Genomic DNA, 72,089 nt, shown 5'->3' with positions numbered 1-72,089 from the left:
AAGAAGGAAATTGCTAGGACGACATCTTAAAGGCAGGCAAAATGAGATGTTATGCGCGATCCATATATCCAATTAACTACTAATAAAATAAGTAGCGAGTTGAGTCAATAAAATGGTTGTAGTAACTATTCGATTTAAATTTATTTGAAAAGCTATTAATTCTGTTTCCATTGCTTCATAAAAATTAAGGCAAATTCATATTACATTTACGTTTTCCTTAAACTATGTCCTCTAGTATATTTTCTAATCACGATGACATACTACGAATTGCTTCACCTTTTAATCACCTCTTTCTACCTCTAATGTGAGGCAACTCTAAGTTTGTATAATATACGTAGACTACTCTACATTATTACTTATAGAGTTTTGATGTAAGTTATTGGTTAGAAGTTTGTTCGTTCGTTTTAAACAGCGTTATACATTCAAGTTTTAATTTTGAAAATATATATTTTTTAATCTGTGCGCTAATTGACTTGTTCGTCCGCGTCTATATCGATAGAAATATTTTACAAAAAACTTAATTAATTTTCTGGCAAAAAAATAAATAAATTATGTTCCGTTATTTTCTACAGAATTTGTAAACTATATTATATACAAAGCTTGCTGGTGTTGAAATTATTTGGAATCGGTCTAGAAGTTGGAGTACGTATTTAAATTTTAGAGATTAAGAGTAAAAAGACAACTGGATATTTCATAACGTTGTGTATATGGTTATCTAATAATATCTACTTTTATTTATCTAATGTTAAACGTCTTCAATTTGCCAAAACGTAACAGACCTGCTTAATAGCCTATACTTAAACAATAAAAACCACAAGAAAAAAAATTCGTTGTCAACTTCGATATTATTGCTATCGTTGTTATATTGCTTTTATTCGATTTTTATAAATATAACTTTTAAAACACTACCATTTTTACTAACTTGTGTGTCATACTTCTATCTTAAGCAAAACATCTTACAAATCTATACGCAATCACTACATCACCGATACACCTACAAAAGTTAAGTTATATAAAAATATTAAATATATAATTTAATACATTTTTAATCAATAGAAATTCTGGTGCATTGATACAAACTTTTACCTTAAAAAAATCTATACTGTGACTCTAAAAGCATTTTGACAACAATTTTTTAATAAAACAACTCTTTTTTAATATATTGAAATGAGCGAATAAATAATTACTTTTTTATGTTGAACACATATAATACCTTGTTGGTAATTGGAATCGATTAAGCTTCAATCAATAAATGTTATAAAAAAAACTTAATAGAGTCACAGCTGACAACATTTTGAAACATAATCAACTACCGCCTCAAATAACAGTCACTCAGTAGTTGGAACGCAATATAAAAAAATCAACTTATTTTTATAACCAATAAAAATAAAAATTTATTTTTAAAGTAATTTACATCGCCGTAACAATATAATAATAGTATAAATATCTAAAAAATAAAGGCATTGCTGGTTTATTAAAACATTTATATATTAAAGTAAAAAAAAAAATTATATTCAACATTATAACTTATTGCATTGTAATATTCAGTGGTTTCTGATTATATATCATGTGACTTGATCAATATATTCGCTAGTTTGGGATAGTTTGTACAATGTCATGAAATATATCCGTAAGAAAATCACGCCCGAACGTTGTTTCACTAAAATTTCAATTGATAGCATTCTACTCGCATATTGCAAACCTTTACGATTAATTCAACGCCACTTAGACTAAACTAAAACTAAGTCTTAATGAATATTAAAGTAAATAATATTGCTTTTATGATGTCAATTAGACTATGACTAGATCTAAATTATTGCTATAATGTATTATTGCTTAGATATTGCTAATTTGGACAATCTTACTTGTATTATATCACTGTAATTGTGTTTTATATTTTATCTATAAACTTTTAAAAAATTCTTCTATTTCGTATCATTTATATACAAACGGCAAAAGGAATCTAAGAATTATCGCGATGGAGCCTCAATACGCGTGTGTGTTGGAAACTAATGAATTATTAGGTTTTTAGCTTTTACGAAATTATATATATATTAATGCATACTCGGTAAAATCGTAATAGTTTTGTTTTCTAAAAATTAAATATTAAATAATAAGAGTTGGAATTTAATATCGATTCAAGATATATTTTAACTTTTTTAAAAACAAAACATGTATAAATTTATTTCAAAATCATAAACAATGGTAATGTTTGATTTTTTTATCGCAATCACATTGTATTTAGCTTATTATAAATATATTTTTTCATAATTAGTTACAACTGTAAGGTGATCTCATTTTGATACAGACTATATTTTAATATTTCGTCATTATCAATATTACGTTTTTATAAATCTCCCTTCATTGTATACATATATTTTATAATTATTTCTTGGATATAATAAAGCTAACTTGCAGGTTCACAACGCATGTTTTGTTTTTAAAATAAATTTCTTAGCAAACATAAAAAAATATGTTTTTAGCTCCAATATATATAAAAAAAATTAAATGACGTTTTGTATCAATTATATTTATTATAAATTATTAATAACGTTTTTACTGTGGTGTAGTTCATTTTAGAGTTTGATTAATTTTGTAAAATGTACTGACGATATAAAATGTAGAATTATTTAAAGACACATCACTTTTTTTTTTCTTTTTAAATTCCGTAGTATTTACGTTTTTTAAAATTTCGTTTTTTTTTCTTTTTCAGACTCTTTGGTCTGTTTAACGTTATTAGCTATAAATAAGTAATTATAGCGATTATAAGACTACATCTATAATTGTAAAGAAGAAAATTTGGTACACAATTAAATATTTACATTAAAATATCGTTATATATTTTTGTATATAAATTGGTTTCATCGTTATCATTATTGCTTACTATCACTAGCTTAACGTATAACCTCTACAACTACAATAACGTTAGTATAAATATTTGAATAAAATATCTCGATTAAGTTTTTTTAAAAGCCAATACTTAAGCATCTACGAAGACAAAAAGGGGCTAGATAGATAATATTACTAGGGTTAATTGAAGGATTATGTTTAGGAGTACAAACGCTAAATTCTACATGATTGGCTTAGATTTTCAATAGATAAGAGGAGGAATTAGAAAAAGTGGAGGGTAAGTGATTGAAAGTATAGCTAATGAAGTCACTATAACGTATAATAATTCAATTTTGAAAAACAATATCACAATATAATAATAAATTACACAATTTTCGATGTTAATTTCGTTTCATTAATTTATCAATTTATTAAGTACTTATTAAGCACCAAAAATATCTACCAAATATCAATAAACGATGAATATAAACTACGTAAATTCTACCGTAATATTGCTTATAGATTTACATTATATTGCTTTTTACGCGCAACCATTGCCTGGTAAAGCTTATTTGTATTAACGAAATGGTATATCCTTAAAGTAAAAAAGATAAAACACTGAAAACGCAAGTGTGGCACTGTATATAAGAAGGAAAAATATATCTAACATGAAATAATTTTAAACAAAGTGCAAATGTAAAAAAAAGGGATTTCGATTTAAACAATACGTCACCGGTGTCAGTCTATTGTTAATAATTTTAAAAAGAAATTCTTAAATCTACATCTAATTGGTGAATTATTTAACCGTACAGGAACTTTTAATAGAGGATTTTATAATTGACAGGGTTAACTGAAATTCACTGACAAAGAATTGACTCGCGAGGCTTCAACTAATACGCTAGGGTGACGTCGACGACGCAGAGGGTGGATCCTTTAAAGATGTATGTCATCCATACTTATACGCGTGAGCATAAATATTACACGAATAATCGTAGATACATACACGTCGTTAGAGGAGAATCATGCGATTTCTTAAACCCACGGCGTAGTAGACGTAACACTCTTCTACGAGAGCTACGGAACGCTACGGGGATAGGATAAAGTCTGCTGCGTCCATTGACAGCGGTGCGCGACTTGATAATACCTACATTATTATTGCTTTTCGAATACCCATTTCTTCCGAGCACCTCGTGCTCACCTCAGTAACCTAGTGTTAATGCTACCTTATTCTAAACTAGTTTATTGCCAGTTACGTTCGACTTGACACTAATAACACACTCAATCTAAAGGCATGCTCGCTGAGTGACGCGGCGAAGCCCGTCCCATATAGCCGTCGCGTGGCTCGCCGCCGCCCGTCCATAACCGTTTACTTCAATCACTTTAATTATACATATTTGTAATGTATCTATCATAGCAATATATTGCATTAATAAAACAAATGAATGATTTTGTGAATTTGTCCGTAATTATTATATATTTTTTAACATAAGTGTATGAAAAATAAATACGATAAAGTAAGGCTATAGGCATATATATATATATATATATATTGCACGTAAGGGGGATTGCGTGCTAAAGGATAAGGAGGTAAAGTGGGTGCGGGTGTGGGACGGTGCGGCGCGTTGGGCGCGTGGTCGCCGCTAAGGCACTGTCGCGGGCGGCGGCGGGCGGCCCTAGCTGCGCGACGGATTGTGCGGAGCTTCGGACGGAAAGTTTTGGCAAGTTCCTCACCGAGACGGACGACGCGGCGCGCACGGGCGCTCCGCCTTCGTCCACTGACGAACTCGGCGCTTGGCTCTCGCGACTCCATTTTAACTTACACCCTAATACTCTAACCTACTTCGCGGTTTGTAAAAATCACCTACAAAAGATATTAGTTTCATTCGTATTTCATTACTTCTATGTATATAAGGGTATATTTTATCGACATGTATATACATAATTCAATGTTTAACGTTATTAGGACGTTTATCGCTACGGCCTATTGCCGCGTCTGCGGCGCTACGGGGTCGTACGTGATTCGTTGTTTGCGAAACGTTGCTCGATTGCGGCACGACATGGTCAGCAGATGTTTCTTTCCGCTACAAGTCGTGCGCGTCTACCTATTTTAGAATTTGTATATTTATATTAATTATGCTAGTAAACTAAATTCATAATAATACTTTACGTTTATATGTAAATCTTACAACAGTGATTACGGTCCCTGGTTGCTTTCGGTTCTGTTGCGCGTTTAACCGGATGCGGAGGCAGGGGTTTCTGGTGGTGGTGGTGAATCGTCGTCGCGCACACACGCCGATTCTTGGTGTTTATTGAGGTAGCTCTTTAGGGCGAAAGTCTTATGACAACGTAGGCATTCGAAGTTTTTATCAGCGGAGTGCGTCTGCATGTGCGCGCGCAAGTTAGACCGATCAGCGAATGCTTTTCCACAGTGTGCGCATCCATATGGTTTTTCGCCAGTGTGAGAGCGGAGGTGACCTTGTAGCAACCAAGGCCGAGAGAACAACTTACCGCAAACGCCACACACGTGTGAGAGCTGGTGCGTGAGCACGTGCATGGCAAGCGCCGGCATCGATACGTAAGCCTTACCGCATTCTCCACAACGCTTTGCGGCGACGGAATCGAGGCTACGATGAGTTTGTTTGTGCCGTGAAAGGTTTGAAGAGGTTGCATATCGTTTACCGCACTCGCTACACGTATACTTCGATTTTGGTTCAGGCTGTTGGGCGCTCTCAACGGGGGCGTTTGCATAATTTTTGCGCTTCGAACGACCATCGCTAACAAAAAAGGCGTCATAAGTGTAGGCGACTGTTTCTCTTGGACGCTCTGTTGTCTGCTCCTGGGGAGGTTCGGGTGGAGGTGGTGGTGGTTCCGGGGGTGCAGGGTCGGTGCGCGGCGGTGTTGTCAGGAAAACTGCATGTTGACTTAAGTCGAGAATTGCGTGAGCCGCATTGAGATCCTCTTCGGCCCGATGGAGGTACGCGCGGTCGCCGAGACAGTAGGGGCGATAGATGTCTTTCTTCTTTGGCGGTAGAGACAGAAGGGTGCCCGAGCTGGAGTAGCACATGGAGTTAGATTTGCCGCTCGCCGGTGGCGGAGGAGGGGAGACAGGCGAAGATTGGAGCTGTACTTGGAGAAAAGGCTGTTCTGTCGAGTCGGAGGCGGAGAGGTGCAGAAGTGCGTAGGACAGAGGCTGAGGCGCCGGCTGAGAGGGGCCGGATGGAGCCGGGCTCACCTCGTTCGGCAGTTGTGCGGTGAATTGCGTGGAAGGCTGCTCCTCGGTATAGCCTGTGTATAAAAAAAAATAGTTTATTACTCCAGAAAATATAAATATTCGAATCGAAATATGCTGAAGTTTACGACTTGTTTATAAAATTCAAACCTTACTAATGTTCTTAAAGAGAACACTTAAATTATACATATGATATCAAAGTATTAAAAAAATATATAAATTCCACAAAATACATTCGTTTTCTTTAAAACTTCCAACAATATTTTAACACCCATTTACAAGTAATTTTAATGTATTAATATATTCAGAAAAACTTGGGACATATTTCGTTTGTTTTAACAAAGAGTATTTTTTGTTATCATCACGTTGTCATTTGAGAAATGTACAGATTTGGTACCGTACTGTTATTAATAATAAAGTAAGTGGAAGAACTTTCAGAAACAATAGCGGCAAGGAAACGTCGGACCAGAGCCGAGGCCCTTGTTTGCAAGAGTTATACTGGAATCGTTAATAACTTACAGAGGCAACCTGTGGCGTTCACAGACCAACCTGTAGCTTCTTAGATTTCAGAACTTTTATTACCATACTTTATAGACTTATTAAAAATTATTATTATGTACCTATATAAACGTTTGCCTTACTTATATTATTGATTGTAATAGATTATAAAATCGGAAAATTAATAACATACATTTATATCGCCAAGGTTAATGCAGCCCAACTTACATTTAAATACAAAATTTTAAGAAAAAAATTACATAATAACAATAAAAATGTTTTTGTACACATCTTTGTACATACCTATGTAGAATTTAATATTTTATAAATTTATTAACCTGTTTTTTACAACTTAATTTTTTGCGTTCTTCTGTGCAAATTTTGCAATCGCATTAAAACTTACTTTTTCTTGCAATATCAAATTGACACAAAATATACATATATTTTATTTAGAGATGCTGCATAAATAAACATTTGAAGTAAGATTTAATCGCAAAGCACAGACGTGTCCGCGTCTATCCTTATGTCTTGTCAGCTTGACTCGATACTGATCGTATTATTGTTGTTTACCTCTATATAAAAAAAAAAATGTATTTGTCCGACTGAAGTTAGCCAGCCATTAATAAAGCAATGATGCCTAGAGTAACATGTATTCAGTTTGAAAATGTTTATAAATTAACAAAATCAAATGATTTTGTAATATAAATATCTCTAACTTATAACTTTAAGTTATTGTTCATTTATAAATGAAAATGTATTAAATAAACACCAAGTGACGCAACATAAGCTCCTCGGATCAAGAGGCTTAACATTGAATGTGTAAGTAAATGAAACTTTGCTACGAGACGGGATTATTTGAAGCGGGGCCGGAGGAGAGGAGGGCGTGCTGCAAGCGGCCACTAGGAATCCTTCTCCTCTATCTGGTTTTTGTTAATGTTTTTAAACGTAATATTATGATTTTATAATATGTAATTTGAACTGTTATAATACTTGTTTATATAATTATATATTACATTTACGATGAGCGAGTATAAATATTACTTTAGTAGTTATTTCGTTTTTGCTGGCAGTCTACAAAATATGAACCAAAAAAAGCATTTCCCTTGTATCTTCTAATTTTTTTTGATTTTAATCCTGGCTGACCGGAACGTTTGGAGCTTATGTTACCACTCTGCATTGGACTACACGTGTAGCAGAACGTCATGCGACAGATACGTCAGATTTCGAGATGACTACGACGCGCAGTATATATATTTTACTACTTATTTAATTAGAGCATGATACCGTCAAATACTTTATACTTAGTATATATGCAAACGATTATAATCGACTTTGACGTAGTAAATAATAGTTTAATGAAGCCTTAATTTAGACCGCAAATAATAGTCTTATTTGTTTAACATATTTGATTTTAAATATACATTTATTACAACAGCTAACACTAAAATAGTATATAAACAGACAATAACGACGAAATTAAAGTGCCCTCATTCAATACGAGTGAAATTGGTAGCATTGGAGAATATCGCACCCAATACCGACGATCAACGTTCGGTTTTAATTAATCGAATTGTTGCAGAAAATCGAGTTCCGCCACTAAATTTATTCAAAAGTGGCGTGAAGCTAACAAGTTGGTAAATCGATTTTCTAGCTCACAATCGACTAGCTTGGCAGGTCGATTACAGTAGACCGGCTGTTTGTATAGAATCCCTTCCTGTGTACCTTTGTCAATATTGTCTTTCAAAACTATCACGGTTATAAGCCAAGAGATAATTCTAGTTTAGATCAATTCAATTATTCGGCCACTTACTTATAATTTTGAATTGACTATTCAAATGATAAAAGGTGTAGTTACGGTCTTAATTGAATACATTCTTTACATCATTTTGAAAGAACAAAAGTATTTCATTATTATATATATTGTGTAGGTGGAGATTGTGTAGACTGTTCTGGGTACCATCCACTATTTTTTTATTTACCAAACATAGTTTTTTTTTTACTATTAGTACAGACATCACACATTGACAATGCGAAAAGTATTTCTTTTACACTGAGGGTCGCATCTATTCAATCAAACGAATATTATGACTAATGTAATGTAAATAAAATTTTTAATGCAGTTTTTGAAAATGATAATTACAGTAGCTACATGTTATCTGCCATATGCTACTTCGGCAAAACGTAGACAATAAATGCGATACTGACAGAGACTCTACAAATTCTAAGTAGAGTGCTATTGGGCGAGCTATGTTTCACATACATATCTTTTCAAATAAAATCTGAATGACATTATCCGGCGACGATTTAGTTTATCCGTCGAAGAACCGGAGTTACCAATACAGTTTTCAAAATTTACAGACTGAAGTTGTAGTGGTTACTTAGAACCGGAATTGGCAAACGCAGTGCAGAATAAAGAAGGTGTCGAGAACCGTTTAATTGCGGAAGATGGAATGCAGAAGCCTTGGTGCATCTGGTGCATTCACTGATAATGATGATGTATGTACCTACATTAGATCTGTAAACTTGTTTTGGTTTTATATGAAAACAACAGTTAATGTTTTTATTACATGGATCACATGATATCTTAAGAACTCTTGAATAAAATATTTCCAATATTACGAATTGAATGTCAATTCAATTTCGTTATTGGGACGCGGTTTGAAGATCGATCTATAGATTAGTCTGAGATTGATTTAAATTTCGAATTGTAGATAAACTATAGCAATATTCAATTTAATCATAAGGAACCAACCCAATCTGGACAGAAATATACGATATTCAGTATTACAGGTAAGGAAAATCCATCAAGCGGATTAAATTTTACATTGTTTAATTTATGGTTGAACATGAAAAGTGAAGTGAAGACACAAAACTTTATTATAAATAGAACATATTAAACTTCACGTTACATATTGAATTAATTTATATTTTATTTAATAATGCTACAACAAAAGAAACACTTTAATTCGAAATTTGTCGTTGTTAAAAGTTAAGCCGCTTAATTTTACGAAAGCGTAAAATTTCGCTGACAAAGCGATTGGTAGGTTATACAAAGGTCCCTCGGAAAGCTCCTGTTTTTAAAGTGATTAAATATTTCGTCGTCGTTGCCATGGAAAATGTTGTAGATTTTTATTTTTCGAACGAGCGAACTGTTTCGAAGGGCTTATAATTGTTTTATGATTCCTAATATATTGTTACAATAGGTCAAATACCTTTAATTAAGTTGGGCTTGCCGACCCTTCGTAATATGATCTCTTACGTATAAAAATGAACACGGTGCGGCTAGTCCGTACGTATTATATTTATATATATAAATGAGTGTATTGGTATTGTATGTATTTTGTGGTTTTGTGTTTATTTATTTTCTATTTATCGACTCAGCAACAATTACTCAACTAATTTTACGAAATGATTTTTAATTATTATAAATTTTAAATATTATATGATATTAATTATAATTGTACTACATACATTATATAACATTGTAGTGATAATATACTATCGTAAAAGTTACTTTATGAAATGGGTGTTCCCCATGTCATCAAGTAATGAATAATAATAATTACGAAATATTATTATCAATCGCTATTAAAGTCGTAAATTTATAATATTTACCAGCCCGAAATTTTTCTTGTTCTTAATTTGTCTTTTTAATTTAACTTGTGTCCGGTGAAAGGATAAAACGAGAAAAGCCCTACATCTGTTGGATGAAAATCTTCCCCATGTGTACACACCAACCCACATTGGAGCGTGGTGAATTAGGCTCCAAACCATCTTGTCAAAAAGGAGAGGAGCATTATCCCAGCAGAGTCAGTGACATTTATAGGATGTTACTTTAATATAAAATTTAAAGCATTTCTTAACCGAAATTGTACTAAGTATGAATTGTCAATGTACGATTCTGCCTTACCGCACATACAACAAAGATAATTTAATATAAAAAAGCAACTAAAATAGGTCTCTATTTTAATTGCATTTTTATTACAAAAAGTGATTCTGTACAGGCCTCGCAACAAAAGTTACTGAAAAATTAAATTTATTTGACCCTTGTTTCATTTCACGTTTTTTGAGTGCCGCCTATGTATTTCTTTATTCGTTAAACACAAAAGATTATCAGAAAGATTTCGTATCTAAAAATATTTATATGCATTTAATATATGTTTCGAATACGTACATATATTTATTTATACGAATATATTTATATATATGTAGTACACGTATTTATTTGCGTATTTTTAGATTTATTATGATAAAAATAAAGATTTTTATGCAACAATTATTTCAATTTAAATCAATTATTTTAAGCGTTATGTAAAGAAACGTACCTTAAAGACGGATATAATTTTATGTAATATTGTCGACTTGATAAAACGTATGTATAAATATTTTGCAGTAATAATCATTACATAGTCTAAAACAAAGTCTCTTACCGCTGTCTGTCCCTGTGTATGTATCTTTAAAATTACTTGTAATTATTTGTACACCTTATAAAGGTCTTCAAGTAAAAGTCTGCAGTATATTTAGTATCAGCATTACACCCGTGCGAAGCCGGGTAGGATCGGTAGTTAAGTAATAAATCAATTGCTTCCTGTGTAATAGATATGTGCGTAGTTTGTGTTTGGTTTTAAGGTCTGATTTTTATAGTGTTCTTAATGCTGTTACACAGAAAATATATAATAATGTGTCAAAAATTGGCACCTGTGCATTGTTACAACCTCAGAACAACTTTTTATTACAAAATATATAAAAAAATATTTCTTTTTTCATTTCCTGGCTAGTAACCGCTATTTGAGTGACAACACATATTAAATAAGGCTATTTCAAAAACGGACATAACCTGTATGTCAATATTGTTACTAGATTTACAAATACTATTTATTAACGGGCAACCAAAGAGTTTATATTTTTTAGGTATCATTAATAAGTTTACGATAAAAAATATACAAGTATGGTATCCTTGTAAAATGTAATTTTCGGGTGGGGTTTAGTTCTGTAATGTGTCAGGCCTTTCCCAGCTATTTTTCCTGGTTACTGGAAATTTTACCAAATATTATTTCATATCAGGTGGTTGTATCAATTTTCACGGTCTCTCATTTTAATGGATAAGTTAAGTGGACGTATTAAATTATTTACTCATATGTGTGACAAAATTGTTTTATAAAACCGTTGTGGTCAACATAATAATATTCGTCCAAATGGACGAATATAATGTTTCTTGTTTTAATAATCAAAAATAAATGAAAGGTAAAAAATTAAACGAATTTATTAATGTGACAAACATATGACAATTAAACGTTTTTATTTATTGTATTTTGCGAATATGGGTATAAGTTTTGAAGTAATTATAATGAAAATGTTCTTATTTATCCATTCGGTAAAGGTGTGCCCTTACCGAAATGTACAAAAAATACTATATTAAAATCAATTTTTAAATGACGGAGTTCTGAAGTAAAAAATATAAAAAATGCCACTGAATTGATAAATTTCTTCTTTTTTCGAAGTGAAAAATAGTAGACGTTGCAGGTACTGGTAATACAATTTTCTAGAATGTCGTCTTTCTATCTCCGTTGTATCGTGTTTCCGTTGTTGTCCGGACTCGCTGGCGACTCGGTGGATATTTGATTTAAAATAATTTTGCATTTTTATTGAAGTAGTTTCATTTAAATTTCACAACAAAATAATATTTTATAAAGATTTATAACTTTACTTCATAAACATTAATAATATTCATAAAGTATATGTACTAGCCATTTGTCAAAATCACCACGATAACTGACTGAATGACTTGGGAGTAATGACTCCCAAGTCATTCAGTCTATAGTCAGTCTATAGTCACACTGGGGTGTGACTATAGATTTATTGTTAGAAATCTCTTCCATCCGTGTCGAAGAAGGTCATCTTAATGGTTTTAGTGGGTAAGAATCTCACATAACCCGGTTCAGACCCAGAGTTCCGGTTACCTTCTTAAAGATTTCTACTGGTCTTGATGTTTATGGTGTTTTCCTTTTTACAAACTTTTAAGTGAATATGAGTATTTAGGCTACTTAAACTAAGAACTATACTACTGGCCATGATATTGACCTTCATCAACCTTCAGAGAATGGTTTGTGAAGCTATGCAGTCGTATTATTACGAAATGCCTTTGGTCGGTCGCAGAAATAATTTTATTTCTTGTAATTGGCACAGCTCGGTTTTGTGGATCTTACACGAATGCCAAGTCCCGAGATTCTCGCACAATAATGTATTATATTCGTTTTTATTTTGAAAATATCTTATCATTTATATTGAAAAAACTTTAATGCAATTAATTTTTTAATTGATTACACTTAAAACTGTTTCTTCGACTAAATAAATTAACGATAGATAAGCTATTTGTATTATCTATTTTATCGTTTATACTTTATTCATTAATTTATGTATTTTACGTTCAATTATTTATTTCATAATATTTGTTTTAGGTGCATAAAAATAAGTTATCTGTTTGAATAATTCTTATTTTAATATGAAATGTACCAGATATACACACACACTTAATAGTAAATTTGTTCTGATCGATTCCATCTCATGAGCCATATATTACAACATGACATGTGCTTCCAATAACCGGTGTATTTCCAAGTTCTCATATGTCATAGCTCGATGAGAAGACAATTCAACGCGAGTTATTAGACTAAGGCCTATAGCCCAATGCTGTACCCTTTTTTTTTGAGGTATTCGTTCGTTGCTCTGTCTACTTTCCAGAAAGCTACAGAGCATTGACTGTCGGAAAATTTTATATTAAATTTATCATTTGGTTCAGAATATAAATTGAGGAGCGTGGAAACTACAGCCTTGTATGCTATTTATTAGACCAACGAGAGCAATCAATCATTAGGAATATTATTTCGATGTTTTTGATAAATAGATAAGTAAAGTTGAAAGCTGCTGCTTTCAACTTTACTTACGTGCCGAGCCAAATTGATTTTGCATTTAAATTTAAAAACCATGGTTTTAAATTTATTTAAGAAGAAATTTATTTTATATTCACCTCTTTGATTATATCTAGACTTTACAGACTATCTAGATAGATAGTCTGTAAAAGCTGAAAACGTGTCGAAATAGTAAAAGTACACTCAAACTAGTAAACTAAAGTATGACGTTTTGCGAGTGACAAGCCCAGGTCACGCACACTAAGATAATAAAGTTGGCCCGTTTAATTTTCCTTTTTGTAGTGCGCTTTACTTAGTTATGTATGTGTAGTGTATTCTATAGAGTCTTCATGTTAATTATTTTTATCAAGGATAAATAAACTGACATATATTTATAACGAATCATTGTAATCCAAAACATGTTGTTCGATAAGAATTTATAGCGCTAATCTCTTTAATTAACGGTATTAAACTGTTATTAGCGGCTGTATTAGCGCTAAATTCGTTAAATTTTGTGTCAAAATTAATTATTATCTGTATAAATTTGTGTTAAATTAGCGGCTATTGTTCGAGGTGTTGACCGACGAGCGCTTTAAAATAAACACATCGTGATAAATTCGTAGCTGCGATCAATTTCAATATAAATAAAGATACAGCATTTTTTTATAGCTATAAGTTAATCTTAACAAAATGAAAAAGTAAAAATATTAAAAGCTCGACCATCATTTAAGGCATTGGATACAAAACAAACATATCAAAATCTACGCTTAGCGTGCCAACTGTGCGGCGCAAATACAATAGCAAAAACAAACCCGGACCGAGGGATGAGCGAAGGGGTACGCCGCATTGCACCAGTTGAATCTCGACCCCTGAACACCCCGAGGGTGCACCTCCCTCCGTCGCGTCCCCCCAGGACTCCCGCCTGGATACTTGTTGTACGTTCATACAGGATCGGGATGCTTACAGAATTGATTTCGAGGAAAATTGTAAAATATTTTCAAAAGAATTCAATTATTTTTGTCATTCAAAAGTTTGAGTATATAAAATACTCGTTTTCTATATACCTTAGTTTACTTTGTTTAATTTCGGCGAATAAGGTCAAAATGAATTATCTTAAATCCGAATATATACTGAACAGATTTAATATTATTTATTCCAATCCACCATACAAAAATATTGTACAATAAAAAATACTTGTTTCTCGTGGATAATGTATTCAATAAGTATACATTATTTTTTAACTTTCGGTACGTCAATAATGTTGAAATTATAACATGAATACCATTCCTAGATAAATGTGTTCATTTCCGTCTATTACTGGAATTGAACGGAACCATTGTAATTTCAAAAACATTTGGGAAGTACATTTATACCAACGTAAATTAAACAATTTGAAATTTAGGTCAGGCAGACCCGGAGTTCGTTCTCGTATTCCGGACAAAGCTGTCATGCAGCTGTTTCGAAGGCTCGACATTCTCACATGCTCACATTTACAACCATTTACATTTATCTGATTGTATTTTCTTAGGTATATTGTGTCAATTTAATGAAACAATTCTTTTCTACGATAAGAATGAATTTATTCGTATAATATGTATATACGTATAAACTGAACCTACTCGGCTCTAATTTATGGAAAGGAAAAAACGCTTTAGCACCAAAATGTTGCTTCTGGGAAATGGGATTTAAAGTAAAAACTTTAACCTCATTTTCCAAAAGCACCATATTGGCGCTTTCGCTCTTCCCACTGACTATAAATTAGAGCCGAGTAGGTTCGGTGGTTAGAACACGTTAATCTTAACCGAGAGTTACTTTACTTTTAATATGAAATAAAAACATTTGCTACCAAATTTATATGGAACTGTCAAATTATAGCCAACTATAAAATCTATTTTATTAAAATTATATTTTACATTTACTCTGCACTCTTCTCAAATATCTCCCTCGTACATGAACCTTGGCAGTCCGCTGCCCGGAGTTGTGTGGCATCAGCAAATTTTAAAGCTGAAGAATGCACGGAAGATGTTTTATAGTTTTCTCTTTAACTGCTCTCGTGTCGTTGATGCGATCGAATCCCTTTTGCAATTACTTTTAAGAGTGACCTCTATATAATTTTTCTTACTACAATTATATTTTATTGTAAATATTATATTATTGATATATATTATATATATATTAAATGGCTGCAAATCTAGATGTTGTTCAGTTGAGTTATCAACTAATGTTCAGTAGCAGCTTCACATAAAATCCTGTTACATCTCCGAAGCGACGTCTCATCGAAGTATAACAGTGACAGAACAGAACGCTATGTGTTTGCGCTCGACTCATCCTATGATATGTTGAGAATACCAACATTAGCTATGTGTCGAAAGACATTCTAACAAGTATATTTCCACCATCATCATCATTAAACCAGCGTAGTGGAATAAACTCCAAACCTTCTCTTAACGAGTGCAAGCTGGGGTTTTTACCGAGCTATAATTTTGCTACTTTACTTTGCCATGGAGTTTGCTGGTTGTGCAACGCAATTGGTACACATTCATGAATGACGAACGGAGCGTGCGCTTTTAACCTATATAATTTTTAATGCCCAGTTTGTCGACCTTGAAAATGTATTCGGTCGTAGGTAGCTTCTATGTAAAAACTGTGAAAACTTTAAATGATATGTTAAAATAGTTCTTAGCCAATAAAGATCATAATGATAAAAAGTGATGATGGTTACTAATTTAAACAGTTTCACAGAAAACTTCAATTTATAGGTACATCAAAAGTTAATGAGAGTTCAGAGTATTCATTCATACTAAGACGCACATTTTCTTGGATTATTAAAACCGAGATTTGAAGCGTTGCTTGTTTCTCGTGATCGATCTTATTGTTTGCATTTTAGTATCGATAAGTCTTCATTTAGTTTTAGAAATATTTAGAGAAATTTCTAGCAATCGTAATCGTACCAAAATTATAGTTTATTTAATTAGTCTTGACTCCTTGAGGATTTCGAATGATAGCGGTCCCGTCTGCTTCATTTCGAAATCTGCTGCATGGAAGTCTCGAGTGAGATCTCGGACATGTAGTAGTTACTGCGTAGTTATGTGAAATATGAATAGAGGCCTAAAGCACAGATCTTGTGAAACATATGAATGGGCAAAAAGTTCGACGTCTATAAAATTGAGATGGTAATTTATTTAAGAGCTCAATCAAATAAAAACTAGTAATATCACCTCAAGGGAGACAATTGGCGCATAATATTCCCGATAGAGTAAATCGTAAAAATAGAAAATAAAACCAAACAACAAATTGGTAGAAGATTAGAATCCCAATTAAATTTGCAAAAGTATTTATATTTTATATTATATCATTTTAATTTTTTTTAATAAAATAGAAGAATATTCAGACAATACAAAAGATGCTCCGAAGTCACTGACAACAATCTATCACTAAGCTATTAACTATAGAATACTTCACTTATATTCAGCAACAGTCAGTAACATTTTCAATAGTTGTCCACATTAGAAGTTCATCATCAGCGAAATTAGCCGTTTTCTTTTGGATTTTCATAAATAGTGTTGAAAAACAACTTTTTGATTTTTGCAAGCCAAATGGATTAAAAAGTGTGCTTGTTTCTGTGTAATTTTCAAATTTCAATTCCGGTTGTAGTTGAATTTCGGCAGTGTAATTGTACTGGAAATTCAATTAAGCGACGTACGCGTACGCACTACGTCTGTAGACACAACGTTGGTTCTGTTGACATAAAACGATCACGTCAATATGTTTATGTTAACAATGTTTAATCTACATATTTCATTTCGATATTTATTATTAACAATAAGCGCTATTTTCTATAATCAAATCAAATCAAATTATACTTTATTCAAGTAGGCTTTTTAAAGTAAAGCTACCCCCGGTTGTGAATGTAGATTCTACCGAGATGAACCGGCAAGAAACTCAGTAGTTACTCTTTTTTAATATCTAAAAATACAGTCATATATAATAGAATATAATTTTATTATTTCCTGAACTTGTGTTCAGTTTCTCAAAGCTTTTAAATAAATTCATCTGAAAATGACTTTAAGTTAAAACAGTAGAAGTTGTCGTCGTGGTCAGCGTCTTAAAAAATAAGAACAGTTTGTGATATGATCGATAAATTATATTGTTCTATTTACAGTTTAATAAATCTTTTATTTCTATGTTAAATGAGACATAAGATATCGACTTAGTTACCTTTTCAACTGTGCTAACAGCTTGCTGTCGTTCAACAACGGCCACCTCATTCGGTATAGCATTAATATATCAGCAGGCCACGTTATTTGTCAGAAACAAATTAAAGCTTTTAATGTCAAGGAGAGTGGAACGACCACGCGAAGGTAACAACGTGGTTTACATAACTTGGAATTTCAGAATCCACCATCGACATCGTCGAGACAGCATTTAGTGTCGAGTTTGATATTTGTAGAACATCACCCTAATCCAAATACAAAGGTATGTCGGTAATTATGTTTACCTTTACCTGTAGGAATACTATTAGGAACTATATATTGGTTTCGATAAAATATATATTCTGATGTATAATATGTTGAATCTTCAACATTCATTCAGCAAACATTAATACTAAGGCAGTTTTAATTAACGATTGATACCCATTGTAGATAAAACGCGACAAACAAGAAAACGAAATAAATCATCGGAATCAAGAAAATAAAATAAACAATGACTTTAATTTTTTCTCGTGCACTTTCTGAGGAGGGCTTACAATGCTTCAGTTTTTTAGGTCAATAGGCAGCGACAAACAAATATACCGTAAGCTATAAGCTGCTCTGCCACGTAAAGGCCGAGCTGGTTACAGAGATAGAAGAAAATTAAACAGCTACTACAATGATTATTAATTTAAATTAGTACTGTAAATTGAAATTAGAATAAGAATTAAAAAAAAATACGAGAAACGTTATTCTACTCAAACCGGCTTCGCACGGTCAGAATTGTCTACATAAGAATTTGTGAAGGAATCTTCTCGGCCATACGCTGAACAATATAGAGGACAAGCATAGAAACATTAATATTTGTTTATAAAGAAGATTCTATAGTTTAAAAAATGAGAATCTTGATGTTCTAATTGAACAGATCAAGTTAGGTGTAAATAATAAATTAATATTATTATTATTGGCTGATATCTTTAGAAGCTTATATTCTGAACGAGACGACTAAGAGTAAAGGCACAAAATATACAAATTAGATTTTATCTGTTAGTTAACGTTAAAGGGAGCGCCTTCCTGGGTGAAAATATGTAAAGAGCAATGTTAAATAATATATTATTATGAATCACATATGTATACGTGTGATAAAAAACATATTAGCTTGAATCGATTTTCAATTCGTACAAATGTATTGAGTCTTACAAAAAGCCGTAGCACTTGGCCTTGTTTGGAACTCATAAATCGTAGACTCGCTTACAAAAGGAAAAAGTGCCGCGAGCCGTGTACCGATGAAAGTAATTTATTACTTCGGAGCATTCCATTACGGTCTGTTCTGATAAAGTATCACACCGCAGGTTTTGTCTAATCCATTTTTGTTTTAAATACTGTCCAATTTATCACAGAAGTGACATCTAAAAGTATATTAAAATTATATTACTTAATTCTATATGATACATATCTTTTACATACTTTTCTGTATTAGCTCAGATTTGTAGATATTCGCTTTGTGATAAAACTATTCCGTGACAAGGATAAGTCGATGTTAGTTTAGGAACATGTGTTTGCAATAGCTATTAGAAAATAAAAAGAAATATTCTCACCTGTATATCATACATATATTATTATCATCCTCTTGTTAACCATTGAGCCGAGATGGCCCAGTGGTTAGAACGCGTGCATCTTAACCGATGATTTCGGGTTCAAACCCAGGCAGGTACCACTGAATTTTCATGTGCTTAATTTGTGTTTATAATTCATCTCGTGCTCAGCGGTGAAGGAAAACATCGTGAGGAAACCTGCATATGTCTAATTTCAACGAAATTCTGCCACATGTGTATTCCGCCAACCCGCATTGGAGCAGCGTGGTGGAATATGCTCCTATGCTTCTCCTCAAAGGGAGAGGAGGCCTTTATCCCAACAGTGGGAAAATTTACAGGCTGCTAATGCTAATGCTAATGCTTGTTAACCACAAAAGTTATTTTCTGTAATAGAAAATAATTTTCATTTATGTTCCAGAGTAAGTTTCTATTCTTGTTTTTCATTGTATGTAGATAATGATGAAATATGCAGTATGGTTCCAGTCAATAGTGATAATAGATAAATAATATTTCATTTATTATTTTTTAGATTATTGTTAGTGTAGTGCAATGTCTTGTAATGTAGCGTAGTTTAGTGTAGTGTATGGTAATTCGGATATGCACATTAAAAACTTTTTATGTTGTCATTTAACAAATATTTATAAAAACATATATTCATTATTAAACACACTTTAAGATATTTTATTTATATTTCAAATATTCTAAACTAAATGCAACGAATAAGAACATCCAGGTCATACTTTATTAGATATATTGTTTTCTTAATGGTCTTAATTTAAAATTTTATTCTGAATATCTCAACTGAAGTCAAGATCTGGAGATGACCTGAATCTCGTACATCTTGGAAGATATCCAGCAAGGGCTACGCAATAAGTGAAACTCCCTTGATTGAACCTTGAATTTGTTTTAAAAGGAACTCTATTTGCCAAATACTTTTTGTCTGACATATTTATAGATCGATGATGAGATGGCATTCATTTGAGCAATATACGAAATCGAAAAAATAACTGAAACACTATATAAGTTTTTTACGTACATAATAATTGATTATTACATGAAATCAAGTCTTAAGTTATACAAAAGATAACTCGGAAGTTTGTGTTGAATAACAAACGCGCTGGAAACAAAGTTTTGTGATTACATCATGTTGCTTGTATGGGTGATAAAAATTAAAGAGAAAGGCAGAAATATGCGTTTTGTTCTTACTTGAAAACACATGGAAACACAAGTTATTGTCCTTATTCAAAATTGAACATATTTGCAAGCATATAATTTCCCAACTATATTAGTTGAAATGTAACGATTTAAAACAAAATTCTGACAATTAAATTCATCAGACAGGTGGCATATCAACTTCTTAACCATTATATAAGAAACGTTTCAAAAGTCATGTATATTATATAAATTATATGAGTTTTTCAAATTGTTTGTTGTAATTAAATTAACTTATATGTTATGTTAGGTATTACTAGAAATATATAAATGCTAGTAGTAAATATTTATAGGCGCTATAATATCTGAGATGTTATGGCCGTTATAAATGCACTGACGTACTCATCCTTCCGACCATAACATAGCAATACAAAATATAGATGGTATAAATGGTGCAAATATTTATATAACTATTTAAATCACCGATTTAAATAGTTATATAAATATGGAGGCGATCATCTAGGCAGTCATTTCTTTTATAATATCCTTTTACACGTGTTCCTTAGAATTATCGTAAATACGTTTTCTAGGATCCTCTTGTAAAACCGTATACTTTCGCCAACAAATGGTTTATTAACCCTGTGTAGTCGGGTGACACAGCCAACAATCGAGTTCAGTCTCACCAACCAAATAATGTGAAGGCCCCATTGCAGATTACATTCTATAGTGCTACCAAAAAATGTTGTAGTGACAATATCATCATCATCCTTCTGCCCTTATCCCAATTTATTTGGGGTCCGCGCAGCATGTTTTCTTCTTCCATACTTCTCTGTCTGACGTCATCTCACAAGTAACATTCTTTCCAGCTATATCGTCTTTGACACAGTTCATCCATCGTTTCTTTGGTCATCCCCTTTCTCTATATCCATCCACATACATGCGCTAGACCTTCCTCACAATATGTTGCAGTGACAATGTCCATCATTAAGTAGTACCTCAGTTTTAATGTCCCCCATCAAGTAGTACCTCAGTTTTAACACATTTAACATTTGGAGTATTTAACCGTAAATTATTGACACTAAATTAACGTACTATTTCAGAAACAGCATTGTTTACTTCGTCAGATATTGCTTGACGTATTTTTTCTTATATATTAAATAAATAATACGACGCAAATTATGATCTTCCAACAAATCTTGTTAGTGAGGAAGGCGAAGCCTGTACATCTAAACCAAAGATGAGGGAAGTAGTTTTATGGGCTTATGTATAATTCAAGATTGGAAAAAGTAGTGTTACTCCAATTCCCATTGGGAATCTGTGTTAATGACCCCTCTCAATTATTATTATTATTAGGACTACACGGCAAAGCTTCTAGACTGACCAAGGGTTTCTCTAATATCGTTTAAACAGTCAAGTTCTAAGCGGTTCTAAAGGTGAATTCAACTGATCCAACAAGACGAGACTAGGCATATACTTCCAGGCCTAATGGAATTCACCTGTTCCGTGTTCATGGCTCGGTGGGAATAACTTCGGAAGGAAGTCTATGGAGTAAAACACTTTTAAAATTACCAATGTTTAACTTACTAGTTGTAAAGCCCTTTTAAAACGAAAATTTTCTAGCAATGCTCTGAAATAACATGACCTACGGAAAAGAAATGTCGACATTGTTTGCGGCAGAAATTCAAGTTCGCTCCCTGTTCTTTGGACAAAACTTAGTTATCTGAAATAAGTTTCGAAGAAGAACAGTACAGACTAAGATTGTAAAATTTGTATACAAAAGTGCAACCAATCCTAAAGCGCGATTAGAAAAACGCAGTGTAAACATTTACCAAGAGAACCTACGTTCTAAAGAAGGTAGTGGAATCCAACTAGATGCGGAAGGCAGATAACTGGGAGCTTTGGCACACCTTGGTAAGACTTTCGTCAATGTTAATAAATGTAAGACGGATGATATATAGACATACTGAATGGTATATTTAATAGTTTGTATGCGGTTGATAAAGCTTGATAAAACTTATTCTCCGGTACCAGAGGACACTTATTTTGGCCTTCTTAGTTTCATTGTATTAGTTAGGCAGACAAGTGGATATTAGTGACCACTATATCTGATGGCAAGAAGTCACCACTGCTCAGATATTGAATTAGTATTCGAAAAAGTTTATTTAGGACACGAATATTTTACAATTGAAAAAGTTCCTGATAAAGATATTAAGAAGAAAGTTTTAAACTTCTTATATCCACCAATGCACCATCAACTTTGGGAAATAGTCAAATTCCTTGTAGCTGGAGTTATACTGACACTCACTCTTCGAAGCGGAATACAACAGTACAGACTTGGTGCATGACAATTGAATATATTTATTATGATGTATCAGATGAGCCGAGATGGCCCAGTGGTTAGAACGCGTGCATCTTAACCGACGATTTCAGGTTCACACCCAGGCAGGCACTACTGAATTTTCATGTACTTAATTTGTGTTTATAATTCATCTCGTGCTCGGTGGTGAAGGAAAATATCGTGAGGAAATCTGCATGTGTCTAATTTCAATGAAATTCTGCCACATGTGTATTCCACCAACCCGCATTGGAGCAGCGTGGTGGAATATGCTCCAAACCTTCTCCTCAAGGGAAAGGAGGCCTTTAGCTCAGCAGTGGGAAATGTACAGGCTGCTAAATGCTAAATGCTAATTATGATGTGTGAGTGGTATCTACTCAGACGGGTATAAAGGCCTACCACCAAATTTGGATCAAGGGGATAAATTCGTGATTGATTGATTAACGTAAATAAATTCTTGCTTAGCTGTAAAGGAAAATCTCGTGAATAAACCTGCACGTGTTGGATTAAAATTTACGACACGATTGTGGAATATATCCAAGGTAAACTACGCTACGCGTAGATATGTATCCCGAAACCTTTTCCTTAAACATTTTTTTTCGTGAATGACTGAAATATATTAGAATTATTTAATAGTATTATTTTATATTGTATAATAAAATCAATCATCAATCAAAAAATCATGGCTGTTCCTCGATACTTTTTAGAATTTGAAAAGCAAACATTATGTAATTAATAAAAGTAATTTTCATTTAGATCTCTACAACTCCAAATCGCTCAAAGTATTTAAAGAATAAATGAAATTATATTAAACGAATTTCCTATAAAGAATTCTTGGTATTTGACAACAAAGGCATTTGTCGGAAGCACACAGAAATTGTTAAGTGTTATACCGCATTCCCTACCATTAAAAAACGTTTATTCCAACTTTCAAACGGTTTATGCATGTGATTTTAATGGTTTATTGTGGATTAAATAACTTTGTTTGAGTTACAATACTTCAACTTGTGTACATAGCCTGTGGTATTTTGCTTTAATAACATTATTGTGATCAAGAACTTCGTATAGCATTGTTGCATTTCAGAGTGATTTTGAAATAAAAATGTATTTTCACTTTTTGTAAACAGAGATTAATAGCAGACAAATATAATCAAACGCTAAGCGCGTTTATATATTATATTTTTTATATATTATATTAGGTTATATATGAGGGATTTATTTGTAGGAACACTCAAGCATATTTTATTTATATGGGATATTTGACGAATGAGAGTTTCAGTCTTATAAAGTTCTGAGCTCAGGATATATTGTCATTATTTATCCTGTCACAACTTTTCGTCGTAAGTTTGATAAATGTTAGGAAACAGACCGCAAAAACTAAGCCATACTTAAAGCTTTTAACCGATAGAATATGATTAAAGTTTTTTTTTTACATTGTTACATCATTTCATTCAGTGCAGGTATTTTAATACTGTACGCGTTCATTGCTGTTTAATTAAAAATAATATTCGAATTTTGAAATTGTAAAACATAAATGTACATTTGAGTTTATGAAACGTTTGCTTGAATAATTTTAATTCACTCTAGAGCAATTGTTGGATATGGACATTTAATATCTTTACTAAAGGTTTTGAATGTAGAAGTAATTATTTTCGATCATGGTCCAAGTATTCCAGATATATTTTATAGACGCGCACGCTTACTCAAATATGTGTACTTATTTAAAAGCATTCAAAGTTCTCATTTCTATATGATAAAACTATTTAATATTTTACATTAATTTTATTGAGAATACCCGTGTACCCCGTGGGGCGTCCCATCGTACACTTTGAAGTAACTTGACTTAAGCGATTTTGAAATAAATTACTCAATTTTAACATTGATATAAAAAATGTGACGTAATTCTTGCAATAAAAATACTTCTAATTAATATCTTAAATGTTAAATTCAACGTTACTGCCCTGTCATGTCGAACATCCATAAACGTCTTATTTAACACATATTATATCTATTTAACCTTAAGCAATATTTTACTTTAAATGAAATAAAAAATAAAGGACACACAAAATTTCAACTTCAACCTTAACCCCTAGAGTGATGAATTATCAAAAACTTTTTTCATAAAAATATTGAAAGGAACGATCATTATTAACTCATGTCATTAAATAAAATTAAGTCATTAAAGTAATTCGAATAATAAACTCACGATCACTGAATATAAAATCTCTTATTATTCTTATCCATTTATTTTATGAAATGAAAAACGCACAAAATTAAAAGTATTTAAATATATAATAAAATAAAATTAAATATATTTACGTCGCTCGATTTGTATGATAACAATTTATACGTCAATGAATACGCATCAAATGAAGGCCTACGGAACTATGTCGGCCCTACATAATTGGCTACATGCGGCAGTGTGGACCAGAAAATCAATAAGTGACCCTTGTTTCATGGTTCGCCACCCAAGCGTTTACGACGGACTGCACCTTCGTGATACAAATTCGATTAATATTCGAAGGCGTCGAAATAAATTTTACAATTGTTATATTTAAATATGTATATATATATATAATATATAAATATACTGGAACTGTATTTAAACGTACACTTAGTCTAGAAATAGTAAAATCGTTTAGAGCTTTAAGGGCAGATCCAGTTTGACTTTTATAAAGTTTTTGTCTTTTATTGCCACACGTCACATCCTGTACAATAATAATTGTAAGCTGACTATTGCAGAAAATATTTTCTTTTTTAATATGATAATGATAAAAGCGTTCATTTTTAAATATTTAGAAGAACATTAACCATTGAACAAACACCAGTGTCGAATCAAGAATCTTTGATCAAAATTGTGAAATATTTTGCGTGCACAGTCGTAATTGGTTGAACTCCCGGCTAAACTCAGCAAGCCCATTGCCCGTGAGACAGCCGATAGTGCTTTATCATGGGTGCCCCATGACTCGCCACTTCGACGATGGTTTTTATTTTCGTCATGTAAATATATATTTTTTATTTATGTTTATTATTATACTTAGTTTATACAGTTAATTCAGTTTTATTTAATTTTTTTAGCATTTTTTGGAAAATATTATAATGGTAATGACAACACGTGATTTATATTTGAAAAAATCTTTATAAGTTTTTTTTATGATTGTCACAAATTTATTAATACTTATGATGTTTTGTTTTGATTTGTTTTATTAATATATGATTATTTTATAAGTACGTTTCAGTGATTAAAGTGTGGAAGCACGTTAAACATTTAATCATTATTGACTTTGCACGAATATTGTCTCAATTAAAATTGAGAAAACTGCAAAAATAATATAAAAAGCATTATTAGTCGAAATAACGGTTAGTGAGTAAAGTAAGCATCGGAAATTAAGATTGTTGTTCTAGGGTTAGACTCGGTTATCACGTACCCTAAAGTGGTACTTATGTGTATAATATGTGTTTAATAAAATTAAGGAATTGCAACTTACTAGCGCGAGCAGATGAATCGTTACCAGCAGTGAGATGAACATTTCTACTTAGAGTATAAATATAGTTTTTCATGTAATGTTACACGAAGTACTACTTCTGGATCTTACTGTATAGGCCTGTAAAGTTAGTAGTTAGTGGTAGTAGTAGTAATATATGTTAAATTAAATTTATTTAAGAAAATTAAAAATTATAGTTGAATAGAACTTATAAATCACATTCGACAGTGTAACGTATGAACAACCGTTAGGTATTCTATCGCATCAAAACAAATCAAATGTGTCCAAATCTGAGGAATTTACTAGTGGCCATTGAAAGCGTTCATCTCCTGGCTCTATTGTCATATCAGTTCGATGCTTCCAAATTATTGCATTGCCGTACGAAATACAAATACTTGCAAAGTTTCGAAACAATACGACAATAGGAATTGGTTAAAATTGATTTCCTATATTTGTTTACATATTGACTTTGCTAATTACGTACCGATCGAGATGTAATCCATTAAGCGTGTAATAAAATCAAATAACTTAGGCCAACAGATAATGTATTTTATACACTTATAAAACTAAACTACAACAACATTTCGGTTGTTATACTGTTTACAATTTTAAACAGAGTAAATATATTTATCGTCATTATATCTGTGAGAAGAATTGATTGATTTGTTTTAATAAATTCGTGACATATAATTCACGAACGAAGCTATCGACACACAAAATATGTCGCTTTAAATATGTGGCATTATATTAAAACATCATAAAAAACTTTAAAAATGCAAGACGAGAATATATTTCACAGAAAATACATCGAATGTAAGTATACCGTCGACTTAGCCTTTCGAAACGTTAAAGTTCAACATTTTCAACGGCTCATCGCAACTCTCGGCGAAAACGCGACACGACTTTCCTTTCCTCGCAGACAGGTTCATCGCTTTTGCTTCTTCGCTGTCAATTGGAAATATTGTAGACTGAAAGTGAAGCGGACAGGCGTGAAAGCTCTCCGCTTCACCAAGCAAATGTAAAATCAGAGTGTACTCAAAAGTATTGAAAACAGGATTGACAGAATCTTAGTAAATATGAAATTAAAAATTATGTTAACTTTAAATTGGAGAACGAAAACTATTATTACTGATTTCTTAGATAAAATGTATTTCGAAAAATGTATTTCATGACATGATCGAAGTAAATTATGCTAATAGTTCTTAGGTTTACTTGGTGCTACACCATCCACTTTTCATGTTATATTCTATCGAAAAAGAGCAATAATTTGTATTGTTGTGTTCCAATTTCAAGGCTAAGTGAGCCAATGTAATTTCCGAGAGATTTGTGGCGCATTGGTTATGTAACATAACTCACAGCGCCAATGTTTATGGGCGGTAGTGATCAGTTACCGTCAAGCGGCATATTTGTTAGACCGCCTACCTATTTCATAAGAATAGGTTCCTGGGGTTGAATCATCTTAAAGGCCTTCACCTTTTAAATTTTATTTCTTAATGAATGTTCTAAAGTTTCGTTGTATGTGGTAAGTATGACCAATAAACCTGGCAATTTTATGAATTAATTTACCAGTTAAGACAATATAATTATTATTATATTATTTGTTATAATTGACGATTACTAAAGAACTTAAATAATATATTTTTTTTATGATAACTTAATATGATCTACCATACAAATATTATTTTTGCATATAGTAAAATCGTAACTGACCGACGAAGTCTGTACATGGAAGATATTTGTGAAAAAATATTACTGGGGTATTTATCAACGCAATATATCACTATGAGTTTTAGAATTTTTGTCTATCTGTTCGTTTGTTACCGCTAATCTCGGAAACGGCTTAACAGATTTGCATGCGGTTTTCACTGATTATAGTACTGTCTGTACTCATCACTGACTGTATTAACCTTGAAGTAACATATAACGTTTGTGTTATTTAAATCAGTTCTCAAATAAAAAAGATATGTTAATTTAAAAAAATACATCTTAATATTTATTGAAAAAATATCGTCAATCAACTTGAGGATATTTTTTTAATAAATATTTTAGTTAAAACTTCGGTTAACTATAGTCTATAAAACCGTATGATTAAAAGCTAATGCGGACACAAAGCTAAAAAAAATGTATATTTCTGAGATTTAGAAATTACCAACAATTTACAATGTAAGTTGAGCTCTCTTGGGTGTAATCGGACATATTAAACAGGGTTTTTAGTTAAAAAGACTATGTTTTGCCTTCGCTTATTCGGTATATAGGTAAATTGACATTCCTAATTAATATCGTGTTTGTGGGTGGTAAGGGTTGTAAGTGGGCGCAACTACATCTTAGTGCCCCAAGTCATCCTCACCTGCAACAAGAACTCACTTCAACGTTTTGATAGGAGACTTCAACGCTTAAGTGGGAGTATAGACCTGCAGAGTATTGGTAGTAGGACCACACGGTTTTGGCGTTAGGAATCACAGTAGAGTGGAATCGTAATAGGGCTTCCCCTCTTTTTCCAGAACCTGGACAAACATCTGCCCCCTTCTTATGGACTCATTCTTTAAGAAACAGCCCCAACGGAAGTGGACATGACAGAGCCCTGACGCTGTGACTAACAATACTGACAAAGCGGACAAGCGCCAGATAATTAGAGAGGTCTCTGTGGTCACCAGGTTCAATACCAGAAGTGACCACCGACTTGTACGAGGCACTTTGGATATTCGTTTCAAGCTTGAACGTGCCCGTTTGATGAAGTCTACGCTCAGACCTAACATACTCTAAACTGTAGCTGGCTCCGAAGCATTCCATTTAAAACTGGAGAACCAATTGGCTGCCTTGGAATCCACAACTGACGTTGACCAGGAACTTGACCAAGTGGTAGGAATCCTGAAGGATGAAGGCACAAAATTCTGCGAAATGCGGCGTAGAGGCAGGAAGTCTGATCTTTCAGCAGAGACTCTGCAGCTTATAGAGGAGCGACGAGATAACCCACCAGCTACTTCGTCAGGTAGGGCTCAGAGGAACAAAATCATCCGAAATTCGAATACCCATTCCATCAAGCACGCAATCGGGCAAAATCGGAGGTCAAAAGTGTTCCTTAGGCCTCTTGGCAGGAGCCATCTGACGAAGTTAACAAAATCTTCTGGTCAAGTCGTCGCTTCTAAGCTGGAAGTTCTCTCTGAAATTTAAGACTTCTACGGCCAGTTATATGCTTTGCATGCAGATCGACTTGATTCCGATATTCGGGATCCTAGGGCCACTCTCACCCGCCACTACTCCGAAGAACTACCGGAAATCAGCCTAGACGAAATCGCGGCGGCTCTAAAACAGTTGAAAAGTGGAAATACCCCAGATGAGGACGGAATTACAACAGAGCTTCTGAAAGCTGGAAGAGCTCTAGCACTACTAAAGCTGAAAAAGCTTTTTAATTCCGTTCTCTTTGAAAGGAGAACTCCAAAGGCATGGAAAAAGAGTTTGGTCGTCTTTTTCTTTAAAAAGGGCGATAAAACTCTATTGAAGAACTATCTCACTTCTGAGCCATGTCTATAAACTGTTTTCAACAGTCTTTAGGAATCGTCTCGCGCGGAGACTCGACGAATTTTAAGCAATGGAGCAGGCCGGGTTTCAAAGAGGATTTAGCACCGTAGACCACATCTACACAGTGAGCAGATTATACAGAAGACCGAGGAGCATAATCGGCCCCTGTGTTTGGCATTTGTGGACTATGAGAAGGCTTTTGACTCTATAGAAACCTGGACTGTTTTAGAATCATTGCAACGGTGTCAGGTAGTCTGGCTATATCAGCCAACTGTTGAGCGCTGTTACTAAGAGTGTCCGAGTACGGAACCAGCAGACTCAACCTATCTCATTATGCAGGGGCGTACGCCATGGAGACGTTATTTCTCCGCTCTTGAAGATATGCTTAAGACGCTGGACTGTAAAGGTAAGGACATTAATATTAACGGCGAGTACAACTCACACTTGAGATTTGCAGATGATTTCGTCATTACGACAGAATCGTTGCAGGACTTGCAACAGATGCTGCACAGCTTGGCTGCCGCTTCTCTAAAAATCGGCCTCCGCATGAACTTGGATGAAACCAAGGTCACGATTAACGACCACGTTAGTCCGGAGCCGATCTCTGTGAACGCTATACCTATCGAAGTTGTTCAAGAGTATGTATATCTCGGGCAAACTATACAATTGGGTAAAAATAACTTCGATTACTCTCAGGTAATCCTTCTATTGGCTTACCAGCTAATAGAAGGATTCAGCTGGGCTGGACAGCCTTTTTAAATTACCTCGAGTCTTCACGTCGCCAATACCCCAGTGCCTGAAGACGAAGGTCAACCAGTGTTGTGTTTGTTAAAAAATGCGCTTACAAAAAATAGTCTTATATGATATTATTTTGTTTGGATAGTAGAATATATTAGAGGATGAGCTATATTTTATTATAAAAAAATACCTTGGTTAATAAATATATTACAGGTTAGGTTGAATTTTGGTTGAATGTATTTTTGGATAGGTAAATACGCTTTCTTGAAAACATCCAAACTAATGAGATTAACTCGAACAGAAGAAACAGAACAAGATTATGAGGCTAGACTTGCTGCATCTCAAGGCGACAGACCGAATTACATACTACAGAAAGCTAGACTTAGTTTGATTCATGACTGCGTTTTTAAATCACTATTTGAGTCCTCTTTGAATTAAGATAGCAGTCAGCAACGTGAGACACTCTTATCTGCGGTCGTAATCAAATACCATGATACGTGAGTCCAAGAGTTTGGTAACTGGTACAGAATCTCGGTAAAGTTTTCAGACGGTCAGATCTGATTGCCTATCCCGAAGCTCATATTTTATCACGTGAGTCTGAGACCTTTATTAACTGAGACTCTCGAGTTTGGTCAACGCAGTAGCTTAAATTGAATAAGATCGAGAAGCACTATTGATAACTGATCAAGAACGACACAACAACTTCAGAAATCTCAAGAAAAGACGAAAATCGATTGTGAACAGGTGGAGCAACTATAAACAAATCCCGAGTGAGGAAAATTATTAATAAGCTGAGAGAGAAAGAGTAAGTGAAATTCACTATCAAGAAACTACTTATCACGATTGAATTCCAAACGATTTCGACATACTCTAAATAGTATCAAAAGACTCTGAAACTAAAGTAGATTCTACCATTCTTCCATGGGCTATCATAGAGATATGAAGCTTTTTGTATTCGTTTAAGATTCTGATCAACATAGATCGCACAGAGATATTTCAAGAAACACTGAGTTTAATATGGGATGAATGTACTAACCGTTAAACGGCGGAAGCAGCAGATAGAGCCAATGCAAAACGACTAACCTATGGCTATTAAGGTTTTTTTGGGTTGATTTTCGTCATTTATTTTTTATATATTTTTTAATTATTATACTACCAGGATGTTATGGAACCAGGGCTGATGTCTGAAGGGCAGGTTAAAACCTATTTGAAGAGTTCGAGTGGTATTATAGAATCCCTCTGTATTTGAAAATAAATATACGAGCGCTAATCGGTGGTAATGAAAATGTATAAAAGTTTTCGGATTTGTTACTAAATAATGGTAACGATACATATCTACAGGAATGAAGGAAAAGTCCTACGTGAAAACCTCTGTTGTACAGTTGATGCAAGATGATCATTGATGCAAGAGCTCAAGTCATCTGGTTATCTGAAAACTTCTGACTTTGCAAAAGAATTATTTTTATCTTACGTAACGACTAAGCTGCTACAATAAACATTGATATTATGGGATTTGTTCCAGGGGATAATGTAGAGTACCTCTCGATCAAAAGAGTTGTGGAACAGGTTGATTTTGTTACCTATCCATTTCGGTATTTGAATCCCTGAGCGCTTGCCAGCTCATAAGATTTGAAAGATATGTAACTGATAAAAATTGTCAAAAAGGGTATTATCGATGGCGAAGCACTCAAATAAGTCATCTACCAAAAGAAAAAGATCATAATCTGTCCATGCATTTGGAACTACAATGCCATGAAAAACGCAAAGGTACACGGATATGTCAACCACATAATGCCCCTATTTTTAGTGTCGCGGGCACCAGATATATATATAATATAATAAAACTACCTTTTACGATTCGCGCGTCATATATTGTCCGTTGATATTAGCATACCATCTCAAAGCAAGTGCCGAAACTGAGTGCGAAGTTGAGTGTAATCGGATGAACAATATGTGTAAACCTAGATCACAATGATTAAAATTTTATATATGAAAGAAAAATCGATATATATATATATTTTAAATACAGATAGAGTTCACATAAATCAAGTAAAAGAAGCTATCTGTAGACTATACACTTTGTTTGATTGTAAATGTAAAATGTTAACTGCTTGATATGAGCTTATATGCTTCAGTTTTAATGTAAAAATGTAGTACAGAGGCGTCATGAAAACTTGTTCAAAATACTTGTACATGCAAAAGTAGGTGATGTAAGGATCATGAATAACAAATCTCTTTACGGTGAATCCGTTCTATATTATATTATTTATTAGTAATATTAACGTAAATCTTTACTTTTATTTAAAGTAATTATACTTGGGCGACAAAATCTAATAAAATCAAAATATTCTTATTTGATGTAGACTCATATATATATTTTGAATCGTCATGTTCCAGTGTTAATTTAAATGTAAAGCTTCCAAATGTTCTGGTTCAGAAAGTAGATACTGCCAAGATGAACCGGCAAGTATCTCAGTAGTTACTCTTTTCCGCCATTTTAATTATATAAAATGATTGGTTATACTATATAATTAGAAGTTTATATAGAAAAATCTTATTTAAATACAAAATTCGAGTCAAACCGTTAGAGCTAAATGTATTACTAAACGCGTCTCGCGAAATTAGATTCCCTCGAGTGCACTGCGATCACTTTTCATAATGAAGTGTATTTTCGTAGTCAAACATCTAAATTAATACATCGAACGGTACGAGTTTCAAAATTAACTCAGTATCATTATTAGACATGTAGTCTATTTACTCAATAATAATGAGCTCCACCAGAAGTATATGAACAAAATTAAGAAATCAGTGGATAGTGTTTAAATGTAACCACTATTTCTGGAAGGGAAACAACATAGAACATATTATAATCGATAATATCAATAATAATAATTAACTTCTCGGACAACAAAAACAAACATTTACGATGCAATAGTAAGACTTTTTCTCGTCAAACTTATTTGTACAAGAACTAAGATTTTTCAGTTCACATTTTGAAGAATTCCATGAAAATATTCAGCCGTACTTACCCAATTATCCCCTAAAGATATTCTACCTGTAACTAGCAACACTTAGTATCATTGTGTTCCAGTGATGATGTGTGAGTGAGAGTTACTACAGGCACAAATAACATGTTACTTCCACTTGACAGATCGATGGCGCATTGGCGATGTAAGGAATATAGGTAGAAATGCAGCGTTAATGTTTCTTAAAATGCCAATTGATATGAGCACTTGTGACTATTTACCCCACCAGGTACGCCACCTATACCAAAAAAACTTGTCTCTCGTTCTGGCATCAAAACATTGCATGGTTTAACCACACCACCCTCGTAAAAATCATTTACAACTAAAACCCTTACTTGTTTATTCCATTTTAACAATTTATTAACATAAGATAAATAAAAATCAGGTCAATTTCGAGTTTTCTTGTAATGAACTCCAGTACATATGTTTGCTTATTGCATAGATTCAAGTAAAGAAATATATCAACTCGATTTATTCATATAAATATATCATAGTCAAGTCGAGACTAATTCAGATTAACAAACGGACCTATATAAAAATAAATGCTCAAAATAGTCGGACTACGCTTAACAAAAATAATAAATGCAAATTGAGATCTCCCAAACGGAAAGAGCCAGCATGAATGTCGAATGGCAGAAATAAATCATTTTATTTTTTTTTAACTTTGCTTTACTATATATTTTTACGGGGTGCTATTTTTTTATCAAACATTTTTGTTTTATTATTTGTATTAGTAGATTTTTGGGCGCTTTCCAAAAACTTCATAGAGGTATTTTTCTAGACAGATATAATTGAGATGATTCTTGGAATTACCTCGATAAGTTTTAAAATGTTGATCATCATTTTAATCATTGTCATTGAAGCCGTTGCTCCAATGATAATAAAGTCGTTACTTTAAAAGTGTGTTTTTATATGAACTTCGAATGACTTCGTCACATAGTTCATAATTTGAACAACTCTAGCGATTTCTCCATCAGCGCTTTTTTTATAGAAACACAAATCGATATTTGTCTGTTGACGCGACCTTCAAAGAGGCTCCTGAGACTAAAATTGTAAGCTTCAAATTTTCAAGAGTTAAAATCAAAGTTATACATGAAGATAATTTTGGGCCATCTTCGAATCACTATATAAAGGAAAGCTAATAAAATTTTACTCAACCAAGATCACCTGGGCTACCCCGATGAACCAAGTTACCGATCGGAGGCTGACAATGCATTTGTAAAAATACGTTCATCTTAAACTTTGATTTTGATCCTTACTGTTTGTTTGGCTTAACACTAGTGTTAGAGTGTAATTATAAGTTATGAGTGAACAATAACCATCAAGGACGAAGAACATGATCACTAACCGAAATAGTTACATTTTCCTTCGATTGACGCCCTGTATTGGATTAAGTTACTGGCCAAGTTTATTGGAATGGGTTTAAGGATTTTAGGCATTGGATAAATCCACTTAGAGTCCAATAAGCGGTGAAGTTATTCGAAAGAGGATAAAAAAGGAAACTAGTTTGATCTCGAAACATCAATTTGAATGAATGTGGATTTAGTGAAGCCATATCCAAATCTAAGTATAAATTACGGAGATGATATGATTTTTAATAATTGTAGCTCAGAATAATTCTTTCGTAATACATACCTAGATGGATAGATACCATAGAGAGTGATATAAAAACATAGAATACACTTCTGACCAAATAATATAAAAAAATAACTGACATTGTAACGTCGATAATTTATAAAATATATGTTTAATTCATAAAATATATCTTTATTTCCTAAATTAAATGAATAAACAAAATTTTAATATTTATCATCACACTGTGTAGACTATTATAAAAAGCGCTCAGGCTTCGAGATAAATCATCCTTACGAATTGATCCGTTAGCGCAGCGGTGTGCGTAACGAGGCGAGGTGTTTTGCTCACCCTTTGTCCGCACTACTGTATATCAGTAATAGAAGTAACAGTAATAGTTATCTTTATATGTACTTTGGGAATAATATACAACGAAAACTTTTCTGATTATTACCTCTCCAATTCTAGCTTTACTTTACAGATAGACAAAATTTAATATTTATAGGGAATAGAAACCCAAAGGTAAATTCTGGTCTATTTAATAAACGATATCCTTGCAAAATTAAAACGAATAAAATTTTAACGGTTGCTCGTGAGAGGAATTTTAAAGTTTTTTTTTTCATTAGCTGTAATTGCATTTCTACGTATAAAATACGCTTATGTTGTACTCAATAATCGGATTTAGATCCTCGGGCGGGCTTGTAATCCCGCCGTACTGTGCGGATAATCGTTGTTTTTTACGTTGTGTGATGCGACGGACCGTAAATCATTCTTATATCAGTCGAATAGAAAAAAGTGTGTCTTTTTATAAAAATATTTTTAGCTTTTTAGTTTTAACGCGACTGTATGCAGGCTGGCGAACTACATATACGTTTACTAACACGACAATCTTTATTATTTCAATTATTAATTATTTTATTTGTACACGACCATTTAAAAGACTGGTAATTCTGTACTTATAGGTTTTTGTTGAATTTGAATTATTTTTTAAATTTTAAAATACAATATATGTGTATGTATATAAAACTTTTAAAATTTTCAACTTTATTATATATTAAATTATATTCAATGGAATAAAATTTAATAATTGATCTATATAGAACATTTAATATGAAAAATAAATTTGTGTTAACGTTTTCGTTGAACGGTTGCTATCGTGCCCTTGTTGTATTAATTTAAAGGGACTGATTACAATATTAATATCAACTGATAATATTATTAAACTATACGTTTGGTTTCATAATTAAATTAATTTTTATTAGTAGAAGATAATATTAATTAATTTAACCATTAATCCACAATATTTACGTATGTTTTACGTTATTATCCTTCTTTAATATGATATAATGTATATTTATTTACTTATAAAATATACTACGAATATACAACTGTGATTAACTAATGTAATAATTGATGATTTTATAAGCGCGTATGCTCAATTATTATTGAATTTAAGAAGATTATAATTTCAATAAGCTAAAAGTTAAATAATAAATACAGCAACATAAAATAATGATATTATTTTTATAAATGCTCTCATAATATAAATTTCCAATAACGCTAATTGAATAAAATATTCAGATATGTATATACATATCGTTATATATCGTACAACACATCGATACATATATATATACGATATAATCCATGTGGATTATACATCGATGTGTTGTACCTTCTAAATAAGGTGTTCGTAGCAACTTAAGATAGGTAATTACATTTTAAAGTGGTAAATAAATGCAATGGTATGTCGCATGCGCGTAGCGTTATAACTAACGATGATATAGAATTCGCGAAAATATAATATCAGCAATCGCATACGGCAAAGCTTAAAATGTAAAGTATATTATAAATTCCATTTTGTGTCGAGCCCGATCTCTTAAACGTATTATTATACATTACCTTTTCTAAGATGCTTTAGGTTATATTAAGCGTCTTGCGTCATTCGTATACATAGGTATAGTTGAAGTATTCATCCCTTGGTACATTTATAAAACTATTGTTTGATATCAGCATGCCTTACTGTGTTTATCTTATGTATAGCAAGATATTTATTTGACTGTACATAAAAAAAAAATCATGGGACCAAGATCACGCTTGCATATTAGATCCAAGTAATGTAATAATGATACGTTTCTGTTTATTTAAGGTATCAAAGTAACAGGCTGATAACGGCTCATGTATTTAGAGTATAGCTTGAGTTAGATGCGAGTAACAAGTGCTTACCATTGTAGAGGAGAGTTGGCTCGGGATCGCGAGGTGAGGGCCCCGGCGCGGTGGCGGCGGGCGCGGGGCTCCGGCCGCGCCCCTCGCCGACCACGTCGATCTCCTCGTCGGACTCGTCGGCCAGCTCGGTTGCCTGAGCCGCCTTCCACTTCTTGGCCATGAGGCAGCGCGGCATGGCGGCGCCCGCATCGGCCTCAGCGCGACCGCATCAGCGAGAAACAGACGAACAGAGAAAAAGAGAGAAAAGAGAAAGAGCGGCGCCCCTGGCGAGCGGCGTTACAGGCGATCGCGCGCGTCCTCTTGCGTTGTGAGGGTTTCTCGTGCGTTCCGCGATATATATTTGCAGAGGGGTGGTGCGCGCGCCGCCACTTCGATCGATGTGGGCGGAGGGTGGCACGCGCACCACGCCGCACAAACTTTGCCTGCCAACTTGGAGCGATACTTATGAAGACGGTGCGGACTTGACGGTGCAAAGAACCGCGACCTAACTCGCTACTCGCAATCAACCGGTGGAAGTATGCGCGGCCCTATGCTTTCGAGTATTACTGCTATCATTAAGTAGCAAGCGTTAAATTAATAAATAGAATTTATATTGATTATAAATATGTAATTATAAAATAAAATTTCCTTAAAAATAACGATATTTTCATATTTTTTATGTACTTTGTTTCAATAGAGTGAATTAATAATATTCAATTATTAATTTATATGTTTTTGTAGTTGTATTAAAATAAAAAAAAAATCACTAACCGCAAAGCCTAAAGTTTCTTTAAGGTATTAAATCTGGAGAACGTCGCTTAATTTCGCTTTTAATGAGTTTGAATATAGATATACATACCTTCCTAAAACTTTCGAAACGTGAATAGTGTAAGACTATAACTATGAGTTGACGTGTAAGAACTATTTTAATACTATTTATGTTAACTAAGCAAAATAAATGATAGTATGGTTAGTGCGACTTCTATTGTAGAAAAGCTTTAAATAAGTGACGTCCCGTAAATATTCGACAGCGGTACCAAGGCCTCTTTCCTAGTTAAGACGGAGCTTATTCCACAAAGATGGTCCACTGCGGGTTGGTCACTGTACACAGAATTTCATAAGACATATATAGGATTCTTCACGACGTGTCCCTTCAATACCGAACACGAGATGAATTATAAAAACAATATGCAAATGAGAAGACAAGTACAAAACTTAAGTTAAGGAAACGTTCTTCGTTTACGTTATCGCGCTGGGATCTGTCCACTGAGATATCTTAGCTGTTTTAATAAATAACGTCAAAATAATAATGATTGTTATCATTACACTACAAGTAGATGGGGCTGTAATTGCATATTTCCGATTTATTCAAATTGAAACAAAGAAAATTATTTACGTCCTTATTAAGTTTCTAAACAAGAAATATTTTAAAATAATAATGATTGCTTGTTTTGATTAAGTAAAATAAAAAATTAAAACAATATTCATAAGCCTTATACCAGAAGATTCTGAGAAGGTTTCAGGATATAGTATTATTATAAAAGCTTTAAATTAAGACTATTGAGGAAGCGTGACTCCCATGTTTTTGTATATAGTAAATGTATATACGACAAAGCGGAGAAATTGATTGACTAGGAAATACGATCAATTGAGCCGGAAACAAAAAAGTTGTTTAGAAAATGTGGTTGACTTATGATCAAAGTTCTTTCAAATAATCACAATTTATATATCTTTATTGAACTTTGTAAGTCGTGAAAACAATCCGCATTGATAATGTAGATTACTTTTATGCAATAATATTTTAAATCGAAAATATATTATAAATAGTTTATACATTAAATAAAACATTATGAAAATACAATTGATTTCTTTAAAGTGTAAATAATGGTAATGGAATGTACAACACTACAATAATAAGAGCCATGTAAGTGTCCTACTTTTTATTTTATCATAAATGCAGTTTTCTAAATTACAATACATCTCGTATAACAAAAGCGGCTTAGGTGTCTGTCAGCGCGTTTTTAAATATTACAATATATGATCTTAACCTACGTGCGTTTTGTCTACGATTATGTGCCAAAAACTATATAATTTACAAAAATCGTTGCTCAATTTTTTTCCAATTTATTAAAAATTATTTTTCGTTCTATTTTATTTAAAAAATACAAAGTATAATTAATCTTAATCACATATAATTTCTGCTATTTTATTACAAATATCATCCTGCGATGAAATGATTGTATGGATTTGATTGCATCGGAAAAATTGTCTTTTTCGGAGGGTAAACATTTACAAACAAATGTAAATATTTTATTATATTAGATTCCCTCTAAAATGCTAAGAAAACTTATTCAGAATCGTCGTATTTACATTGTCAATATGTGTCGTAAGATGTGCTATCTACAACGCACGCAGGACACGCAGTAACCGTACGTTTTATGTCCTTGGTGACCTAAAGGGCTTTCACTGTAAAACTTCACGAGCAATATTAGAAACATTATTCGCCTCGCTCGCCAAAGTCGGTAACATTTTGGAGATAGCGCTTCTTACATATCAATAATTTAAACATGAATATATGCAGACAATTCTTCATACTATATGTTGCTACGAATGACGAGAGATTATATATGTTATTGAAAATTACACATTGAATTTACGATTATCCATTAACAATGTACTTTTAAACGGTACTCTACACATACTTTTTCTTTAGATACTATTTGGTAAATTCTACAAAAAATGTTTATACAACAAGCTATGTACACATTGTATTTGTATATTATGTATTATGTAGTAACGTCTTCAACCGAAGTTGAAATTTACAATCACTTATATAAAATTTACATTGTCTTTTGTATCTTAAATCGTTTAATTACTGTTCCTGGTAATAGCTGTTTTTTATGATTATTTGAATACATATAATATATTACCTTAGTTATAAAAGAAATATATTACTGGCTAAGTAAATACATTAATCATATATTTTTGAAAATAATTCCAATTCAACTTTGAATTTGTAAATATATGTTCGCTGAATCCCTGGCAAGTTTTGATACACTAATACATGGTATATTTATTATGTAAAAAATTGTATTCAGCATAATTATAGTCGTTGTAATTTCCCTACTAAATACCCACATATATATATATATATATAAATAATTTAAATCGGAATTCGCTAATATTCGTTGTCAATTTTTTAAATAATTAAAATATAATAAATGTTTATTTCGCATTCTTAATTTATTGTTAACATAATAGATTGATATAATTTTCATTAATGTCCCCAAACTGTTTTAGTTTATCCCCGTGATTTCATTTATATACAACGAATATATATATATACAAACAATATATATATATATTCGTTTTTTTCTTATCATACACAATCATCATGATAAAAGGCTGTTTTTAAAATGTCAATATGGAATAAATTAAATAAAATTTAATTTATAATTGCCATGTAATAGAAACGCGTAATTATAATTTTCAAAACGTATATTAATTTATACGATGCGAATATTAGAATATAAATTGAAATTTTTGAACTATATAAGAAGATTATTATATATAATGGGAGCTATATTTTTATAATGAAAGCGAGTTTCTTTCAACTTAAATGTTTTTAAGGTGCTTTGTATACGTTCAATGTACCTTACGAAATCAATTCACGCTTTGTCGCCGTTATTTTGTTTTTACAATATAAGTAAGCGTTTCGATTACAAAGTCTCCAAACTGTTTCAACAAATAAAATCACAGACCAGAGTCTTATAAATATTGTATATAAAATAAATAAACATAATAGCATAAGAGATTTTCGATAATTTTGTAGATTTGAATATTATTATTTAATGTCGTCGTTAAATTTATCAGTATCCGTTTTATATATAAGTACGTGTTAGCAGTATTTTAAATTTAAATTCTTATTATATAATAACAATTTTGATAAAAGTTTTCAGAATTTATAGACTATGAAACTTATGAATATACGTTAAAATATTAATATCTTTATCGCCTACAGAAAATTGTACAGAAAGTATTGCTTTTGATTTCACTTAGTATTAAATTCTACACAATATTATTTATAATCGTGCATATTTCACAGATATTTATGACTAGAACTTTAAGAGTAGCGTTAAGTTATATCTAGGTATTAAATAAATAACTTAATAATATGAAATGCTTAGTACAATAAAATAATAATTAACACAATCGCTTTAAATAAATAAAATCACTTAAAGAAAATTTAGTCAGAGCTTAAAGTTTTATGAGATCAATGATTAAATAATTCTTCTTGAAGTAATTGTGTCGAAAAACAAAACATATAGTTTAATTTTTGTTTTCGTATTGTAACATTCTGTAAAGTGTCACGTAGACTTCGATGGAGATATATTAAGTTTATTATGTAATGGTTTACAAAACGAATATATTTTGCTACAAGTTTGTATGTCATTCGTAGTGTATTTAATAGGTACATCGTTATTTTTATTGCGACAGCTGCTATATTGAAGTACAATGTCTATATATCTATAGAATCATTAATTCTCAGTTTTACTGAATAGACAGAGTATTTTTATAAGTCATAAATTTCACAGATATCGCAAAGATTCACAATCGTCTGCGAGGGAAAAGTTATTAAGCAACTTCGACTATGCGTTGTGCCTGTTGCCTTCCACACAAAAGAAAACTTGCCTTTTCAAATTACTTTTCTCATAATACAATTATTGAACGACAGTTCCGTTTGAATACGACAGTTAATGTGTAAATATGTATATTTATTTTAAAGAAAACCTACCTTTAACATTTTTAAAATATTCTGATACATTGATAGCATAATATTGAGTAAATTAATTGCATCGCAATGATTTATTTTATTTTTGTTTTCTTTCGTGGAGCGTTATTAAAACTAGGAATAGATAGTTCGGGTTAGTTGTAATTAGGATAAATCGGATGCGTTCGGAAACCACTCTTCAAGTCGCCGAGGGTAACGCGAGCACATAACTCGGTGACATATTTTGGAAGACTTGACTCGACAAATTGAGTTGATTACTGTGGCTCTTCGGTACTTACGTTACATTGATACATCAACACAGCTCGCTTCTATCAGTCTTTTAAAGGTTCATTCAAAAACCATAGTCAATATTAACCTTATTTTTAAATAACTATTTTTCACTTCAGAATCCCACACTGCTTAATGAATTGACCTCATTCGTTTTAATAATAAGGGTATTACCAACTAAAACCAACCATTAATATATATCGCTACGCATTAAATATAAGTGATATATTAGAAATATTATAACGAGAAATTGACAAATGATTAATAAATTGACAAAATATTAATTAAAGGTGGGATTAGGTGCTCGAGTTTATAACTCTGCAATCTAAATATTCTAATTCCTAATTTTTTTATTATTTAAATTGCACGTAAAATGAGTGTTTTGTTTTTTTTTTTTTTAAATTAAAAAGACGCTAACGACAATGTGGTAACAGCATTGTCTATTAATTGAAAGCGTTCCCTAAAACTAATAATCGGCTTGATGCTTTTGAATGAACTGTATCCATTTTTGATTTGAATTCAGCTCTTAATTAAATGCATATTAATGAATAAATATTACCGTCTATATCGACATAAAATAATTTCTATAAGCAAAAGTAAATATGTAGAAGAAGAACTTTGTTGGGCATGGCTCGAAGCGGACGTAATATTGTTTGAAAATAAAATTATTTTCAATATTAGGCCAATCTATTTTTTAAATATATTATGTATGTGCCTCGTCATACGCCTATCAATCTTAAGTTATTTCAATTTATAAACGTTTAACATGAATAAATTTTGATCAATATTCTACAAATATGTTTCGTTGAATTATCGCATTTTGACAATTGTTTTGTATGATAATGTGGTTGAAATATGCAAAAATGTGTATGTTTAAACTTGAATTGAACCTGATATAAAATCAATTTGCTATCAAACTTCGAACGCATATTAAATTTAATTTATACAGATCTAGCTTAAGAATAAACGTATTTAATATTATTGTTGATTTTGTTTTGTATATAACAACCACAAACGTATTGGATATAATTACACAATGTAAATCTCTAGTTTTACAACAGCTTAGGTTTTGTAAAACTCTCTATAATGACGTTCGGTAGTAAACTACACTAGTATGTAATACTTTATCACGCTCTGCTTATTATTCTATAATCGTTTAAAAGCAACTGATTATTCGTATAATTAACGTCATCAACTGTCTTAATAAAAATTAAATATCATTGGAGTTTATTACGACCCTTACTTTTAATATAACATATTCATAAAACTACATGTCTTAAGATCACTAACCTATTTAAATGAATTACATCACAAATACTGCTCTCCAAACATTCTAAGCGTGTCTCTATAAAAATATTTTCTTAAATTGCATTTTATATTTACCGTATTTGCATTAAAGTTGTGTAAATTGATATTATTACAATATCTGAATACGATACTCAAAGAAGTACTTATGCTAACGGATATTACAAATGCCAAGCTTTGGTTTTTGTAAATTAATATGGAACTTATTTGTATAATACTCTAAAGTTTTAATATCTAAACCGATTCACTCTTACCATACCTACCTCTCTACATATTTATATGAACTAATGTTTACCCTTAATATCGTCGGATATGAAAGTAATGACTGTTTGAGTTAATAATACTATAACTACACGTCAGATATGCAAACACACAAATACGGGAACTCAAAGATAAAGTTGATACGTTTAAAATAGTTGTTTTTGTTTGTCAGTTTTATGTGTAATTAACCGATGAACAACGAAAGTGAATGACGTTCAATCGTTACATAAACGGACCCTCACAAAATCTAACTAAATTACGAAATTGATTCAAATTGTCTTTCAATTTATTATATGAATGTACTCCATTTTAAGAACTTAAATAGGTAGTTATTTTTGTAAAATATTGATGAAAAATAAAACTTTTTTGTTTTATTTAATAAATGAAAGTAATTGTACAAAATGCGAGGGGAGTGCGGGCAACGTTTTGGTCCTTTGACGGCGCGGGCGCCGGCCACGAAGCTACTTTCTACTGACTAGGCATCGCACGCTACTCGTGCACTTACGACTTTCTCCTACTCACATTACTTTATTGCTCTCTTTGTACCACAGCTCGACGGTTTCATTAAGTCTCTACGTATCACCGTAACTACTATCTATAACGTCTCGCATCACGCGTGTGGCGTATACTTACCGTACGATTTAAAATTACTACGTATAATAAATTACGTTAATAACATTGCAGGCTCTTGACATAAATTGACACGATTAAATCCGTCGAGGCTGGATTTATCTATTTTCAAGAAAAAATACGTTTTTAACACCTTATAGAAAGAGCCGTAACAATATTAGGTACACAATTATTGCTTATCATTTTTTATGCCGCCGGATTTACAATCGCCTTACTTATATATTAATATGTTTCAATATAAAGATGTAAAGAAGTTCATAGAGAAGTTATTCGTTGCAATTTTTGGTAGACTTCTGCTTGTTTTACTCGTTCATGAAGACCAGACACGTCGTCTCCAGATGCTTTGTGAGGTAGCTCTTTAGAGCAAATGTTTTGTGGCAGCGACAACATTCGTAATTTTTTTCTGCTGAATGGGTCTGCAGGTGGGCGCGTAGATTGGAGCGATCCGCGAATGCTTTGCTACAGCCAGAGACGGGACAGTCATAGGGTCTTTCGCCGGTATGTGAACGCAAGTGTCCGCGGAGGAGCCACGGCCGAGAAAACTGCTTGCCGCAAACGCCGCACACGTGCCCCATTCTGTGGGTGAGAACATGCATCGCGAGTGCGGGCATGGACACGTACGCTTTGCCGCAATCGCTGCAACGCTTGGCCGCGTGCGAGTCGAGACTGCGATGTGTTTGTTTGTGTCTTGACAGATTCGACGATGTTGCGTAACGTTTGCCACATTCGTCACAATCGTATTTAATCATTTTATCTTTTGAATGTTGCAACGCGTTTTCTTCCATCAATTCGGGCTCCAGTTCGAGTTCCGGATCGAGTTCTGGTTCGACTTCCGGCTCCATCTGTGGTACTGGCTCAGTTTCGGGTAGGGGTTCGTGAAGAGCTTGGGGCATTGGTTCGGGCAGAGTTTCGTGCAAGGGTTGAGGCAAGGATTCTGGCAGGCGTTCGGGAATTGGTTCAATCGGGGGCTGGGGCAAGGGATCGGGTAAAGGTTCGGGTAGCAAGACAGGTTCCATATGTGATGCAGTGATTGGTACTGGATTTAGAGAATGTAGAGTTTCAATGACAGGTACGGCCACTGAATCTACGAATTGGATTTGCTGTTCAGGCATTGGTTGGTAAGCGAGGTAACTTAATTGCGGTTCGAGCATATATTCGAACTGCGGTATGGGTGCGACCGTGGGTAACACATGATAGATAGGCTCAGGGGGTTCATCAGCGATGATAAAAATGTTGGTTGGCTGTATGGTATAGGTATACACGGGGACGATGGGTGTTTCGGGAGGTTGCAGCATTGTGAATATTGGAGCGGGAGGTGGTGGTGGTGGTGGTGGCGGCGGTAGCGGCAGCGGCGGCAGACTGTTGGCGAGCGAGAGCAGGTCATGTGCTGCTTCTGTGTCTGCTGCCGTCCGCTCCATCGGATTGCATGTTGGCTCCTCATATTCAGCACGACCTGCTTCTGTAACAATTGCAAAGAATATTGAATACTATTAAATTACAAGTTAACACATTAAATAAAATAAATATATAGAAAAAAAAACGAGAATCATTTAATAATAGATAATTAATCAAATTAATTTATCTTGGTACCTAATATGATAAGTATGTCGATAATGAGTAAATATACTCAAGTTTGCTGTGACTAGGAAATTATAACTTATAAAATTACACTTCACACACACAGTTTCCAAATATATTACTAGCATTTAATTATACATCCTCATTGAAATCATTTGCATTGCAGCCAGCCAGACGCAGCAGGCAGTTTTCATAATATTTTCCTTTGTAACAGAGCATAATGCATGCATAAATTAAGTAATATTCTATTAATTTAGCTTTATAGCAAAGAAGGTACTTTATAGAATTGTATTTAATGTAATTCCTTAATACCAGCATTTGTTATTTCAAGTACTTACTTCATATTTCATCAGTACCACCAAATCATCAGATATTATACGATTGAGTATACAAGGGACATAACATCTTAGTTCCCAAGGTCGGTGGCTTGAAAAGCATAACCACTTGACCGATCATGAAATGTACAATACAGGACAAAGGGCAACTAAAACATTCAACAACATGCCTATTTTTTACCCATACGGAATCAATAAATTTTCCGTTACCAATACAACAATAAACCTGCAATTTTGAAGCAAACACGGTAATAGCAATTGGTATTTGAGGAAAATTTCGACACTATCGTTTGTATTTTTTAGAACTGATTAAAGGAAAAATCGTGAACACGTTCAATTTTTTTTTTATTATTTTGTGTATTTTGCTTTTAATCCTAAGCCTCATTCGATCAAACCGTTCAGTGTCTACTACTACTGTCTGTTACTACAGATTAAATATGGTCATATACGGATCAGATTATATGAATGCTAAAAAATCACAAATATACTATTCTAAATATACGCCGCGTCACTAGTGTTGTCACATGGGATATTTTTTGATTGATGTCAAGGTTTGCTAAATTATGAACATATGATCATGATTTTAGCGTTTGCTCCAAAGGCGGTGTGACTAGGCAAACTACTGGCCATGAACTCTTTATATCCAGCGTATGATTTTCAATACCGACATTTAATCGGAGCTCGCCGTTTATAGGCATTCATGCTATCCATGTGTTCTTTAAGCTTTTGAAATATATGTAACATAACGAAAAAAACTATAAAATTTCGTTGTAAACCAAATATTAAAGTTTTTTTCATGATATATGTAGGCGGGCGAGCAAATGGAGCCTGATGGTAAGTGGTCACCACCGCCCATAGAAAATGGCGCTGTAAGAAATATCAACCATTACTTAAATCGCCACCAAGCTTGTGATCTAACATGTTATTTCCCTTGTGCCTCTAGTTACACTGGCTCACTTACCCTTCCAGCCGGAATACAACAATGCTGAGTACTTTTGTTTAGGGGTCGAATATCTGATGAATGGGTGGACCAACCACTCACCTATCTGGTAGACAGGCTTGCACAAAGCCTTTCCACCAAGTAAAATACTGTTTTATTTATAAGAAATTAACATATTAACATTAAATGTTAGGATGAAGTTTATCCTAATATTATGTAGAGGTAAAATTTATTTGTTTGTATGTAATCTCCGGAACTAATAAACTAGCAAGTAAAGATTCAGATTAGAAAGGAAACTACGTTATTCTTGAGTATTATAGTATGATATATCGCTTTATTCGGGCGGATCGCGAGTTTTTATATAATTTAGAAATTACATATAAGTAACACAAGCAACACTCGATAGAAGTGATATTAATCAATACGATCATATTATGTTTAAATCGTAATATTCATAATTTGTATCAAACAAATTGAAATAAACATTGAATAGTTCTGTTTGCTGAAATGTAATTAAATACAGCATTAAAGGTTTTTCGTGTTAATTTATAACGTTATCGTTGTGTTTTAATTATCGGCATTTCGTGTATTTCGCAATTTCAGTTTGTATATTATATGATAAATTTAACTTTTAAATTATATTTAATACGTTAGCAATTTTCTTTATTATAAAATATAAATGACGTAAAATGTACATATAGTGTACGTATGAAAATTTTGTCCAAATTTCACTGAAAAAAGCTGCCGCTTCTGAATTTGTTCGGGTGAAATAAGAATGTTATTTACTTCCCGCGCAACCTAACGGGTTTAATCTGAATATCCTTTGAGGGAGGATGAACGTTTTCAAGACGGGCAGCTAGTGTACATATGTAAAATTTGCCTAGCATATTTAATTGAACTTTAAAATTGAAATCTGTCATAAAATATACAAAGTGAAACTGCGAAATACACGAAATGCCGATCATCATCATCCTCCTGCCCTTATCCCAATTTTATTTGGGATCGGCGCAGCATGTCATCTTCTTCCATAATCGGACGTCATCTTACAAGTAACATTCTTTCTAACCATATCGTCTTTCACACAATCCATCCATCGTTCCCTCACAACATGGTCTTCATTCCTCCGCATTATATACCATAACATACACGAAATACCGATACTTAAAACATATGCACATAAAGCTATCAAAATTTGTTCAACCGTTTGGGACGAGTTCAGTTACAGATACACGTACTATTTATATAAAGATATAATATTTTCTAAGTTAACTAACATAAACTAAGTTGTTTGTTTTGTTGTTTTTGCGTATCTTCATTGCATCAAAATTAAATTATCATGAATTATATTTAAGGGAACAATTGTAATATGTAGTAATAGTAATTAAAAGACAATACATTGCATAAAATACTTTTAAAAAGCAAAACTCAAAGTATAGAAAAGAGGATGTTTATGACTCGATTGGTATGGTAGCGTGCAGGAAGCAATTAAATTTTGCAATAAATACAGTGATTTAGTCAAATGGAACAGCACATGATACCTAAAATATCCATAGCCTTAAAAATACATATTGACATTTCCGAACCATGTCAAAGTGGCAAAGTGAGTTTGATGTACTATATATTGGTTATGTGTATTTAGAGTGATATTATATTTACTTATTTAGTGCGCCAACAGCGCGCTGTTTCATTTGCTCATATTAATAATTTCAATATAGTGGTCGTTGATTTTGATATTTTATCAACTTTAGACCATTAAAATATTTTATTACATCGACGATTTAAAAATCGTTTATTGCATTAAAAGCTGAGCGATTCTACTTAGTGCGCTCAGCGAAGCCAGCTACTCATTAGCATCGGATTTGGTCCAGGATGAAAATATAATTGACATTTGGTGACACTATTTACAGTATTAATAATCTGTATATAAACAATAAGCCCTTGCACGGCAAACCGCGCGCCATTTATTCGCTTATAATATAACTTTTAATTCCATTTACATAATGAATACTTGCTTATTCATTGCCAAAAATCTACCACAGGTTCAGAAATAAAACCATCAAAGCTGAGGATAATTTGCAATAGGAACTCAGTAAGTTTATTTTGTTTTACAATAGAGTTGACAAAGGTACTATATTTTAAATAGAGACGATGGTATTTAATTTTAATGCTAATTTTAAATTATAATTGTTTTTGATATCTTACGTCTATGTTTAAATTAAACTAGACTAGATCAATAGTTTGTGTAAGACTTTATATTGAAAAAGAAACATGCGAAGAAAAAAAAGAGTTGTCGTGGGATGCCGGTTAGAATCAAGTTACTTTCGATGTATATTATAAATTGAATAACCGACACAATTAAATAAATTCACAACTATTATATAATAAATTCATTTAATTTTGTATTAAATGTCAATAAATTAAATTGTTATTAAAAATCCTAAAAAGTAAGTTTAAATAATATTATATAAACCGAATAAAATAGAAAAAGTAAGAGAGAAAGAAAATGAGAGAAAAAAGTCTTTAGGAGGGGGCAGAACGGTTTTTCCTCATGTGACGATTTTTGCCAGTTCACTCTATTGTAAGACGCGAAAAAGAACTAAGTTCCAAAAAATCGAGCCAGGATCCTTTCTGAACGTACGTAAAACTTGACAAAGTTTCATTACAATAAGATGAATGGTTTCGTAAACACATAGAGGATAAAACATAAATACATTAGTTTTTATTTATTTAAAAGAATATAGTTTCACTATCACTGTACTTTTAATTACATTAGCATTAGCAGCCCGTAAATGTCCCACTGCTGGGATAAAGGCCTCCTCTCCTTTGAGGAGAAGGTTTGGAGCATATTCCACCACGCTGCTCCAATGCGGGATGGCGGAATACACATGTGGCAGAATTTCGTTGAAATTAGACACATGCAGGTTTCCTCACGATGTTTTCCTTCACCGCCGAGCACGAGATGAATTATAAACACAAATTAAGCACATGAAATTTCAGTGGTGCCTGCCTGGGTTTGAACCCGAAATCATCGGTTAAGATGCACGTGTTCTAACCACTGGGCCATCTCGACTCTAATTTTATTAGAGTCGAGATATTTATTTTAATTACAATTTAATCATATTCTTGATAAACATAATATTGGGTGACTTCTATTTTTATTTAAAACAATACTTTCACTCATATCCAAGAGCTTTTGAGTTTGTTTAAAATTTATTTTTCTCTAACAAACAAGCGAACGTGTTGTTCGGCACCACAGGAAGGATGAGACTTCAGTCACTTTATCGTAATCCTATCATTTAATAGCGCTTCTAGTTCATTGTTACGTCGTTATGTTCAATCTATTTGACGTAGGAAATAATTACCTTTCAAAACTACCCGATTATAAGCAACTCAGCGCTCGAGACTCTATAATCTCTTGTATCGTTGTCTTGTATCTAAGTAGTAGCTTTGTATCTGTCAGAAATAAATACTTCAATTCCTATAATACAAATTATACAGCGGTGAGTAAGACTTATTATATCAATATCGATATAAAAAAACTTAATTCTTTCATTTATAAAGTATCGACACATATTTAAAAGTAATGGTAAACAAAATTATATTTTGAAGTAAACAAAGACGGTTGGATCGTAACGTTTCCTGGTCCACGCCACCAAAATCAAAATATACTTTATTCGAGTAGGCTTTTAAAATAAACTATATTAAGTAAAGCTACCACCGGTTTGGAATGTAGATTCTACGGAGAAGAACCGACAATAAACTCAGTAGTTATTCTTTTTCAACATCTTTTAGATGATCATTAAAAATACAGTCATGTTAATTAAATACAATTATATATATAAGTTATATATCCTGGAAGTCAACAAGCATTAACTCCACGCTTTTTTATCATCTATATAATCTTGTATCGAATAATATGCCTTCTTTACCAATGTATTTATCATACTGATTGATAGGATTACCAATTACCGAAAGAGGTCTGAGTTCTAATCACATAAAAAAGTTTGTTTTTAAGTAACATTTATTATAATAAACACAATATTTTAATGAAATGTAAATAAACGATTTTCTCATTTCGATAATTATTTAGGTATATTTGATACAAATTTAACAACACCGATGCGTAGTTAACATGACACGGAACGTTTAATTATTCTCATTAAATTATATCATACAATAGTATATGTTACAGTCAGAATATCTATCCCAGTCAAAACTACGTCTGTCGATAGAATTAGCTAAAGTACTTTTGATAACAGAATAGTCATGTTTGTTTTTTTAATTAATCGTATCCGGTAAACATTCCAAGAACTCTTAGGAGTGCTTACCGGTCATCACTTACGACTGACGCGACGATGGCATCGTAGGGTAATGCCTGACACTATAAAATGAATCCTGAATCAAGAATGTTGTCGCAGCGTAAGACGACGCTGATTCAGTTGTTGCTGTGATTTACGCCACGGTACCGACGGATACCTGCGCCGAGTTATGCTATGCTTATCCAGCTACGACGTAGAGGGCCGTAGCATCCTTCTGTCAGACCCTCATGGTCCAGAAGGAGACGGCAGAGTGGGAACGAGAAAAAACCGATACCGCATGGCGGAGACGTCGAAAGCGTCGTCTCCCTTAGCTCCACCATCCAGGTTATAAAAGATAGAGCGTGACAAGCGTTTGGTTTGTACACAACAGAATAGGAAGTGAGAAATTGCAAGGGCAAAACATTTGCCTACCAAAGAAAGTTAGGCAACTTCGTAGAGGACTCGCAAGGGGTCAGAGAAGAGTTTACAACCAAACATTTGCAAAAGCTCCTTCTGTCCAAAGTTGGGCCATTGATAAAAGCTCGCTTTTTGGCTTTATTTTTTTTAGAATCTGGCCGCCATGAAATTGTTGTTTGCCATTATTATTTATTATTATAAGTGCGTACACGGAGGTGCTGCACTCACTTCGCGATCTTCCTTTGTTTTCTTATAAAACACTCTAGGAGACGTAGGCGTTTTATTGAATGGCTAATTTAACCAGTTAGCCGCGAAATACAGATCTATCTACTCACGATGGCGTGCCCTTTCACATTAAATTATTATCGGCGCGAGTGAGCGCCGGTCGTGCAATATGTCGCAAGATGTGCGTGAGGCAACTGAGACTAAGGGCAGCAAAATACTACATTATATTTGTTAAGCTTATTTTGTTATAAATTAATTAAGTTGTCGTAGAGGGGGCACACCTTCGTGAGTGAATAGATCTATAACTATACCTCAATCCAAGAACCTCATTCTCTTGTAATTTTATTTTCCTGGATGAACTCAGTCATTGATCAATTAACGCGCGTATTTCCATTTCAAATGTATTCGAACCAGAAACAAGTTCGAACTGTAATACATTTAATTATTAATTAATATTATTTATAATTTACTTGTAAACCATTACACTATTGATTTTGATTTCGCCTTGATAACTTTGACGTTGGCTTCATAGCAAATCAATTTTCATATAGTGTAAATTAATTAAGTTTGAAAAACTGTTGCGGAAAAGAAATAACTACAATTCTGATTTTGTCTTGAGTTTTGACATAATTCATAGTTTCTAATCTAAAGATGTTACTTTTGTTTGGCGTAACCTTTAACACCAATATTGATAATTAATATTAACTAATAAATAAATAATAATACATTTACTTGGTATAATTGTCTCCTTACTTATATTGTACAAATTGTTACAATCCAATTAGTATATTAATATTAAGATTGTTTTTTTTTTAATATTCATGTTCTGTGTAATGCCTCAATAACCTTTACGGTTAAAAATAACACAACGTTGACGACGTTTATTTGCGAACTAAGATTATAATTTCTTGTTGAATTAACATTTTTCTTGAATTCCACGGGTTTTTTCATAAAAACGGAAAACGCTTAGCGAAAGAAATTAGAAACGTCTGTGAAGTGAAATGACGAAGGTAAATCGTAAAAACCCGTTTCCGCTTAAAGTTTAAACTTTTTTATTTCACATAATATTGAAATTTAATAAATGTAGTTCATTTGCTGACTGACATTATATGTTTCGAAATATTTATAAGCTTACATTTATCAAAAACTATATTTTTTTTACAAATTATTTAGTTCTTTCTTGCTTAATAAGCTATTTTCGTAAACAACGGATAAGTTCAACGAAAGGCTATTATGACTCTTTCGTTGAGCTTGCTTTCTTGTAATAATTGTCAATTATTTTTATTAAAATCATTGCGATGTTTAACATTCCAAAAATCCTCAGTTGGTTCTTGCCTTTGGAATATGTATGGAGCATAAGCAATAACCGTGTAGAATGAAAAGAAAGAGGCGCGATGACTTTATGACGCGAAATAATATGGAGCACAGTGATACATTAATTAAATTGGGATTGTTATCAAAAATATATGTTGCCTTTTTTATATATATTTTTTTTAAATTCAATAACGTTAACTTCATTTATATGCATTAAAAAAAGGATTTACTTAAGGCTATTAGTGTTTTATCCAGGTTAAAAAGCCTATTCATATTCGAAATATAAAGTATTGCATTCTATAAGAGTATGAAATAAATAAAACTTTTAACATGATATTACTTATGAGATTCTGAGCTTAAATCCAAAAATTTCGAGAGTTATATAACGTTAGTTTTTAAATCCTTTGTAACCTTGCTGTTGTTTTAAAACGCAGTGAAAATAATCAGAATTCGTTGATCGGTTCACTGAATTGGGGAAAAAGTGGTCCATTTATCTGTTTGTTATCATTCGAGTATATTGTTTGGAGCTAAACCCCAATACAATACTTTGATTGAATATATATGTATATATATTATAAACAAAAACTTCAGATATTTATTTATTATTATATTGTATAAACCTTAAAACATATTCAAATTAAAAGGATGGGTTCAAATTACACTAAGCTATAATTTATGAATTAATTTTAAATAATTATAATTTACAGAGTAATTTCAGCAAATAGATCAAAGTTAAAACTTTATTGGTCTCTCTTTCTCTCTCCGTAGGTATATATAATACGTAAACATCGAAAATTATTGTACATATTTTGAATATTTATTATAAAAGCGATGGAATAAAACTTCAATTATAATAATCATTCAAAAGGTTCTGAGCCTTTTGTCTAAATTAAAACATTTGGAATTATTCAGGAAATTTATAATTTAACATTTCACATTGAAATTTAAAATATATATTTATAAATTAAAAAAATATTTTGCCCACTTACTTGCTTTGACATGGGTTCAAGAAATAATCAATAAATACGCTATTTAAATCGGTGTCATTTCTATCATTTTTCTTTACTCGTATCTAATTAAAGCGAGACATCGCGTCCGCATTGATGCTGCGGTAGTATCACTCGTGTCCCTCAAAAGATGTTAGCGGAATTGAGACGTTATTAGGTAACGTACCTTTGAATACGATATAAAAGTCTCGCTTCTATAGATGGTTATCTGTAAAATATATTCTACAATTTGTTCTTTTTTTATATGAGTGACATTTTTTTTTTTTATTTTGCATTCGTACGCTAGATCGTCCAGTTTATAATCATTTTAGTATATAATATTTTTGTTCTAAATTATAATAAAACAAAGTAGTTTTTTTCGCTTCTATATGTCCGCTTGATCCTTCTAAATAATTCAAAAAATATTCATACGATTTTCAAAAATATATATAAAAAGAGCGATAAACGAGGGTATTATTCATAAATATTTTGTACCAAAGTGCTGAACTGTAATAACGTATCTCAAAAGCTATTTTCGTACGCTCACATGACTAGGGTTGTCTAGAATTTCGGAGATAGATCAAAACAATATAAGAGAAAATTGTAGGTCCTACGAACGTCTACAAAAGGTCCACAATAACATGTGTAGCACTAAGGTACATGATATCAACGATTTTTATCTAATACAGATTAGTAAAAGATTAAAGGTTATTTACGAACCATTTTCTCCAATTTAATATTACTTATTCAGATAATAGTATTAGTTACCTTGGGCATTTAATGTAATATAAAAGTATAGTTATAAATATAGATTAAATTGTTTTTTACACTATAACATTTGAACGAATAGTACAGAAAATATCACCGTTTCCACATTACGTGCAACGAAAAACGTTCGCTGTGAAATGGGTCGTCGAATAACGGGCTGTAACAATAAAATTTTAACCTTGGCAGTTAAAATTTGAATCTATAAGCCGTGGACAAATTTTGATCTATGTTTCTAAATAAAAAAAGTACGTTTTCCTTGCTAAGCGGACTTCTCATTTTCTTTTTTAATAAACTGCCTCCGTACGAAGCCTGGGCAAGTGGCTAGCTTGTATATGCAATTTTACAAAATTATGTATTAAAATTTCATATTAGTTCGTTTCAATTCATCTCATATTCATATATATTACAGTAAAATATATTAGTAGTATATTAAATTTAGATTACATAGAAGATTAAATTCTATTCGTGTAGGTATTCCAACCATTTCTTAAGCGAAAATATTAAAATGTAGGAAAATCGTAAATATTTTTCAAGGGTAACTGTCATCGGATGTAAAATTGCTAGTTTCAACTTCTTGATCTTCTTTCGACTTCACAATAAAGAGTTTTTTCAGCTTATTTTTTAGGGAACATCTTACTTATTGATATATAAAAATTAGAAGCGCATAAAACATTAATTGCCATTTTCTATTAGCATTCCACTAATAGGACATACAGTATTGACATACACAAATATATCTTATCTGGGTCCAACGTCTCCCATGAATATAACCACTGTTATAGCAGACTAAGTCAGAGGTCGCGTGACTTTTGGCCAACAAAGGTACGCCTCATCTGAGTAAGCTCGAGGCGATGCCACGACGTGAAGACTGAAACCACCCGTCTCATACAGGTAATGGACGATCACGGTTGTTTTGGTAAATACCTGAATAAGTTCGGATGTGTAACGACAGTGATGAGCTACAAATGCCAGGTGGATAGAGTATTAGTACTCAGCAAACGCTGCGTCCGGGTAAACCTGGCCCTCTCAGAGGACTTGCTGAACTAGGAAAAAAAGATTCCCGTTCGGCTTACATACATACAACATACAGATCATAACACATTTCAATCATGTCTGTAGATGAAAACTAAAATAGAACTTAATAACCCTTTCAACGTTTCCAATTTTATTTCCTATATTTTCAGATATGTTTCGTTACAGCTTATATTTGAAACTACACGAACCGTCCATTATTTAGAAATGACGTCAACGTCGTTGTGATTTTAACAGCTGTGCAAAAACCAGAAGTGGCTGAATTATTTATTCTTTAGTCGTAGTTAACCTTTATAAAATATAAAATATGCAAGAGGCAATTCTCGTCGTCAATTCCTAACTGATTATTTTATTTGCAGTCATAGGGACTAACTGGTAGATTTTTGAAATATATGCTTTCATATTTAACGGGTTTAATTAGTTTCGCGAAACTTTTTAACGTCGTATTACCTTGCAATCTGTATAGTAAACTTAAAATTAATATAAACAACAAACATAATTAATAGGTGATAATTATTTAATATTATATGCAATAAATACTAATTAATTAAGCTTAAGTCCGTTAAAGAATGAAACTCCAGGAACTCCCAGTCATTAGCTATATCGGTGTCGTAACTGATAGTAGAGATGGTCAGAAGCCTATCTAGAGCATGAACGTTTTTGGGTTTCATCACACGTAACAGAGCCGACTTCAGGAGAATCTAATGCATCATAGCGATATTTAATAAGATGGATCGCTGGATATCCTCGAATATGCGGTCACGGCATGGAATCCACACTACCAAATCGTAAATTGTAGGCATAGGGCGAATTCAACGATCTGCAACGAGGTACCTAGAAAGACTCTTACTAGGTATGTACAGTCGAAGTAAGAAAAGGTTCGTCACCTTAAGGTATATATTCGTGTGCTCAGTATGCGCGATAATCTGCTTTACCGATTGAGTATGACATATTGCGTCGCAATATACAGTATTTTGAACCTAGTTATCATACTATGTTAGTTTAATTTTATGTGCAGTTTTCTGTTTAATGCTTTAGTTTCAAAATGTACTAAGAGTTTACGACTTGATAAAAGAATTAATTTAAAAACTGACGAGGGTTTTCTTACTCTGACTGTACTTATGTAATCATTAAATCGTAATCTCTTTTTAATTTTTAAAGACACAACACTGTATAATTTCTGGTGACAGGATTAAAAAAAACGAAACCAAACTTTTTTCGTTGTAATGTATAATATTACTTAATCAATGATTATAGTGTTGATAAAATCATACTAATATTTTCTTAAGAGAACGTTAAAGATATTTACGATGAATTATACTTTGTGGAAGGCTTTGTACAGGCCCATCCAATTCAGATACCTTATCACATATTCTAATACCAATCAGCAATACTTAGTATTGTTGTGTTCTGCTTGGAAAGGTGAGTAAGCTAGTGTAACTATAAGCATATGGAATATAATACCTTAGTTTATTGGGTTTTTAGCGCATAAATCGATTTAAGGACTTTATGATAACCACTCTCCGTCTGGTGGATCTCGATCCATCCGACGGTGACGATCGATACAAAAATCGTTAGTTTCACGCAATTAATTTTATTCTCTGTTGTAAATTGACATATCAAAGTAATATTAATTTAACATCCGAAGTACCTACATGATAATAATAAACATTGATAGAGCGATATTAGAAATATCATCCTATTTTGTCCGCTTTGATGTAAACGACTAGGTTTGTGGAAGGTCCTCCCGACCCCCGGCTGCCCTCTAGCCGCCCTGAGCATTTGAACGAAATTAAAGGGGTGACACTCGATTTCCACTCTCTAAAACCAAATATAAGAGAAAATGTATATGTTAAATGCTGCAATGTAAATCAATCCAGCACAGCAGGCTCTCACAAAGACTAATTGATATTATGTAGTACTTTGATATTGAATTTATATTCAAATGCCGTGTCTGATTTTAAAATAGACTGATAAAAGCGTTGGCAATACAGGAAAATAAATTAAGTGTTTTTATAATAATTTTCTCAGACTGGTGTAATTATTATTATAAATGAATATATAAATATATAAAACGAGGTACTATTATTATTTTTTTTACTTTATTTAAGTAAAAATAAAAAATTGAATGCCGGTCAATTTCGATGTTTCGCATCGGCCAGTCCATCGAACGCCCAGTTTAGGCCACATTTTTTACAGTTTTTATAGTTCTCTTTGAGTATGTGTCACTTGTATAACAAAAACTGTTTCATCGGGAGCCTTTCAAAGAATATGAAGACCACTAGGGAATTTTAATTATTCCGTAGAACCCTAATATGATTGAAAATCTGACTATGTTGCCCGTCCGTATTGCTTGCGGCGAGGGCGGCAATAACGATCACTGGGCACTTTGAATTATTTACCTATTCGTTAATGGACTACGTTTATATGCTTGTACGTACACAGGCTTAATCTCAAGCTTTGTCATACAATTCAGTTTGGAAATAGATTGACTATGACAGGTACGTTTTAGTCCGAATACAAAATGTTTTACGGCTCGGCAAACACGAACATATCAACGATATTTAATTTCAAACATATCAATTTAATTTGTAATATGCAAATCTTATTATTTCAAGAGGAAATGTTTAATGGAAATGATTATTTAATTTTATTTATGTTATATAGTTGACATGGCCCAGTGGCCAACACACCGATAAAAGCGGGTTCAATTTTGGATATGTATGATTCAATAAGTCGCGGATGAAATTCTACCACATGTGTATCCACTAACTGCTGCAAAGGAGACAACTCGAACAATGGCAGAGCAATTTGCTATTTTTATGTAAATGCATTTTTTTTTAATCAAGTGAAACTTTCAAAGTAGTTTTTGCAATTTAACATTTAAAATGCGGCACTAATAGAAATCTAAAAAATTCTTTGCATTTGAAAGCCCAATTTATGGGGAATGTTATAGGCTATTTACTTTTCGCTACGGCCTGCGGGGCGGGGGAGGGAGCGGGACCGTTTAACGCGGGAGAACCAAGCGCGGAGTAGATAGTTATATTATATCTGTCACGTTATATAAAACAAATCGAAACAGCTTAAACATTTATGTTACATGATGTTCGACGATTTTATCATTCGATCAAACTAGTTTTATTCTAATTTTTATTTTATACAAATCTCTATTATTTCAATTTATGTCAGAAACATAAAACAAAAAAAAAATGAGATTTTTAATAATAAAATAAAAATGAAAAATGTCGCATTCCGTACATCTCTAGTTTCAAAAGCGATGTTTCAAACGAATCATAAATTAACAGGACAAAAGTTACATTACGATTGTTCGCTGTCATTTTATGTACTTAATTTAAACTCTTACAATTGTTAGAACTGTAGTTATTCCTGGTAGTTGCAGAAGCGAAATCTCATAGTACTTTTTACGTTTATATGGTTTGCGTAATATGAATAGACTAAAACGAATATTCGTCCATCGTTACGTGTAGAAAATTGCATCTTAAAAGAAAATTTACAAATTTTGTTGTAACCGGCTACTGCTTGTATTAACATAGAAAAGGACTAGCACTGAAATAAAAAAATATATGTCAAATGCTTTTAACGAGTAAAAAGCGCCTTTGATTATATTTTAAATACATAATAACTGCCCATACACCTCTATTACGTTCTATTTAATTAAATGCAGATATAATTAATACATACATAAAACGTATCCATGGTAAAAGCATAATCGTGGAATTACTCAATGGTGTATTGAAAATTATATTAACAAATCATGCCATGCGACTGATAAATATGAACGTTACTTCTGAGTACAATAAGCTTTAACCAAAAGCTCAGTTAGATTTAGCATTGACAAACAGACTTTAAATAAAATGCCCCTACCATTTGAAGATAATTAAATTACTAGACAACCACACATACCGAAGCGCTGTTTCGGATAAAGGATATTTTTTACAGGATTGGAAGGATTTCAATTTGCTCTTAGCACCTATTCATAGCGCTCATAAAATTGCTGACGTTAGCTTCCAGCGTCAGTTGAAATCAATTTGCTTAAGATGTTGAAGATTTTACGTTTACTATTTGCGCGTGAAAAATGTGTACGAAAATTAATTACTTAAATAAAATTAATGAGATAGTGGTATTTTTAAACAGCCTGTAAATTTCCGATTGCTGGGCTAAGGCCTCCTCTCCCTTTGAGGAGAAGGTATGGAGCATGCCTTCAATGCGAGTTGGTGGAATACACATGTGACAGAATTTCGTTGAAATTAGACACATGAAGGTTTCCTCACGATGTTTTCCTTCACCGCCGAGATGAATTATAAACACAAATTAAGCACATGAAAATTCAGTGGTGCCTGCCTGTGTTTGAAACCGAAGTCATCGGTTAAGATGCACCCATTCTAACCATTGGGCCATCTCGGCTTATAAAGGTTGCATATAATAAATGAAGTATGCTTAATATTTGAAATTGATTGCGGGTGTCGTTGTGATTTCAGATAGTGGTTATTATGAATACTTCAATCACACGCCATTGTTACTGCCCCCGAAATAGCTAATAATATCGTATGCAGGTATGAAATGCGTGGGACTAATTAACTTATGTGCGACCATCACAAACGAACACAATAATACGTATTCAGAAGCGGATGGCTAAATTTGCTCTGTAGAAATTTCTACATCCACTCAAAATTCAAACCACATACTAAGATCACTATCGGGTATTTTTGTAACTAAATAATTCTAGGGGCATTAACAATAGTTTCTTGTTATAGATATATAAAAAAATGTTCGAATGACTTCCTACTACACTTTGTCTCGGTTATAATAATATTTTGTAACTTTTTTCAATATATGGCTATATACAAATTTATACAGCTCTGAAACTTGCATATACATTATTCTTTCAAGTTCGTCAAGATTCTGGTCAAATTTTTTTCAGTGGTTTAGTCGTAAAAACGACAAACAGACAGACAGAGTTACTTTCGCATTTGTAATATCAGTATAGATTTATTCAAATGTACCAATCGTAAATCTTCTTCATTTATTTTATCTTTCATTACGTAAAATAAACATAATTTACAGAAACAGTATTTCCGTGATATAAATGTCTATTTTAAGCAAAATAATAAGTGTTGCTGTTAATATTAGAGGAAATGTAACATTTATTTGTAAAAAGGACATTATTATGAATAGAGATAGGTCGCATAGTGTAATTATTCAGTTAAACGAATATATCACCATGAACTTTAAAAAAAAGTCAGTGAATATTAAGCAAATATTGCGATAAATTAAACTGCAGCATGTGTCATGATTTTTATTATCACTAACGTTAACAAAAATAAACCAGTAGAGAAGACTAGTTATTTATATTAGGGAGTCAGTTCTTTGTATTGTCAATAGAAAAGCGTGTCCTGAGAATAATGACACAGATGTAAATGAAGATGTGTTTTATGAAGCTCAACAGATAGCCGACGTTGATATCGGAATGACTATTCAGGTACGAAAAGGACCTGGTAGAATGAATTTAACTACACGAAAACTAATTAATTGAAAATTTTTCTATAAACATAACGTATGAAAATATTTGTAATTATTTTTATTATAGTTTTTTTTGGATAATAGTACTCGTAAATAAGAAAGATTTTGGTTTACTTAGCAAGAATAAATGATATGTTGGTTTTATATAATGTTTCCGGCGACTGCAAATAATGTCAGAAACCTGTGTCATGAATATTACTCCAAGGATTTTAGTAACGCGTTTGTTTATCTTCTAGTGACAAACGATTCTGTAGTCAATTTATATTTATTGAATAAAAAGATTTAACCAAAACTGGTACAATATTAGGTAAATTTAAAACCGCATCATAAGGTACAACGCTTTTTCATATTGGTGTTCACGTATTTGTAACTAATTGTGACTCTATATTTATTTTTCAAATGTAATTTCTAAGATATAATTAAAAAAAGGCGTTTAAAAAGCTTATCAAGTCAATTTGAATAAAACTTTTGAAATAAGTTGTAATTTTTATTTTTGTTAGTGTTATACGTTCGTGGATGGGCAAATGGGCCATCTGATGTTAGATGGATTCAGCACCGCTCATAGGATTGGCGCTGTAACAAATATTAACCATTCTTTACACCAATTCACCACCAAACAGAGGAGCTAAGATGTCATATCTCTTATTCCTTACACGCAACGCAAGTTTGGCGGTAGAATATCTGATGAAAAGGTGATACACGCCTAAATAGGCTTGCACAATAGATTAAGTGCTCTCAGCGTATTGAGAGTACTCAGCGAGCTTTTCCGAAACATCTTGCTGTTTTGAAGAATAATTTTCGCACAGATAATGACGGCAAAAATTATTTTGATTTATCTTCGGAGTGGGCGCGAAATTTTAGAACTTAGCTTTCTACTCAGTATTGTCAACAATAAGATAACCAGTTTGGAAATAAAGGTGAGTATACTGAGATCGGTTTTCTCTAGGACTTATACTCCTACGCTAGTTATATCGGTCTCTTTGGTATGGTTGTGTGATAGATATAACAATATTCTTAAATCTATTCCTGGCAATTACATTTTTATGACTGTCTCTCAATCTTTAGAAATAAGTTTTTTAACTATTATTAAATGTATATTGAGTTAATTTTTTTAATCATTTTGACATGAATCTAGAAGTGCTGTAATGACATGCATATTGAATATTTTATTATTGTTATGTTAGGTAATATTTAAATGCTTTGTCCGTACGTTGTAAGTGTGCTTTTACAAATAAAATAAACAAAAACAGAGTGATAAAAAGATAATTATTTAATTAATCTTGTTCAAACCAAATAAATAAGACATCATGTTAGTAAACCAACAATTAAATTACACAATTATTTGGGCTGGCTTCGATTCCAAAACACCTTAATTCTTACATCGATTTATCACTAAAAATTTAAAACAGAATCGAGCAATGCTCTTAGAAATATATTTGCAGCGTTTACGTCACGTCAGCCCTGCGTGCAAAAGCACGTACACCATTTTGTAATATTCGATACACGTGAATAAGTTAAAACAATTTATATCATCATCGAGTTTCCACGGATTTAATTGGACAGACAAATACAAACAGCCAAATTAAATTTCAATTGTATTTAACTTTTGATCTACAATGAACTAAATTCGCACATGAACTAACTTAACCACACAGTAGTAGAAAATCAATGGCGAAAGGTTAATTAGCGTCATAAAGGTTGCATCCATTTCATCAATGTTAGACGCTTAGTCAATAGATGTCCCCGCTCTAAGCTGTACAAATGTAAACACTTAACATTTATGCAGTTATGAACAGCGTTCAGTGAGATAGGTTTATACATGTAGTTATAACAAAGTTGCTCATTCCTAGTACACGTGGAACAAGTGGGTACTTACACCGTACAGCTGAAATTAGTGAAATATGTTTTATGCATCATCCACGAGTAGGAATGCATTTAAAGTTTTTAAAAATGAAAGCGTATTTACTATGACCGAGAGTTATCACTCTTTTGTGTAACGTTAACGATTTTACTCATAATGCTGTTTTCGTTAAGTCAATATCGTACCATGGCATTGATATATGCAGTGCACAATGAAGCCTGTTAAAATGATTTTTATAACAAACATGAAGTTTATGATTGGTGTATGTATCGTTTCGAAGTTTCCTTTGATGTAGGTACGGGGTTTCTTCTTTTATAAATTGTCGACGGAAACTCTGTTCGTTTAGATGAAAGATTCCAATGACTATTACATTTTTCACAAGAAAATAGATGAGGTATAGTGCCTATAAGAAACAAATTCTGAACAACAAAATTTTTAATAAAAAAATCGATTACTCATGTATTTAATATCATGTTTCTTTACAGTCAAATATTACGCCATTAACTATCTCTTTATTTTGTTTTTTTAGGTATTTTCTTTTCATCAAATCAAATCAAATCAAGTTTTCAACGTCACTGTCATTTTGCACTACTTATATATTTAAAGGTCGAAGTAAAAGGTTTTATATATATAATTACCTGTGACAGCCGTGTCCTCAGAGGGGCTGTAGCAAGGCGGAGCCACGCTGGCCTCTGTCGGGCTGCAGGGGGGCGGACCATCATGACGCTGGTTGCTTTTCTTCACCATATAGCAGCGCGGCATCGCGGCCAACGCTGTCATATAAAATTGCTTTAACATAACGAAACATTTTTTATTTTCATAACGTGAGTCATGTCTTCGTTTCAAATACATAAATTATAATCTAATCAATAGTTCAAGGCGATACGATGGAGGGAGTCTTGTTATTATGGGTATTGTGTGCTGCATTTTTAGTATTCTAAGATAGAAATTACTGTCAATAAAAGATAATGTGTATTACATTATCTTTTTTCTTTGATCTTAATTAATAAGGAATAGTTTCACTTATATTTAAAGTAACTTTTTTAATGTTTATATTTTTCGTCGAAAACGTCGTATGGTCAGTCTATTTGAAGTATCATTCGTGTTTGTCCATCTCGTAAAAATATGTGGAGCAAATTACATTTTTACGATTTTAAGATTAGACTAAAGCAAAATCATTGTTAACCCCTCAACCCTCTGATTTACTCAGTTACTGAAATTCGGGATTTAATAAATCTTTGCTTTTTTTTCACAAAAAAAAAAAACTAATAATTTAATGGCGCGTCTAAAAAGTACCACGCTTAATGTTTATATAATATTTGGCAATGATACAGGAGAGTCGGTATTAATAACATCAAAGCATCTGATTATACAATTCAAAATAATGTTATTGTCAGACAGTTTGCGTACCATGTACATAAATGCATCCTGTGAAAAGTATTCTAAAATAGCAGGTATTCAATTTAATCGCTCGCTCAATTACCTTTTTTCGTTTTAAAAAAAAAACTTAAGTAGTTTTATTTTACAATAATGATACGAGATGAGTTTCTATATATCATTTGTTTGTACGATATAGTTTAAATACAACTTATAACTTAACTATAACTTTTATTTTCAATAAATAATTTCAAATCCGCACCGCCGAATTGTTATATGCTTAAATTTTTTTATAATTGATCTTGTGATAGATAAACATCGCAAAGAGACCTGGATGTTTGGGATGAAAATCTGTTATATGTTTATTCCAATTCCCATGGGAGTGATGAGATAAGATCCTAACTTCTAACGGAGATGACGTCATATTCCACCGGGGATACTTATACTGGCTGTGACTTTTGTGCTGCCCATTTAATGAAAAAATAACTGAAACACAGCTGAATCGATTTTAGAGAGTACGTACTCCTGAGTTTATTTTATTATACGTCGTTTGATCTTAAGATTCGATACAAACAAAAAAGGGAGTAACTGGGGTTTTAGCTATGAGAATCCAGTGTTAAGCATAAATAAGCCTTTCTTCTCTTAGAGTTCAAGCTTGCTTCATTCCAAATTTCATGAAATTCGATTCAGTGGTTTGATAAAGCAACAGACATACTGACACACGGACAGAGTACTTTGGCATTTACAATATTATTTTAAATATATTTTATGTAGATTCCATATAACCGCGACTTACAAAAAAAATTAAAGAGTCATTGCAACGTATGCATCCCATGAGTATTATATAAAAGCTACTTTAGAAACGGTTAACGTAGATTTGAGCGTCGGTAAAGTTATCGACAGCTCTATATTACCTCCGATTTAAAATGTATAGAAACTCATCTCACAAAAGGGATCTTTAATGATTTTTTAAAATAAACGACACAATAAATTTATTCAGAAAGAAAATACTTTCAGGGTGAATTTATTGTTTCGGGGTAAATTTTTTGTAATTGTATAATTAGAGCGAAGTCGTATTGAATAGATTGGAATAAAAGTCGGAAACCAATTAAATGTCCGAACGTTGTTAAAATTTCGTAAAAACATTTTCGTGAACGATTGAAGGCTATTTTAAATGTCATAATTGACACACCAATTAATTATTATAATTAATCAAGGAAACTAAATTAATGTTTCAAAGCCTAATCACAATGTTTTAATTACATGTGATCTTAATTCATCTGCACGTTAAAAACTTTAAAAATACTTAACACTAGGTAATATTTGGTGCTTGTGTGGTACGCATGTGTACATAGATTTGTTCGTTTTGTTAACAGCGGGAGGGAAGCGTCGCTTTGTGCGTGTAACGTGCATCACATTACACAGAACAAATTGTTTTGTTATTGCACGGATGAATGAATAGTATCCGAAGTATACAATAACGGTATTTAACTCTGTATTTTTTTTCGTATGGAATTTGAATTTCGTCATAAGTGGTATAAAACTTGATTGTTATAGTCAAATATAGACCTATTCATGTAGGTGAAAAGACGCGCTCCACATTAAAATATCGACGACGTGAATTAGTTGAGTGAGTAACGTTCGTGCGTACAAAATGTCGTGTGCGTGAGAACACTAAGAGTAAAGTTGGAATAAAATAAAAATTAGATTATATATGTTATGTTCATAGCGAGAGACGCACTTTAGCGTGTGATTAAACATATAATAATTGTTTGAGAAATTGCATTCAAGGATTCTCCGTAACAGCTTGAAGTTAAAAAGGTAAGATATACAGGAGTCGGAAAATATTACCGTAAATACTGTATCTTATTTCCATCTCTGGAACTAGCATCCATTCCATAAGACAGATTTTCATCCCAAACATCCAGGTTTCTTAGCGATGTTCGCCTATCACGACATCAGTTATAAAAAAATTTAAGCACATAACTATTGCTTTGCAATTGCAATTGCTGCGCGGATTTGCACAAAAATTTGGATATTTTATGAAATTATCGTTTATATAATAGGCATTGCGCCATGCCTTCTGTTATTATTAACGATTCCGACAACATCTCCACTGGGATATTTGGATGACATGATTATGATATTTTGATCACTCGTAACGCTACATAAAATAAATTAAAGCCTCCCACTGCACGCTGGCCTCAAACACTTTTTTCATGACGATTAACCAATCGAAAGAACGATTCACGTTATATAATTTCTGAATCGTCTGTGAAAATAAGCGAATGCTATGACGATGATTATCGATTCCGTCGGAAACCGTGCCTCATGAGAGCTGCCATGGCATGCGCCGCGTTAATCGATAAAGTAAATGATATAATGAAGCAAAGTAAATGACGGAATGCTTTCTCTCAAACAGGTCTGAGGGAAATTCGTCGACATTGTGATGTGTCTATCGACTTCAGTAATCTGATTAACTGATACCTATTGAGAAGTTAGATAATAATCATACGTGTAAGAGTTATTCCCTAGTGTATACGTAATACAGATGCTTATATTCCAAAGTATATATTTTTTTAACTAATATAATACAAAAGTGCGTTGAAGTTATCGATTACGATAATGATGTAAGTTTGGCAAGCCCGATGAAGATATTATGAAAAAAAACATTACACGTTTCTATAATATTTAAGATAAAATATTTTAGTATCTAAATGTGTCAACGCTAGTAGAATTCAATAATAAGTATCTGAAACCTTTTCGATATCTTCATTTATATTATTTATATATGTTGCAGCATAATTAATTATTAGTTTTTATTATCCATATCACTCTGTATCTTAAGAATTGTAAGATAAAAATATATATAACTGTCGTCAAGCGATATTTTTTCTAAAGCTATAATCTTACTGTATATACATCGCGTCCGAGAGGCTTTTTGATAGTAGCAGTCGTGTACACTAACGAACGAAACTTTAAAAAGATTAAAACATCATACGACCTGTTTCATTAAAATTTTGAGATATTTTGAAATATAAGAAGATTAAAAATTATTAAAATAATTCTTTTTTTGTTGCCGATGACTTGCTATCTGCCTGTGCTTTATGCTTCTGTCTTCTGAAATCTTCTTGAAAATAATTAATATGCATATTTGCGTAGACATGAACTCAGGCAATATTTGCCGGGAGCAAGCTGACGTCGTCTGAATATTTGTCTCTCAGGAAGCGTATAAGTGCATCAACAAGCAACCGATATCTTTCGGTCGGCAACAAGTGACGTCTCTTCTCGTCATTGAAAATTAATTTATCACAATTGCTGTTCCGCTTCTGCGTATATTTTCTTAGTTGGCGTTTATTTTACTTTTGTGTTCCGTTTTATTAGCGTTTCACTCTGTATAATACGATTTTCTAAAATCTAATTGAATTTTAAGTTTACTTGGTTTGTAGGACTTTGTACAAGCTCGTCTGGGTAGGTTAACCCACTCATCAAATATTCTACCGCCAAACAGCTGTACTCAGTATTGTTGTGTTCCGATTTGGAGGGTGAGTGAGCCAGTTTAACTACAGGCACAAGGTACATAACATCTTCCTAAGGTTGCGCATTGGCGATGTAAGAAATGCTTAATATTTCTTACAGAGCCTTTGTCTATGGGCGATGGTGACCACTTACCATCAGGTGGCCCATTTGTTCTTCCGCCATATAACCTATACCATAAAATAAAAAATAATAAAGAATAACCGGACAAGAAGTTCGTTATAGAGCTCTAGAGTCGTGCTCATTATTAAACCGACTTTACCGTTACGAAAGGTATATTAAGACACGGCATTGTTTTAAAGAGCAATGCTGTCTCCGAAGTAAAGACTTCAATGTATAATATAATAGACTATCTCATTTAATGACTTCCGAGAATAAACGCTTATTGAAAATAATAAGCGATTTCTCTTGGGATAAATAAAGATATTACGAATATATTTAGTAGCTTTTACTCGCTATTTCTTTCTCGTAGACACTGGCATTCCGCCACTGTTTATAGATTTTAATCAAACTCTAGGCGTAATTGTAAATCAGCAACTGTTCATAGAAAATAAGTGAATATCAAGTAGTATAAACCTGTACTAAATCATGTGTTTAACAAAAATATTATCCAAACACATTTAATTTAGACTCAGTTATGTATGTAGGTCGTATTGCAGTTAAATCGAATTACTAGATATTTCCCAGTGACGCTATTGAAGTAACTGACAATGATGATAGATGTGGCCTTAGCCTTTAACGACCTCCCTTTTTCTTTTATAACACTGAATGACTGAAATTGACACGAACTTTGCCATTTGAAATATTTCGGAAAACAATTATATTTTCTTCACAATAAATCTTCATTTTTATTTTTTATTTCTAATTTAATTAATAGTTTTAATTAATCAATAATAATAATATTTCTATATCCACATTATTAATATGTTGCATGTCAACAATAACTAAATAATATTAAGTTATTTATTTATATTAAAGGTAACCCGTAAACTTAATATAGACCACTGCTGGTTATAAAGGCCTTGGTCATATAAATAGACTCACTGATTCAAAATGATACGTTTGACGCTTTTCACCTCAATAAATTTAAAGCCGATGAAACTACGAACCGCAACTTTACGTATTTATACAATAATACTAAAACCTTATCCGAACCGCGTTGCATCTTCTGGTATAATTTTTGTGTATATTTGTTAAGTAGTATTATTTGTCGTCATTCGTAAGAATAGACGTACAATATATTACAAATTTATATATTTTTATTGTCTAATTGAAATGTAACATTAATAAACTGGTACGCGGGAATGGCACTAAATATAAGCATCAGCCACGAATCGGATAGCAATTAAGTCTAATTTTCAAATCAGTCCCTGCATTTGACCACTTCAAACAAGGGCTTAACGGAGGCTATTAGCTAACGGCTTTACGGCTAAGCATCAAGTGCTATTCATTTCATTCTATTCACAGAAATATTTGAAACTCCGCACTGAAATTAATACGCGTAAATGAAATCATCCAACTATTGAGGTAGTAATCTAAATTTTAATAAATGCACGTTAAAAGGTAATAACATAAATTAATAGTTAATGTTGCTACATAAAATATACAAAGCAAAAATTTTTAAAATACATATTGTATAAGTAATCTGATCTAACTAACGTATATAGACATTAACAACATTAAGCATCCCTTACTCCGAAATACAACAATAAAAAATATATCTGTTTGACGGTGACGGACGATGTGATAATTGGGTGGTATATCCAAACGACCATATATAAAGCCCCGCGAATCAATTATTTTTGAAATATTTTTATTTTTAATATTATTTTTATGGTATATTATAATTATAAAATTATTTTCTACGTCTCAAAAATTTAAAAAGTGACATTTAGTGGTGACATATTTGACATTACAGTCATTAATTTGAAGCGAAAAGTTCGTAGGTATTGTATGCGGTGTGCGTGTCGACAGAGAGAACGCTCATTATGGATTATTCTGGACTATCATTGAATGTCATAACAATTCGTACGAAATACGTAGGTACAGGAATTGTAATCCCGTAGTACCGTATTAAACATTCCCTGTTTGGCAATTTCCAAATCTAGCAGTTGGGAGTAATTGAAGTTACTGTTATTGGATGGAGTGAAAACAATCTCAATAATTTCGGTCTCGCCGTTTAGTAATTAAAAAGCAAAGCGGTACTGTTTTTAAAAGAAATTAGAATATCTCGTAGGAGGTTAGAAAAGATAGGTACGTACTACATATCAACGAGGAGATAGTAGCAGTTAAACGATTGGGTCTTTTAGCCTTGAACTTTATGCTCTTAATCATTGTACTTTTTTCAATCATCGCTTAAACGAAAACATAATCCAGTGTGTTATAATTATACGCAATCGCGTGTTTAGTAAGAACGGTACAATTAAGATTTTTTTTTCAAGACAGTCGTCATCTACACTTAGATAAATATATTTTATATTGATTTAATATAAATGAACATAATATTACTGCAGTAATTTTTGTAATATCCCTTTTATAACATACACAAGTGACATAAAATATATATTCCAGTTGACTTTTAATAACCAATTTGAATGTACGTAACAAAGGGGATTCCCTTTCCCAACCGTTGGTGCCTTGTTGAATCAAGTGAAGTCTTTTAATATAAGAGACACCACATTATCACCAGAGGTTACACTTAAAAAATTGGAATGTTTGCATCCTCCAAACTCTTAAGACACTATTTCCACCAAATTTCCCTTCGTAGCAAAAGGAACGCACCTGCTAAGTTTAGCTAAGAGGAAATTATTTTATTTGAGTCGCCGCGAAAACTATTAGTACGTAGTACATTTTTCTTGGAATCTTTTTTTAATTATGTCCTATAGCTATAAAAAAACAACTCTTTTTAATTTCCATAGCTAATGTAGTTTATTCAATAGTATAGATGTGTGTGCAAAATTTCATGATGATTGCTTGATTAGTTAATCATAACAACCGTAACAAACAAGTAAACATACAAAAAAACACTTTTGCATTTATATTGTTAGGGTGTAACGTTTACAAAGTCTTGCATAACAATTAACTCTGCATATGGACATAATATAGGTCAAAATAAGTATTTAAAGAATGTTAAGGTACGGGTACAAAAATGACAGTTAACTGCTGAACTACCTTTTGGTCCGCTTGGAGTTTCCGCTAAGTGATAATTAGAATGACATAAACGAGTTTCACGTGTGGTTTACATCGTCTACTTTTATTGTGTTAGTTTAAAATTGTTCGCTATTAACTTCTTCATTCGAAAACGCACGATATTTAAATCGCCGCGAGTTTTAATTCATTTTGCG

General features: G+C 32.5%; 2 protein-coding genes across 2 annotated transcripts; both read right to left on the bottom strand.

Moving 5' to 3' along the window:
- Positions 1-4,278: 4,278 nt before the first annotated feature.
- LOC125075863 (transcriptional repressor scratch 2-like) lies at positions 4,279-37,519 on the bottom strand. The gene is made up of 3 exons (XM_047687681.1): positions 37,303-37,519; positions 5,016-6,114; positions 4,279-4,931 (listed from the first exon to the last, which is right to left on the bottom strand). The coding sequence occupies exons 1-2, from the start codon at positions 37,475-37,477 to the stop codon at positions 5,060-5,062; spliced, it is 1,230 nt and encodes a 409-aa protein (XP_047543637.1). The 5' UTR covers positions 37,478-37,519; the 3' UTR covers positions 4,279-4,931; positions 5,016-5,059.
- Positions 37,520-44,801: 7,282 nt separating this feature from the next.
- On the bottom strand, positions 44,802-64,593 carry LOC125075864 (zinc finger protein SNAI2-like). The gene is made up of 3 exons (XM_047687682.1): positions 64,470-64,593; positions 45,653-45,995; positions 44,802-45,511 (listed from the first exon to the last, which is right to left on the bottom strand). The coding sequence occupies exons 1-3, from the start codon at positions 64,591-64,593 to the stop codon at positions 44,839-44,841; spliced, it is 1,140 nt and encodes a 379-aa protein (XP_047543638.1). The 3' UTR covers positions 44,802-44,838.
- Positions 64,594-72,089: the final 7,496 nt, after the last annotated feature.

This window comes from Vanessa atalanta, chromosome Z, assembly GCF_905147765.1.
Source record: "Vanessa atalanta chromosome Z, ilVanAtal1.2, whole genome shotgun sequence".
NCBI lineage: Eukaryota > Metazoa > Arthropoda > Insecta > Lepidoptera > Nymphalidae > Vanessa > Vanessa atalanta.
This window is presented reverse-complemented; position numbering and strand designations above follow the sequence as displayed.

Excerpts from the sequence above, each read along its gene's own strand:
- LOC125075864 (XM_047687682.1), bottom strand. The coding sequence starts at position 64,593 with ATGCCGCGCTGCTATATGGTGAAGAAAAGCAACCAGCGTCATGATGGT. Across the intron at positions 45,996-64,469 it reads TGAGGACACGGCTGTCACAG|AAGCAGGTCGTGCTGAATAT; the intron begins GTAATTATATAT and ends CAATTGTTACAG. Across the intron at positions 45,512-45,652 it reads TTAAGTTACCTCGCTTACCA|GCCCCAGCCCCCGATTGAAC; the intron begins ACCAATGCCTGA and ends ACCCGATCCCTT.
- LOC125075863 (XM_047687681.1), bottom strand. The coding sequence starts at position 37,477 with ATGCCGCGCTGCCTCATGGCCAAGAAGTGGAAGGCGGCTCAGGCAACC. Across the intron at positions 6,115-37,302 it reads GCCAACTCTCCTCTACAATG|GCTATACCGAGGAGCAGCCT; the intron begins GTAAGCACTTGT and ends TTTTATACACAG.